We start from the raw sequence: 72,089 nt of genomic DNA, 5'->3' as shown, positions 1-72,089 counted from the left end.
GACCAGGCTGGCCTCGAACTCCAGAGATCCGCCTGCCTCTGCCTACCGAGTGCTGGGATTAAAGGCATGCACCACCACCGCCTGGCTAATTTTTGGTTTTCTGAGACAGGGTTTCTTTGTGTATCTTTGGTTGTCCTAGAGCTCACTCTGTAGACCAAGCTGCCCTTGAACTCACAGAGATCCACTTTCCTATGTCTCTAAAGTTCTGGGATTAAAGACATGTGCCATCACACCCAACTACTCTATTTCTTATTTTTTTTAAAGAACTTTCTTTTTCTTTTTTCTGTTCTTTCCCAAATCTACATATATATTTAAGCACACTGTAAACTCTTTAGAGGTTTTTTTTTTTTTCATCTAAATCTGTCTTTACTGTATATCTCTTTTCTTTTCAACCACATGAGTCTTTAATTTGCTAAACAATATGTCTAGGATTAAAGCTGTGACTTTGGCATCTGGATCAAGCCTATTCCATAGCTTTTTGAGTCTAGCTTCAAGGTGGATGTACTGGAAGGAGCTATATTTTTTACCGTAACTCTGGAGTTTCCTGGTCCATGCTACCACCAAGAAGCAAGCTGCTGACTGTTTATAAACAGTTAAGTGTCTGGTTGCAGGTCCTCTTAAAACAGCTGTGAAGTTTTCATTTCTAACACCAAGTCAGGAAATCTCTCTGAAAGGAGCCTCACTTCTGTTTGGCTCTAGCAAACAGAGCCCATCAGAGACAATGTTGCTACCATAAATCCATGCTTGACTGTGATTTTGTTTGACTAGAATCATATATATATATATATATTAATATATATATATATATAAGAATATATATATATTCTTAGTCTTCTGTGGAATTCTTGACCAACTTTTGGGTGCCATTGATGCACGATTAATAGAAACAGAAAAGCAAAACAGCCAGCCACTGACTCTTACCTCTACCTCAGTTGGAAAATTGTGATTCTGCCCCTAGGAATCTTAGAATGAGACAGTGTCTGAGAGCTGTCTCCTTCCCGTTTTATAACTTTTTCTAAAGCTGAGATTAAAGGCATATACCACTACCTCCTAGTTTCTATGGCCAACTAGTGTGGCTACTGGGATTAAAGATGTGTGTCATTGCTGCCTGGTCTATAAGGCTGGCCAATGTGACTGTTTTACTCGTCTTAAACTCAGGCAAAGTTTATTTGTAAAAGTGCAAGTGAAATGACACTACAGTTTGATTTACAAAATTTGCAAAAAATTATATAACTCTTTAATAATAAATGAAGTACTCATTTGGAAAATAGGTCAAAAATCAAAACACCCACTTTGACACAGATAAAAGATGGAAAATAGGTATACAAGAATACTAATTTCATATGTAATTTGAAATTTCAAATAAATTAGAGAGACATTTATTACAACAATTATGAAGGAAAACAAAAATGGTTTGCAAGCCTCTTTGTCATAGGTTACAGAGACCATTGGTTATGTTCTCAGGAGTGGTGTAGCTGGGTCACAGCTTGTTCTGTTTCTAGCTTTTGATGGCATCCATTCTGACTTCCAACAATTAATTAGTTATTTCCCTAAGTCATCACCAACATTTGCAGTCATATGACTTCTTAATGATGCTCATTTTTTCTTAAGTTGATAGAATCTCAAAGCAGTTTTATAATACATTTTCTCAATGGACAATCATATTGGACACTTTCTAAAAATGTTTAATATTTATAAAAAATTATATCTATGTATGCTTCTTCTTTTGAGAAGATCAGTGATAGATGTAATATTGTTATTATAATGTGGTTAAAAACTCAGAACCGAGGAGGATCTAACATAAAACTATCTTCTAAACATCTAGAATTATACTGATAGACAAATGTCCCCATTAGCCTTTTCAGTGAGTGATGATGAATGCTGAAATTGCTGTTCCCTTCGCATGGTTGAGAAAGGGAGACAGAAGAATGCTCAGCCCTAAGAGAATATTGTGAAAGGTGCAAAAAGGATTAAGAACTGAATGATTTAGAAAAGGGTGGTTGTGCTGGCAAGTTTTATGTCATTGTGGCTCAAGCTAAGCCACCAGAAAGTAGGAAACTTCAATTAAGAAAATGTCCTCATAAGAATTGGCTATAGGGTTCGAGACCAGTCTGGTCTACAGAACTAGTTCCAGTACAGGCTCCAAAGCCACAGAGAAAAACCAAAAATAAAATAAAATAAAATAAAATAAAATAAAAAGAATTGGCTATAGGCAAGTTCATAAGGCAATTTCATTATTTGTGACTGATGATATAAAACCCAGCCCATTGTAGACAGTGCCACCCCTAGGCTGGTGGTCCTGGGTTCTATTAGAAAACAGGCTTAGTAAACCATAAAGATCATGCAAGGAAGCAGTACCCATCATAGCTTCTGCACCAGCTCCTGCCTCCAGGTTGCTACTCTGCTTGAGTTTCTATTCTGACTTCCTTTAATGATAAACAGTTCTATGGGAGGGAAAGCCAAAATATTCTTTCCTCCCCATGGTATTTCATGGTAGAAATAGTAACCCCAACTAAGACAATGATGAAATGCTATCTTCTGTGTATGACTCAGATTGCAGACAGGTACTCAGAGAAGCTACAGATCCATACACTCTTTATACCCATTGGTGCACAAAGTCTAATTAAATATGAATACGGCAAAATGACCTGTTGGGAGGAGGCAAGTTGAAAAGAGGTGTGTGTGTGTGGGGGGGGATAGACTGAAGAAGGTGGCAATGAAAGTAATCAGAATGAATTGCACACATTATGAAACTGACGAATAACAAATTTAATAGCAAAGAATATACTGTAGAATAACACAGACACCAATATAGATGAGAATTTAGAACAATGAAACTCTCATCCACTTGTTGGAAAGTAAAACAACATGGCTGCTTTGAAATGCAGCTCATCTAATTCTATGAAAACAAAGTACAGTTCAGTCATTGTTTTCCTTGTATTCATCTAGATGAGGTGAACTATGTAGAAACAAAATGCTATGTGCAGACTATTACAGTGAATTTATTCATAAGCTCCCAAGCTGAAAAGAGCCAGAAGTCACTCCAATAGGTAAAGGGATAAATAAATTGTGGCATATCCATGCCAGGAATATTATTCTGAACTAAAAAGAAATGAACTTTCTAGTGGTAGAAGAGCCTTCTGTATGTATGACTGAGGAAAAGGAGCCAGTCTGAAAATTCCATATACAGTATAGACCTAGGAATCAGATACTGGAAAAAAGTAAACTTATGAAGACAATAAAAAGTCAGCGGTTTTCTGGTTTGTGGTTAAAGAAAGCAAGTATGTGTAGCACAGAGAAAATTATACAGTAGGAGGCTATAATAGCAGATATATGTTAGTGTGTAAAATCTACATATATATATACATATATACATACATACATATATATACATATATATATATATGCTGTATATATATATATATATATATATATATATATATATATATACAGCAGCGATAATGAACTCTCACAGAATGGTGGTGATAATGCAATGCCAATGTTAATTCATGGGTTGTAAGAAAGGAGGCAGTCTGCTATTAGTAGTAGGGAGCTTGAGCAGATGTTCTGACAATTGTGTGGGAAATTTATATTTACTGCTCAGATTTCCTATAAAACTAAAATTATTCTTCAAGTAGGTTTTAAATAAAGCTAAATGAATAAATGAGACTTTGAAGCAACACAATTTATATACTTTACTACATTGGATTTACCCACCACAAGTTTATAGTAATTGGTAACATTTATAGATGAAAATTACAGAAGAAAACTAGACTAATTTACTATGACACAGTCACAGATACACAGCACTAATTGCATAGCAAATTATAATGATCTGGAAGAAACTATCTTGGTCTCCAAAGCTCCACATCTATGGCTACTAATTCCTGCTGTAGTGTGATATTTTTGCCTGTAACAAGTTGTGTTCTTTTACTGTCAGTGATTGTTAGAGACTATCTAATACATATTCTTCAATTGTAAATGCCTATCTTCTTTATATAGTTAATTTCATGTCTTATTTACTTCATTAGGATATGTTATATAGCCTTCATTTCCAGTGGGGGTAGTTTATTATAAAGTTAATTATGTTCTTTGGTTTCTAAATACATAAATAAACAGATTCGTACCCAATTGGTAGTCCCATTTGGAAAGATTTGTAGCCAGTATATGGTAACTTTTGGAAAGCAACATATTTTTTTATAAAATCATGGACACTGATATTACATGTGAAAAGGACCCGACCTTGCATTTGTAAGCTTTGTTAGCTTCTACAAATAATTATTTCTAAAAGAAAAAAAAGTACTTCTTAAATTCCATATATGAATAGCTATCATTTCTTTATCCATATGATTAGAGATTAAAAATAAATAATTTGAATGTTTTCATCATTTTATATCACAAATAAGGTCTAAATTAGACATTGTAAGTCAGTACGTTTGCATTTATTCAAATGAGAAAAAAATCAACTTTAAAGTACCAATTCATTAAATTATTCTAAAAAATAATCCCTTTATACACATAAATGAGTTCAAACCTTACATCTGCTCAGAAAACCTTTTATCTATCTATCTATCTATCTATCTATCTATCTATCTATCTATCATCTATCATCTATCTATTTATCTATCTACCTAGGGAACAGAGGTTAATACAGTTATTGGCACCAGGAATCACGACACCTGATGAAAACACAAAGAATGATTGTCAAGCACTCACTACTAAATAGTAGAGTTCCCCACCTCTTTCTATTCTCATTAAGTCAGGGAGCATCATGGAACAGGGCTAGAAAGATTATAAAATCGAGTTAATGAAGAATGCCCTTGTGAAACATTGTATTCTGAGTATGATTAAGGCCTTTGTAAGCCATGAACTCACAACACCTGGAATCGCCTCTAAAAGACTTACAGTGGATCAAACCTACAGTCATTGCAGCATGGAGGAGTGAGGTGCTCCAAGATTTTACTCCTAATTCCGAAGCTAACTGTCGTGGATGGCTACCTGGGAAATGTGAGTCAGTTTTCTTTAGGCATTCAGCCCTGCTAGCCTGCTTATTCTCCCTAACACTATGTATACCAACAGTATGATATGATATAGTGGGTTGACAAAAGGAGAAGGAGAGGGAGAAGGACAGGAGAAGGCATGAAACTGGGAAAGGATGTGCATTAGGAAGGATCCGGAGAGAGTTGATGGAGTCAGTGGGTGATGGATGTTATCAAAACGTTTAGAAGCATTTTTTAAATAAAATTGGTTTTTATAGAATATACTTTGATCAAATACTATTCCCTCTCCCAATTATCCTTAGATGCTTCTCACCTCTTACCAACCCAAGTTTATCTTCATTTCATATTCATCCTTTCAAACATTTGCCTGCCCTTCTTTTCCACCTCTCCCAACTGTATAAAGTAAAGATAAAGAAAAACGGAAAGGAAATCAAAAACTAAGTACAAATAAAAATTAAAAACATACCAGTTAACTTTGGTAGGTGTCCACTAGTGTTATATTTTAATGAAATAACTGAATTAATAATAATTATAGTAATGAGACTGATAACATAAGCCCTTCACGTTTGTGCTGTCATAATAATTGAGTAAGGCTTCTGGAGCTCAGATACATTGTCTAGGCAGTTACAATTGTTAACATTAAGTACATACAGTTTTTGTTTATGTGGGGAATGTAAAAAATAATACCACAATGTAACTTTCATTGATTGTAAAATACTGCCACACATAAGAAGCAAAGGCCAGAACTTTACATCAACTGGAAAACTCTGAAACCCAATCCTTGTGGCAACCAAACCTGTCATGAAATTATGCTTCTACCATAAATGAGGCAGAAGCTATAAGTGTACTTCATTAGGATTATTAGTATTTAATCCATGGTGGCCTGATATTATTCCTTTAAGTCTGATCCAACTACAAATGAATCATGTAGATATGGTTCTTGGTCCAGATAGGCTCCTACCCTTTTTGTTTGCCCATAATCATCCTCATACCAATAACTTCTAATGAGGGTAGAGCTGAGATATTTGCTTTTCCTTCTCTGCACTATTGAGCTTCCCCGGGCCTATGATTCTTTTAGAGGTGCAAATGATGATGGTGACAGACACTTTTGATATTGCTCTGAATGAACAGATTTTTTTTTTCATGACATTTGGACTTATATTTCTGTAGACTGTTAGTAATGTCAAGACACAATTTTAAATGTTCAAAAATCCTAGAATTGAAAATTGCTATTACTCCAAAACAGACAAAAATAGACATTGGAGATCAATATACAAATAAAGATATAAAAAATATAAACAAAACTCTTTTGGTTAGTAAAACAATGTTATATTGTGTTTCTATGCTGACTAAGAATTAATACTCTTGCTGTGTCTTGTTACCAAATTATTTTGAAACTGAGTAAACTCTCCTGCACCACATTTTAAAGCAAACCAATAGCATGCTATTTTTTTTTTATAAAAAATACTTTGCTCATAAAACTTGCTCCTGTAAAACAATGAAAAATAGGAACGAAAAGTTCCTGAAAAGTGATGGTTTTCTTATCAAAACTAGCTCCAACATTCTTCATTGTAGCCCCTAATTGCAAAATTATTTGTACCACAAATTATAAGCAAGCCCTCCTGCTCCTTTTTTTATAAGTTCTGCTTTAAAATTCCTTAGCGAAGAGTCTAAAAATCTATTACTATACCTCTCGATCTTCTCTCTGCCACACAATAAGAAATTAGTGGTACCTACGCTGAAGTAAGTCTAATCAAATTAGCATTACTAGGTCAACATGTTTTCCCAGTCAGTTAAAGATAAGAGTTTTTTGTAGTTTGTTTTTGTTTGTTTGTTTGGTTGCTTTTATGCACTGTTGTGAATGTCCTTTGAAATTCCAATCAATAAATACTCACCAACAAAAAAAATTGTTAAAGAACTCATTAATTCCACAGTACTTTAACACTCTTATGTATGCTTTTGAGTTTCCTTGTCAGGAAATGATTTATTTTGGACTTTCTCTAATTGATTTTTTAATTCTGTTTTTTTTTTTGTTAATAGGAATGTAGACATTAGCTCATTAAAATAATGACTATATTTTCTAATTGTGATTTTTGAAAAAATAAACTTGTTATATACTAACATAAAATATTCTTTTCCTTATTTTTTTTTATCTTGATAGTCACACGATGTAAAAACTGAAAGAGAAACTGAGTGTCACTATCCAAAATTTAGCTTTTTGTGATTTCTGTGCTAATTTTTCTCCAGGACAAAAAGAACTTTTTAAATAATGAATCAAGATTACAAAAAGGTTAAGCATGTTTAAGTAAAAATATTATTCAATGACACTGTTTAGAAGTTTTAAGAATGAATTAATTAAATGTTGAAATAAGAATTACTATGTTAAATTGTACTTTTCAGATATTAAGTAACTTCAATTCTTCTGATATAGTACATGCACTTAATTGGCTTTTGGATACATATTTGAATATATATGAAAATTATACAGAAAACAAAGTAAGAACATCAATTGTTTAGCATAGGTAGCTGTACATGATGCTTGCTCTACTTTGTTTATAAATAGGAGCTAGAGTAACAGAAGTGCAAATATGTTTAAGAAAATTTTCTGTTTTGATTTTAAAGTTTTTAAGTGAAACATAAGCTGTTATAAATATGAGCTTCTGTAAAAAGTAAACAAACTTCAACATTAATTACCTTGCTTTGCTGGAATAAATGTGACAATAAAACTAAATAAAATTAAAGTGGTAATTATTTAAAGCTCTCAGATATATAGATTATAGAAAAGATTCTTAAGAAAAATAACCACATTTTCCATTGTCTTTGTAAGGAAATAATGCTAATTTCGTAAAATTCTAAGATATCAGTGTTGTAGTTATCTTTTGTTATGAGTTTACTGGACTGAGAAATAACTAACAGTATAAGAAATGTTTGCAATTCCAGGAACAGCTGGCATGGGATCTAGTTGACACTCTTTAACAGGCTGTAAGCCCCAGACAATGGAAAATTGTAGCAAGAAGCAGCTTGTCTTGCTCACATCTTTACCACAGTGATTGTGGCTGCTGCTGCTCATGGGCGTCAGGTCAGTTGCTTCTACCTCTTGATGTGACCTCTCATAGCAACACTTCACTCAGCATCCAGGCCATCTGCTTCAGGCTGGGACTGTATCATTGTTCTCTCTTCTGTAAACGGAGATTGCACATTCATTTCCCAGCCATACATACCCAAATAATCATACATAAATCAAATAATTACAATACTAGCCAAGTACTGAGGCATATTTCTAACTAGCTCTTACATTTTAAATTAACCCATTTCTATTACTCCATGTATTGCCGCATGGCCATGGCGGTACCTCATTTTCTACAGGTCTTGTTCCCTCCACCATAGCTGGCTGGTGTCTGCCTGACCACTATGCCTACTCTCTCTATATATATCTGTTCCAGTTTCCTGTCTGGCTTTATTCTGCTAAGTCATTGGCCAAAAAAGCTTTATTCATCAACCAATAAAAGTAATACATATACAGAAAGACATCCCACATTACAATTATTCTATGGACTCCACTGAAAAGCTGCTGGTTTCTCTGTTTCTTCAACATATTGAAAATATCAGACAACTTTCCTGTACGTTTCCATATGTCCATCTAATAAATCCCTTTTAATAATTCCAGATGCATTTTATTGGTTCTATATGCTCTGTGTATGAATATATGTGTTCATTTTACTTCACATTATTAAACCTAATATGTATAGCTAGATAAAATAAATGGCAGTTTTATATTTTATATATAAAAACTGCATATGCTCATAATATTATGAATATATATTAGGACTATTAGAGTTAATTTAAAAATTGAAGAAATATTAATAGTCATAAAATAATTAAAAATTTGGAATACTCATATATAAATTTCTAGCAATTAAATAATATTAGCTCACTTGTTCAACTAAATTTATACATTGTAAACTTTCTACTTGTAGATATATGAAAATGTAATAGTATAATTGTCAAATTTACCTTTGTATTTTTTAAATATTAAGTTTTTTCTGACATTTAACATTTGTCATATTTTGAAACCATTACATAACTAAACCAATTTCCCATATACACATGTATATGTTTATATATGCACATATATATGTGCATGTATATATATGCACACACATATATAAATACATATATATATATATATATATATTTATACAACACATACTCTATAGTCATTGTCTTTTAAGACTATCACTGGTTAGTAACATGTCTTTTTTGAAAGTCTTACCTTTTTATTTGATCTGTTAAGCCACACATTCAATATAAACACTTACTCAAATCCAGACATTTTATTGTATATTTTCACAGTTACTTGTAGTTTGGGAATACAGTCCAATGGCAAAATAGCCTAATCAAGTGTAGTGCCCTATGGACTTTGGTGTCCATCATCAATACCACTTCAATCACCAGTGGCAAACAACCTAAATTTCATTAATTCTTCCTAAAGTGAATGAATGAACAAATCTTTTTCTCCAATATATAGAAAATAAAACTAAATATTTATTTGAAGCAAACTTTTATTAGATGAATTTAGGACAAAGAATTTTTAAAATCTTACAAAATAATCAATAAGTTTAGGATTCAATGTATAAGTAACCAGCAAGATTCCATCTTTTTCAGCTTTTAGAATACGTTGATATATTGATGGTCTTTGACTGACATTGTTATCATGACTTCTATATTTTATTTTTGAAGATTTATTTTATTTTTAATTGTGTGTATATTTGTCTGCATCTGTATCTGGATATATGTGTGTGTAAGAACAGGTGACCAAGAAATCTACAAGAGGTCATCAGATCCCTGGAACTGGACTTACAGACTTTTGACTGATGTGGGTTTTGGGAACTGAACTCAAGTCCATTTAAAAGCAGTATATACTCCCAGTCACTGAGCCATTTCTCCAGTCTCAACTTTTATACTTTGAAATGTTATAAAAATATAGCATTATAATTTTTCTCATTTTAACTTTCAGTAAATTATTCAAAAGATTGTACAAGATATTTTGCACTTATTATAACACAATCTTTGTTGAAGAATTTGCCTAAGTCTAGGGAAAGTGTCTTTAATACTTAGTACAAATGAGGCAAGTTATTATATTTAATACACAAAGAATTGTCACAATGCACTTTCTACTTATAGTATTTTCAGTTTGCCATATCTTTTAGTACTTCATCCGAAGTATTAAAATATTAAAGTTATGCATTTATCAAAGTCATTTTTACATATATGCTATGACTGATAAAAAATAAAAACTTTCAAAATATTTTATAGGTTTCCTGATTTCAATGTATTTCTTAATGAACAAAGCCACATTACACATATTAATATAAACAAAAGCATAAAATCTTCCTAATTTTAATCACTTTTTTCATACTTTGATTATTCACCATACCCTATTAATCCAACAGTTTACAGAGTAATGTAATATCCAGGAGGTTCATTTCCGAAGTAACACATCATAGTTAAGCAAAGCTTGGAAATCTTTCTTAGCTCAAGCGAGCATGAGGGAGTGAGCCATGCACAGCCCTGGAGAGGAGTGATCCATCAGAAGGAACAGCTCTTGCAAAAGCTCTAAGGAATAGACATTTCTGGAAGTAAGGGATGTTATAGTAGGCAACCTAAGGCAAAATGCTACGTGATGCTTCTGGAAACACACTAAGAATGCTTAAGATTCTATTAAGATCTTGCTGGCCACTATAGAGAGAAGTGTTTGTTTTGTAATTTGTAAAACACAATGAAACAACACTGGATGTATTTTTTTTTTTAGCCAGTGTGCACCATGCTTTAAATTTAGGCACAGATGCCTTAATGGGTACACAAGTTATCGAAAACAATGTAAACTTTGTTTACATTATAGGAGAGAAGATAGCAGGGCATTTATAGATGGTTCACTTTAGGAGACGGTCTAGAATATTGAGACTCTAGAAGTTAATGAACTCCATAGGTCTAGGAAGGCTGGAACTTAAAAGATTCAACAGGGGCACTCCCAACGACAACTGAAGCAATAAACATCTGAGAGGGAAGAAGAATTAGACCATACTGTTAGTTTAAAAGATATTGGTGAACTTGACAATCTTGCAGACAGCTCCAGGAAAGCAGCTTTTGTGAGTTGAGATCAGTTTTGTGATTATGCAGCTGCTTTTCTGCCTACCTTTTTCTAATAAATAAACCCCCATGCAGACTGAGTGGTTCACCAAGTTGGACTTAGAGTCCTTACTTTGGTCTATCAAGGGCTCCTTATCTTGGGTGGGTAAAATTCAGTGTGTTGTGTCTCCCCAGGAAAGTCACACCACTAAGGGTAAAAGGTGCAGCAATGTTAAATGCTAATAGGTAGCTTAATGGTCTAGGTGAGAGAATTTGGTGAGATAAAACAAGTGTTGAGACTCAAAACCTGAATTACAAGCAAGCAACAAAACAGTGTTCAAAGGAGCAAAGTTTATGCAAGTAGATCAAGGTACTAGTTTAGAACAATAGTAAAATCACACTGCATGATCTCAGACAACCTTCTTAATATTGATGCACATTAATGTTGCTTTCCGCTTCATCATAGAAGCTTCTTTATTTCATGGGTGGCAGTTAAAGCGTATACTTACAAATGGTGAAAGTGCACAGAATAAGTAACTATGCTGTTCTCATCTTTGAATGGGTCATCGTTATCACCCCCTCCAGGGCACAGGGAACATTTCAGAAAATGGTCTAGGAAAAATGTAAGAAGCATAGGAGTGCTTCAAAACAGCATCATGGCTGTGAGAGAACCCGCGCACTCACTAAAACACTGCAGCTCTCGCTACTGCCAAAGGATCAGACTTGTCACTCCTTCATCATGCACTGAGGCAGGGCCAATGAGGCCCTGCTCACTGAGGGACATGCGCAATCATGTATGCAGGGAGAAGGAAGCTATTTCTTACTATGGAAAGTCCCCATTCCCAGCAAATCACGTCATTTGCTTAAGCAAGAAAAATATAGTTAATTACAGTGGATCAAAACAAAACAATTATCAATGAACAAGAGAGCTGGCTGGAATTAAGAAGGGTTTCACACCTGAGAACAGGGTTGGTAGGGAACGGAAGTGCTAGGAGGGAGATGTAAATTTCGCATATCAACTAATTACATGAAACAAGTCATAGAAGCATAAACAGTAAAATTAATAATAAAGAAGTAAAAATAAGCAAGCGAGTGAACAAAAATCAACAAACCAACAAAACTAAAAACAAACCAACATTTGAAATAGCAAATGTAGGTGTCTGAGCATCAACCTAAATAGTAATTAGATTGGGAGTTTTTCCATATTTTCTTTCATTTTTGAGATTTATAATATAAATCTATCATGTCTCCCTTTTATATTCTCTATCCCATTCACACTTCTTTCATTACTGTCAAATTCATAGTCTTTTTATTCCATTGATTGTTGTGACATATATATATATATGATTATAAATGTACATATGCACACATATATTCTCAAACATAACATGCTCAATCCGTAAATTCCTTGTATATGTATTTTCAGGCAGCTGTTTTATATAGTGAAATTGAAAATTTATATCAAGATTTAAAGACAAAAATTCGAGAAAATCATGAGCAAATCAATAGCTAGAAATTCCTGAAACATGTCATATTTTCTTATAAAATTTTCTCAAGATGTGCTCTACCAGGAAAACTTGGAGTAAAATTTAAATTAACAGCAACCCCTGAAAACTCTAAAGTTTACTAACATGTATGTACTTGTTTGCTATATTGAATGTAAATATAAATACTGTATCATGGAAAAGAAACTACAGAAGACAGAAAATACTAATGTAATAATAGAGTGTATATCAAAAATATTAGTCAAATGATTTAGAAAATTTTCATAGTCACTGATTAGAAAAACGAAGCAACGTAGCAAATAAAATGTTAGAAAATCCAAATTATAATACTGCAGTATTGTCTGAAATTAAATATTTTAATGAATGCTTCAAAATGTATCAATGAAAATTAAGAAAAATCATTAACCATTATATAATTAAACCACTATCAATAAATTGAACATTAATTAATCATATATTCAAATTCACAGAAAGATGTCAAAAACTAAATGTACTCTTACATTTTATGAAATCATAAAATACATTATTTAATTCAGTGAAGTATAATATTAAAATGTAACCTATAGTATTTATTATTTGCAAAAATGCATTACGTGTTTGCCAATAATGAAAAACTTAAAGATGTAATATTGTAAGAAAACAAACTTAAGTACAGAGAAAGCAAAAATAGTGTAATACAGGCAAGGAACTGTCAAGTAAAACACAGATATAAACAAAGTATGTTTTACTTGAAAAACAATTTAAAATAATTAAAACTTAGCAAACAATTGTTATAATATGTTATATATTTTTGTGTTATAGCTTGGTTATGGAACTTCAAGATAACAAAACTATAAAAACTAATTTAAATACTATCAAACCACTTCATTATACTAAAGGGATCTTGTATCACAGCCAAAGTATCATTTGGCATCATTTTAAAAATCCACTCAAAATATTTATAATTATTATAATAGGCATACACAGGAAAATAATGAGAAATTGGGTAACTTAGTACATGCAAAGAGACTTAATATGAGAAAAAACTCTCAGTGATTTTATGTTATACTACAGATAGCATGGTAATATCCCAGAAGTTAATACATTGGTCAATGGAATATAATTGAGTACCCATATATAAATTCACACATATAACCTACCTGAGTCTTGACAAACAAGAGAAAATTGCACACTGTATAAAAGATATAATTTTCAAATAATTGTCAAATAAGTAGCTATATTTACAAGAATAAAACTATATATCAACCTTGAGGCCCTACACAAATCTCAATTCCAAATAAGTCAAGTACCTTGATATAAAATATCATAGCTTGTAACTTATAGAAAACAGAGGACAGATAGTTCTTGAAACCATTTTCTAAACAAGACCCTGGTAGTATGAACATTAGAAATAACAATTGATAAATATGACAACATGGAACTAAAAATCTTCTATACAACAAAGAACTTTTATTCACTCCTACTAGAAATACAAGCTGGTAAAACCAATATAGAATCAGCATGGACATTGCCCAGTAAAAGCTGATAATATTTCCCACACATGACCTAGGTGACCACACTTGACCATATATTCAAAGAACTCAATATCTTAATTAAAGAATACTTGGTCTGGTATTCACTTGTTTCTCTGTTCATAGTAGCTAGGAACTGGAAACGACTGGTTAATTCATAATTAAAGGCAACACATTCACCCATGCAGTAATATTCATCTGATAGAAACAAAATTATAGAATTCTCAGGTAAGTCGTTAGATATAGAAATAATCACTCTAAGTGAAGTAACACAGACACAGAAAGACAAAAATCATACTTTCTTTCATTTGTCAGTGTTAACGTTAAATCTTCAGATATTTGTGTTTCTTTTGGGATAGTCAGAGCTATCAGGAGCTTTGTAAGGGTGAAGAGAAAAAAGTTTCCAAGACAGAGAGAAGAGTAATTAATACCTTAGTTAGGGTTACAATTACTGTGATATAAAACACCATGACCCAAAGCAAGTTTTGAAGGAAAAGTATTATTTGACTTATAATTCCACAACCTTGTCCATCACTTAAAGAAGTCAGGACAGGAACTCAAACAGGGCAGAAACCTGCAGGCAGGAGCTGATGCTGAGTTCATGGATGAATGATGCTTACTGGCTTGCTTATCATGGCTTATTCAGTCTGCTTCCTTTTAGAGCATAGTTCTACTACTCTAGAGATAGTACCATCAACCAAGGACTATATATTTCTACATCAATTATCAATTTTAAAAAATGCCCTACAGTAGGATCATATAAGCATTTTCTCAATTCAATTTTCCTCTTTTCAAATGACTCTAGCTTGTGTCAAGCTTATGTAAAACTACTTAAGTCCTAGCTGTGTAGGGAATAAAGGGGAAAATGGATTTGGAAGAGCTAAATTGTAGTGAAGAATGAGAGGGTAGAAAAGGGTATACTGGGAAGAATATCTAAAACTATAATATTGCTCCCTGTAAGACCAGGATCCAGACAGTGCAGGCCTTGGAGGGAATCCACAAAATGGGCATAAGCTAAGACTTTTCTGTTTGAGGAAGTTAGGTTTCTATCTACAGGTTCTTATCCTCTGTGGAAACAAAAACAGAACCTCTTTTCCAAAGCAACTTATCCTTAAAACCAAATTTTGAAGTTAAGAGACCTTTAAAGTATATATGTTGGTTTAGTTTAGTAGCTCGTACTATGAAATGTCTCTTTGTACTTAGGTCATTCACAGTCAAAAACTTCAAAGAAAACATAATAATATATATAATCCAGACTCATTGTGTTGTAGCACCCTGCTCACAAACCCCATTTAAATTCTCCATATCCTTATCGCCTGAAAGAGTCAGGAAGCCACTGTTGTTTTTTTTTTGTTGTTGTTGTTGTTGGTTGTTTGTTTGTTTTTGTTTTTGATTTTTTTGGTTTTTTTTGTTTGTTTTTGTTTTTGTTTTTTTTAGAAGCCATGCAGCTAAATCTGAATCAGGAAGTCTTTTAAAGGAGCTACATCTCTGCTTTCTACCAGACAACAGAGCAAAAATCTGCATTAAACTCTATTTTTTCATGTATAGAATTCCTTCTGAAACTCTTTCTCACCTGTTTCCAATGACTCGTGAGCATGAGGCAGAAAGTAGAAATTTAAGTCAAATTTAGATTAAACAGATTTGCATTCTCCCCATATTGATTAATTAGCATCTCTGCATTAATAGGACCTTGCCATCATTTTGTGCAGAGCAATAGACAGCCTTGGTGACACACTTGAAAAATAGAATGTAATTTCTACATTGTCTAAAAAAAGTTGATGGATTATATAAGCTGTAGAAAGAAAGTATAGAGTAAGAAGAACATGGAAATAAGATGAGAAGAATTAAGTATAACGAAGAAGTCATCAAGAGATTGTGCTTTTTTCTATTTTCAAAACTGAGTATTTTTTTTCTAACTATAGAATCTAGTTCATGATGTCCAATTGCTCTTGAGAATGGTGTCTGCCCTGAAATATGATAAACATAACAGAAGCCAGAACATTAAAATAAACTAATTGTCCCTATCCCATTAGTAACTAAATAACAATAGCCCCTCAGCAAGTGGTAGATTTCATGCCTACCTTCTATAATTTATTCTGGGGATTTTGTCTAAATTGAGGTCTTTTGCACACTATCACAATCACTCTAAGTTCATGAGCAAATTTCCTGTTGTATCTGAAAAATACTATTTCCTTGTTGTTATCCTTCATCTCTGAGCCTTTCAGTTTCAGGTTTTAAATAGATTTAGTTTCCCGTGTTGGTACCAATTTGTTTCTCGAGGTCAATGATTTGTTTCTCAGGTCCTCTGATGAGAAATAACAACACAGAAACTATATTAATTGCAACACTGCTTGGCCAACAGATTAATCATATTGTTAGTTAGCTCTTATTTCTTAAATTAACTCATTTCCATTAACCATTTTTAGAATTGAATTATATTTAAGACACCTTGTAGCTATTAGAAATTTGATGGTATTGCCAAAAGTATCTTATATCAGATAAGTTGTATGAGTGTAGAAATATAATGCTGACCAAATTAATGTTAGACAGAGGCTCTGAAAGTAAAAGGCTGAGAGAAATGAAGAAGAAATAAAAGTTGTTCCTTTAGATGATGTCTGGTTATTGAAAAATATAGCTTTTCTAACCTCTAAAAATCTCATTTCTTCTTTTGTTTCAACTTTATTAGGATGCACAATGACTCCATACAATTAACACTTGCAAGTAGATCTATATAGAAAAAGGTTTATTGAGTTACTTACTATGTCACACTGTAGATTCCATGACAAGATTGATTTATCCTTTCCTTTAAAATATCATTTTATATTATTTTGGAAAGGAGGATACAAGGGCAGAGGGTGGATACAAAGAGATGGGAAAGTGAATGGGGTGGAAATGTATGATTTGAAAGTAACAAAGAATAAATTAAAAATGCATTTACAAATAGAACTGCACTATTTAAGACACATAACATACTTTAAATATTTATAGATTGCAAAATGAACACCACAATCAAGTCTGACTTGCATTTATAAGTTCCCTTATCATTTATGTATGCATTGAAGATACTTAGAATCTACCATGTTAGGAAATTTCAATGTATAATCATTGGTTTGTAGTAGTCATTTTTCAATACAGTTGGTCACAGGCCTTATTCATTTTATACACTAAAAAGTGAGGCACTTTAATCAGTATCTCCACATTGTTCCTGAATTGCAACCAAAGAAATATGGCTTTAACATAAAAAAAAAAAGAGAGATGACAGTAAAAAAGATTGACAGCTGGTAATTTGTCACACAGGTGCCTTGTTCCTGATTTCACTCTTGGCAAAAAAACACAAAAAATTGGCTTTATGTTTTCTTTATTGCCTCTTTTTCAATTTTTAGGTCTTGGATTTCTTCATTTACCTGTTTGATTCTTTTTTCTTGGCTTTCTTTAAATGATTTATTTATTTCTTCATTTTTTTTTGTCTTTTCCTCAATTTCTTTAAGGCAAGTTTTAATTTCCTATTTAAGGGCCTCGTCATAAAGTTATGTTAAAAATCATTTTCTTCTCCCTCATCTGCATTGGGATGTCCAGGTCTTGCTGTTATAGAACCACTAGGCTTTGGAGGTGCCATAATAATCTTTATGTTGTCGGATGTTATCTTGCACTGCTGTAGGTGTTGCCTGTGCCTCAGGGGCCCACTCTTTGTCTAATCAGTGCAAGCAGTGTCTCTGTCTCCAGTATGGTGATGCTGTTCGATGATTGGGTTTGTGGGATGAAGTGAGACTTGCTTATTACGGGGTCAAATGGGGGAGGCAGTGGAACAGCCTGCTAAGAGGACCTTGCCTGCTGACCAACTTGTGGGGTTGCCATGGGTGGAGGAGGAACATGGGAACTTAAGGTCTATAGACAGAGCTGTCCAGTTGGGAGACCAGTCACTCACCTCTTTTTCCAATTGGAGCAGGTGGTGTTTATGTTCTCGAGATCATTTGTACTGCCAGTGGATGTTTCGTTTTGTGGGATTGAGTGGAATTTATAGATTACAGGGTCAAATAGATTCCAGCCTGCCTGCCGGAATCTTATTTGCTGACTGACTTCCATCCTTACTTTTGATAGAACAATTGAACCTTCATACAAGATAGTTTCCTGATGTTTTCCATAAACTTTGTAGTTTTTATTAATGTCAAAAAGGTACAGTTTCTAAAGGCAAATGATAAGTTTTAGAATTCATTATTTAAATCAAAAGTTATTATTTACGTGCCATTGTGTTTTATGAAAATTGACAGATAATCAGTTAATTTGAATGCCTTATATAATATATATATATATATATATATATATATATATATATATTCTGACATAGACAATAAATGGACAGCTTTATAATTAATAAATATATTCTTGTTGATTATATTTTATTAATTATAAACATGAATATTTGAATAATACTAAGCAACAATACAACATATGTTGTATTTTTTGTGTTTGTGATACTACATCTTTGATGCACCAAAATTTTTTACATTTTTTTTACAGTAGTATAGGATGTTTTTGTATAGGTCTCCAAGAATTTGACTGATTCATAGATGAAGAAAGAAGCTTCCATAATATTTTCTATAACAGAGAAAGATGCTTGTGTATGTGAAGCTGGTATCTCAAAATAAATGTTTGGAAATGGAATTGTGAAATAAAAACTTTTGTGTAGATTGGTCAAACATACAAGATGCAAATAGGTTAAATAGTTATGATAAATTACTACAGGTAAAATTATGTTAGTAGCATAAAAAAATTACCTGAGTAGTTGAAATTTAACCAGTAAAGATAAAATGGTACCTATAAATATGTGTAAAAAACTATTCTCTGTTTCAATATTGTTATGTTGTTCTTGTTGCTTAAGATTGAATGTAGGACCTTTTCATATTCTAGTCTAGCTTATTCTGAGGAGGAGATCAAGGCTATATGTCAGTGTTACAGAGCTAAAGATATCTGAGCTACATGAGAGCTGCTGAAATGTCATTCCTATCAAAACTTTTAATATTATCAAAATGAAATATCTGTTCTTTATGTTATTATTATGAGTTTAATATTTAGGATATACTGTATCCCAATATAAACATATATTTATATATAATGTAAAATATATATTTCATATATAAAATAAATATATTTACTTATTTTAGGTAAATTTATGTAATTTTTCCTGTTAAAAGGACTTTGAAATCAAGACAAGGCAAGTGATACTTACACACTGAAATACATGGGTGAAAGACTTAAATAGTTTGATACTTTTTAAACGAAACCTTCAAGCATTTTTGGAATAAGACAGAATTCTGGTGCTCATTACCAGAGTGACTAATTTCCATGATGAAGGAATATCTACTGCTACAGAGAGGTGATGAGAAATATTAGATTATAGATAGAGAACACTTTTCTGTGTTCAAATGAACTAGTCTTCACAACAATGTTCAATGTTTCATTGTCAGAGGAAACCAATAGGGACAGTCCTAGCTAGGCCCATTGTCTAAGTACAGACCTGCTTCTATTTAGCAGTTTAGTCATAAATGAATTAAAACTCTACTACTTGTATGAGTATTTTAAAATTTCAAAACAATAAATACGTTGTGGAGACATACTATACTGCTGTACTAATAGGGACTGTTACTTTAAGCCATTTGAAGAATTCAAGATTTTACACAATTGGTAGACCAGAATTAAATATTTATTTTAATTAAGTATTTGTGTAATAAAATATAATAAAATATTGACTGCCTTGTTTCACTGAATAATTCTATATCACATAGTAAATGTTTAAATGGCCTTATATAGATTCAGTATATGTTATTGAAGATCTGCTTTTGCTCACTTTCAACTATACTGTTATTAAGACTCTTTTTTATTTTCAATATTTTTTTGTGGAAAAAATGTTAAGTCTTAAAAGCAGAATTCAGTGTAAACTTAACCTAATTGGTCAGGTCTAATTGGCTTAGGATTATTGATTTCTTTTAAGCCATACATTTGTAGACAGTGTGCTGAAAACTATTAGTGCTTAGAAAATACCGAATATGGAGACTTTTATTTATTCAGTTGAAAATTATGTATTGATTCTCCACTCATGGGTGCTTTCTGCATCTGTGCGGTTAGACTTCATAACAGAGCAAAACAGAAAATATTCTGAAATCATAGGTATGTATTTATTTTTAAAGAATTAGAAGCGCAAAATTAAATAATCATATGAGTAAGTAAATAAAATAAATGGTTAACCTATAGTTAAATATAAACTATTAACCAAGTCAAGGCCATCATTATTTGAGCAGAAGACAACATTGTGTGTTTGTTCTGTTAAGTCAGGTAATTAGATTTATCATCATATTTTGTTGTTTTTTTGTTTGGTTTTTTTAAGTTAAGAAAATTCTACACATTGAATGAATAAGAAAGCTACACAAACTGAAGATCATTTGTAGAATTACAAGATCCAAAACCCAATATCATGACAGACAGATTCAGGATTAATTAACCTATATCCAGTTGGTTTCTAATATTTGCCAAGTTTTTGTGCAAGAGGTATCATGACTACCATGTTGATTAAAAACAACCCTGTGAACCAATTCTCATTAACCAGGACAAATCTGCAGTTAAGTGAATTGCTTAGATCCACTTTAGAAATTGATTGGATGTAAGAGGGATAAGAGCCCTGCTGAAAAATGAGTGGTCATTTAACAAACTGACTGAAGCAGCGTCCTTTTAATTGGCTCCTTAATTGCTTTATTTCTGTTCTTCAGATCAATAAATTATTTTTAAAACTTTAGCTTTACTTCTCCTTCTTTGCTTTCTTCAAATAACTTTATGAAGCATAATATGTATGTATAATCCTGTTCCTCCAATTTTCTTTCAAATGCATAACCTCTTTTTATTTAGTTATTTTTTTGTGTGTGTGTATGTGTGTGTGTGTGTGTTTTCAGTCCACACTATATTGTATGTGTCAGAAAACCTATACTCATAGACCAGGACTTTCTAAACTGGACTTTCACAAGGATGACAGCAAATGAATAATTTATTTTAGATGTTTCAAATTTCAACTCCTTTTGAAGTCATTGTATGATTAATATAACTGATATTAACCTAAATTTTATTTTAATTTGTATCAAAATTAAATGTCACAGAATTTGGCACTGAGTTTCATAATGAGCTTAATAATTACTCAAAGTTCATTGGAGACTAGAACAGAGTACTGGCTCAGTGGAAATATGTATATGTACACATATATAGACATTGCCCTGAAAAATAAATATAAACATATGTGTATTTGTGTATATGGGCTCTTAATAACTGTGTAGATATATGAATTCTTCCACTCCCCAGTGTTGAAAATTTCAGTTCTAATGTGGTCTTGTTTATTTTATATTAATTATGAGGGATTCAGGAACAAACATTGTACACTTCCTGTTTTACTGGATATCCTTTTAGTTATTCCATAATGTTAATGAGATACATTTTAAGCCTTTGCATAACTTCAGGGAAAATATCTGTCAAGCATTTCATCTGTTCATACCAAAAACAGATTCTTTTTTACAGTATTCGGTGATGTCTCTCCTTCAGTTTCTATTGTGGTTAATGTAATATATCAACTTACTTGTTGAAGTGATGCTCAAGAGACAACTGGGCACTGTCTCCCCATGTGTCTGTAAGGGCATTCTTAAGAGATGAGCGTCTTGGTCAACAGATTGCCCTGATACCCTGTGCCAAGGTGAACTGATATCATCATGTAGCCTCTTCAGTCTGAAAATAATGAAAAGTAAAGGGAAAGCAAGACTTCTTCCTCTGTCCTCCAATATTCTGAAATTCTAACCTGAATCAGTTTTAAAATGATGTGCACCTTCTTCTGCTCTAAGCACTCTGCCTTCTAAAGACAAAAACAGATCAAACTCAATAAAAAAAAAATCCCAACTGGGTTCCTGATTTTCTCTTTTGTTAGATGCAGTTCATGAGACTGCGTGGCCTTCCCAATTCTTTTTTTTTTTTCAAGAATGAGAGAGTTTATTTCTTCCAATTCTTTGTCTGTTCCTCTATTTCTTTATGAAAATTTTTCATTTCCTCTTTAAGAGCCTCTATCATCTTCATAAAGCTATTTTTTTATTTCGAAAAGAAGAAAAAAAAACATAAACAAAAAACAAGTTTCCACCTCCTCCCAGCCTCCCATTTCCCTTCCCCTCCTCCCACCCTTCTCCCCCTCCTCCCACCCTTCTCCCCCTCCTCCCACCCTTCTCTCCCTCCCCCCATCCATTGCTGGTGGGAATGCAATCTTGTGCAACCACTGTGGAAGTCAGTGTTTCGGTTTCTCAGGAAATTCGGTATCAACTTACCCCTGGACCCAGCAACACCACTCTTGGGAATATACCCAAGAGATGCTCTATCAAATGACAAAAGCATTTGTTCAACTATGTTCATAGCAGTATTATTTGTAATAGCCAGAACCTGGAAACAACCTAGATGCCCTTCAATGGAAGAATGGATGAAGAAAGTATGGAATATATACACGCTAGAGTACTACGCTGCGGTAAAAAACAATGACTTCTCGAATTTTGCATGCAAATGGATGGAAATAGAAAACACTATCCTGAGTGATGTGTCCCAGACCCAAAAAGATGAATATGGGATGTACTCACTCATAATTGGTTTCTAGCCATAAATAAGGACCACGGAGTCTACAATAGGTGAACCTAAAGAAGCTAAGGAAGAAGGTGAACCGAAGGAAAAACATATAGTTGTCCTCTTCGCTAAGGGAAGTAGACCAAATTTCCGGGGAGAAAATGGGATCTTGGGGGGGTGGGATGGGGGTAAGGGGAGATGGGGAGAGAAAAGGTAGAAGGGAAGGAGGGGGGACCTGGGAAACGGGAGAATTGGGATAAAGGAAAGGTGGATAGGGGAGCACGGAACCAAAATTCTTAGTTAAGGGAGCCACTTTAGGGTGGGCAAGCGACTTGACCCTAGAGGGGCTCCCTATTGCCCAAGATGAGGTTCCAAGTTAGTTCCTTGGGCATCTGAGGATTGGGAACCTGAAATGACCCTATCCTAGAGCAATACTGACGAATATCTTGCATATCATCATAGAATCTTCATCTGGTGATGGATAGAGATCGAGACAGTGACCCACACAGGAGCACTGGACTGAGCTCCCAAGGTCCCAAGGAGGAGCAGAAGGAGGGAGAACATGAGCAAATAATTCGGGACCACGAGGCGTGCATCCACCCACTGAGACAGAGGAGCTGATCTACGGGGAGCTCACCAAGGCCAGCTGGACTGTGCCCGAAAAAGCATGGGATAAAACCGGACTCTCTGAACATGGCGAACAATGAGGGCTGATGAGACACCAAGGACAATGGCAGGGGGTTTTGATCCTACTTAATGTGCTGGCTTTGTGGGAGCCTAGCCAGTTTGGATGTTCACCTTCCTAGATATGGACGGAGAGGACCTAGGACTTAACACAGGGCAGGTAACCCGGACTGCTCTGTGGACTGGAGAGGGCCTTCCCAATTCTTATGAGGAGCTGTCCGTTTACCTAGAGCATCTTGACTGTTGAATTCACCCACCGCCCTGCTCCACCTTTCTATTTCTTTGGACTACTATTTTTTATTTTCTGTAGATAATGTCTTCAAAAAGTTTTTTGCATTTGTTTTTGGGTTTGTAATTAGTTTTTCAGAATTCGTTTTATATTTTCATGTATTTTGCTTTCAACAACAAGCATTGTCTTGCAGTGTCTGTGGGTTAGGAGTCAGGGTCTGTCTGGTTTAAATGGTCTGTCTACTGACTTGCTTCTATATTGTCAGGAGCTAGAATGATCTCCAGGTTCTACTGAACCTCAACTCTAGAAATGTGTCAGATACTTTTTTTTTTTAGTTATGTGCTGTGTATATTATATCCTTCACACATAGAGACCTCTGTTCTCTCGCAGCAAGACTATAAGAGAAAAATACAAAGACTAAATACAGAAGAAGCCAATCTTTTATGAAACCTAAGCTTCTAACTTATAGGCTGAAATCTTTTACATACTGTGTTGGCACAGTTCACATTCTAAGTGGAAGGATTATATTACAGTTGAATCTGGAGGTGAGAAAATGGGACAGAACCAAGGGATGCCTGAAGTAATAGTCCTCTATTTGAAGATACTTTACGATGTGTAAACTAATATGTTAGGCAGAGATTTAAAAAAAGGAAAACCAGAATATGATGTGTAGAACAAGCAGAAAAATGGAAGAAATTCTTATAAATTGAAAGCAATGAGTAAGCAAATTTGTGAATTCCGTATGATAGGTAAGATTCTACCAGTGAAGAATGTGGTCATCTGAGGCTGGAGAATACGCTCTTCTGTACATCTATGCTTACTGTTTCTCACTGACTTGGCTAAAATTCTGGGTAAAAGTGACAGAATTAGAGAATGGCTGTTAACTATGAAATATTCTTTCCTTGAATTGGGATGGAAACTAGACAGAATTGACATGCTAGTCAGTGGATTCCATAATGGAAGATCTGTTTTCACTCATTTATGAGAAAGCAACATCCAGTTTTCAATAGAATGAAAGCAAAAGATAGAAAAAAAGAAAACTGTTTTTTTTTTTCATCTGAAGGTAACATACTAAACTTCTGCTGCCCTTGGATATCAAATGCCAGGGCTGCTGGGACTTCTACTATGGGTCTTGTACCAGAAATCCCTCTAATTCACAGGCATTTCACACTAAATAGTGCTAGATACCTCAGCCTTCATGACACAATAATACAATTTCCTAATAAATCCTGTCTGTTTTTTTAAAAATGTAACTCTGTCTCCTTTTGATTCTTAGAATATGAAGAGCCGATACACTTAAAAAATACCTAATTATGAGCACATATTTTGAGCACTGACCTTTTGTCAGCATAGAGACAAAGAACTGCCATGTGGTTGCTACATTAATTAGAAAACTAATGACCATGATAATGTTAAGTACCGAATTAATGATATACTCTGAGGTTAAACTATTCAATACTTTTAATGATTAAATTAGGGGAAAGGTGTAAACTATCAATGCTGCACCAACATCAAAGAGAATATTTTTTCTTGATGAATGTAATTTAGGAATACTTATTGTGATCTAAGAAAATGTATACCAATCTTTTATGTAAAATATAATTACTGTTTAATGAACAGAAGTAAAACCGACATACACACTTCACAGTATCTGCATGCGACACCAATATTCCTAGTATAACTGGGCAGATCTAGTTACAATACAGGTTCCAAAATGACAGAGAAACCCTGTCTCTAGAAACAAACAAAAAATTCTAGTAGAGATGAATAAGTCTATTTTATAAGGAAAAAAAAACACAGATGAGTTAAAAGTTTCACATGAGACTAGTAAAATTGAATCAATTGGTTGTACAATAATTTATTTGAGGTATTTGATGACTGCTTAATGGCAATCATTGGTAAAGCTTTCATATCTTTTGCCACATGCATGCATCTTGTTACCTCTCTCTTGCCTTTCTATACTGTGGGGATATATATCCTTCCTCCTTTTTCTCTTTTAGCTAGGAAAATTCTTTTCAATTTTTAATGATTCATTATTCTAAATATCTCATGCAATACCTCTCAACTTTCCTAATGCTGAGATCATTTAATACCCTCCCTTATATTATGATGATTTCCCAAACATAAAATTATTCTTGTTTCTATGTCATAACTGTAATTTTGTTACTTTTATGAATAATAACATCTGTGTTTTCTGATATTCTTAGGTAACTCTTTTGACAGAGTTATTCATGATGCAAAGGTACTGCATCCCATAATTTTAGAACTGCTGATATTATTTATCAAATGTTTACAAGTACATTTGTGTTTTTGGTATTCTATTGGTTGATATACTTGTTGGGTTTTCATGTATTCTGATAGTCTATAGTATACATAGTGTGTATAAAAGTTCTTTGAAAACGTAAGTAACATTTATTTGTTACTTTTATCTTCCAGCCACTTTATAAAGCTCTTCATAGACTAGGACCATTGTGCCATGTGGAGTAAAAGATGTAGGTTACCAGTCATCCAGTTCCTACTGCAGTCAGGTTTATGCATTTCATTTGGCATTTCCAAATCAACTCCTGAGACTCCTTTGTGAATATGTGCTGTGGATCATAGATATGGGATTTCAGTTGAATTATCAGCTATGATAAAATTTTATTCTCCTTAAATTCATTTTTATATGAGATTATGATGTTTGTTAGACAGCTGACAGACAAGAAGTGTACTCTGAATGTTGATATTTATGAGGATCTCAAGTTTTCAGCGAGGTCTGAGGTCTCCATGTTCCCTTCCACCATTACATATTCAGTTCATGGCCCTTTCATATCGGTGTGCAGGGTTCTGGTTTGTGGGAATATTTTGTTTCTCTTGTCTTATTACTTTAATAGCTTTCAGAATGTCATGAAGAGTAATGTGGTTACAACATTTTGACACCCCCACATCTTTTATTTCCTTCCCCCACACCTTTCTAATTCATGACATCTTAGTTTTTTATTCTTGTTCATAATCTACTTAGTTCTTTGATTATTGCTCATATGAACATATATTTGGGACTGACATATATATTTGGGAATTGGATAGCCTATCAGGGGAAGGTCCCTGGAAAACACTGATGTTCTATAAGTTAGCAGCCCTGATTGTAGCTCATCTATGGATGGGGTCTTATGAAATTCGTCCCATTCACTTTAACATGCCACCTGGTGTTATTTATCTGAAGAAGCTCTTGTTGAGAAAATAGTAGTGTTGAAATTTTATTAAGAATCTACCTTGTCATAATACACAAAGCCAGCAACAGGCATACAGGTTTTCTTCTGACTTTAACCAATTTTCTCCCCTCTTTATAAATTTCCCTGAGCCTTAGTCACTGGTGTCATGTTCTTGAGACACCAGTTGGGGGTAAACAGCTTCCAGTCAATTATTCTCTAACTTTTGATCAGTTTTGTATCTCTTTGCTCGCATATGTGTGCAGCAGAAGCATACTTCTTTTTTTTTTATTCACACTGTTGTCTTTATTTAAATCTTCTAGGACACATCATCATTTCATCAGAGGCTCTTGGTTTTCAGCATGCACAAGAAAATTACCTTTCATGTATTCTAGAACATTGACAATGTTCTTTACTATTATGTTCTTCCCAAATGTATCCTAAAATGCCATACCAGAAAATGTATGTTATAATATTGAATACTGTGCAACATTTAAGTAGCTATTTTAAGTAAACCTTAGAACCATGCCTGCTTTATTCACCTCATTCTTCTTCTCCTTTCTAAATCAAATTAGAGAAGCCAAGGACAATGGCACAGGGATTTGATCCTACTTCATGTTCTGGCTGTGTGGGAGCCTAGCCAGTTTGGATGTTCACCTTCCTAGACATGGACGGAGGGGGGAGGACCTTGGACTTTCCACAGGGAAGGGAACCCTGACTGCTCTTTGGACTGGAGGGGGGGGGGAGAGGAGTGGGGGGAGGGGAAGAAGGGTGGGAGGAGGGGGAGGGAAATGGGAAGCTAGGAGGAGGGGGAAACTTTTTTTTTCCTTTTTCTCAATTAGAAGCATACTTCTTTGAAGAGAGGTAAGAACAACACTTATCTGTGTGAAAAAGAAAAGTATTTAAAATATGGTAGGAAATTACACTAATTTGGAAAAGTGGAAGTAGTTGATTCTTCTCTCAGACCTACGACCACTCTAATAATGTGTAGTCAACTACGTTTGAAATATTATGCATGAATTTTCTCCCACTGACTAGGCCTTAGAAAGCTGTTGGGTAGTGTTGGCATTCATTTTCCTTTGCAAATTTTGTCTGCTGGACCTAGGATCTGAGGACCTGGAAGAATCTGGTAAACTACACTCTAATGCTGTAGAAAACCTTTCCTTCAGTTTCAGATTACATTTGTTACATTATACATGGATGTAACAAGGAAAACAATGATCCAATGAAGGTTCCATGTGTTCAGAAAAACACGGCAATGTAAATGAATGAATGTCAGTATAATAAACTACATATTAACAAAGCATACCTTTCCCAGAAATTTTTCAGGAAAAGACCAGTTTAAGCACTGTTGCCTTGCTCATACTATAGATTGTATCTGGGAAAACAGGAAATCATGGCAGAAGGTCATAACCAGATTCAGGTTATGTTGACCAGATTGGGATTTATAGATATGTTTATGTTGGTACAAGAATAAACATATCTTAAAATTCAATCAGTTTGTTACAGCAGTACAAAATCATATACAAGAACAATCCAGAGATCAAAATACTCCTGATGTAAAAGGCCCTCTGCCTTTTATCCTAGAACTTCTCTAAAAGTTTCCCAAGGTAAGGCTCACTGTGTGTCATTCTTTTGACTACGTTCTCACAGGATAACGATGGTATAAAAGTACAGATACTGCACTATTGGAATATCTCAGTAGTTTGGTAATTTATGTTGTTCACAGGCTTTTTATTTGTGTAGAGTTATTGATTGCTTTCCAATTTTCAAATTCAGGCATTGTTTTCAGTTTGTAATATCAGTGAAAGAATCTATTGTGTGCCCTAAGTTTGGCATGCTGTGCTTGGATTTCATTCTATTCTAGAAAGTCTTTTTTTTTTCTAAATTGTGATGTTTCTTTTTGGAACTTAGATGCCCTTGTTTTTGTTTCTTAGATGTTAAAAACTTTACAGTCCTCTTTCTTGGATTTTTCCTTTGATGAGTGTATAGTGTCCTTAACTTTTTTGTTCTGAGTTGTTTTATTTTGAAGTTCAATTTGTCAGATATTAAATGTACACATTGTAGCGAGCTGCGTGGAATCACACCTGATGGAGATGTATAATCAACTCCTGAGATGGCTAAGACCTGACTTATGCTATGATCACGCAATGATTATCAGCTGCCTGCATATGCGTGGACCTATGGGCAATGCCCACCTGGCTATCCCGGATTGGCAGCCCATGCCTACTTAAGGGCTGGGAGCGATTTGCCCAGAGAGAGGGGAAAGGAGAGAGAGAGAGGAAGGAGAGAGAGGGGAGAGAGAGAGAAAGTGAATAAAGTCCTGAAATAAACTGTAGTGAGAAGAGCTCCGGGTGTTGCGTCATCCTTGCGGGACGAGGGTGAATGTGACAACACACAAGTTAGATCCATTTGCTCGCACTATGATTTTTCATCATTTTATTCCTGAGATTCTGTCTGTCCTTGGTATTAAGATGTGTTGATTGGGTATATAAAGAGAATGTTTCTTGCTTTTGCATCCTTTCTATTAGTCTGTACTTTTTATTAGAGAATTGAGACCATTGAAAATGAGAGATATCAATGAAAATTGTCTGTAGTGTATCTGTTTTCCCTCTTTATTTGGAAGTCTAAGATTATTTTTCCTTTTGTTTCCTCAGTGTGGTTAATCTCAGCTTGGAATTTTTCTTGTGTTTTCTCGGTTCTATAGAACGGATTTATAGATAGAAATTATGTGCTATTCTAATAATTTAGTCTTTATATGTTACTTGGTGTTTTTCTCTTGTAACTTTTAATATTCTTTCGCTGTCTCCATATTTACTGTTTTGATCATTACCTGCCAAAAGAAATATTTTCTTTTTTAGTCCAGTCTGTCTGGTTTTATATATGTGTATTTTAAGTTAATAGGCATCACCTATATGTTACAGAAATTTTCTTCTATGATTTTATTAAAAATACTTTCTGTGTCTTTACCTGAGGGTTTTTTTTTTTTTTTTGCTTCCTCTATTCTTGTTATTCTTTGACTTGATGTTTTCATAGTGTCCCATATATCCTGGATGTTTGATTCCAGTTGTTTTTTTTTAATTTTTAAATTGAGCACTTTGTTGGACCAAGGTATCTATTTCTTCTATCATGTCTTTAATGTCTAAAATCCTCTCCCTCATCTTGTACTCTGTTGTTGAGACTTGTCTCTGAGGTTCCTAATTAAGGTCTTAGACTTTTTATTTCAAAATTTTCTTCAGTTTGGGTTTTTTTTATGACTCTGATTCTGCTTTTATGTCTTGAATTTATTTAATCATTTCTTTCCTCCGGTGTTTGTTAGTGGTTGTGGTGCTTGGTGTGTGTGTGTGTGTGTGTGTGTGTGTGTGTGTGTTTATAGATTATTTTAAGACGGTATTCTTTTTCTCTTTAAGAGTTGCTATCATATTCATAAAGCTATTTTAAGGGTCTTTGATGGTTCTTCATCTATATTGCAATACTGGAGTCTACTTTGATAGTTTTCCTGGGATTTAGTGGAGATGTATTGTCTATGAAGTTATTGTGTATTTTGTTTTTACTATGGCATCTAGGCATCTATGTTTGGGAAAACTATTTTTCTAAGTGCTGATATCTGATGTTCTTCTGGTTGAGTAGATGTTTTTTCCTTGGCTTCTATTGCCCTTAGTGTTTCTTAGTAGAATATGTTGGCTGTAGGAAATTGGCTCTATGGTAGGGAATTCGTTTGGAATCCTGTGTTTGTTTCCCTTTGGAGTTCTGGATAAAAGTGTTCATAGTTATTGGAAGCTGACTATTAGGAATGGGGGTCAATTGGGGAATGGACAGAGGGGATCTGCAAGTAGGATAAAAACAGGGTATTTAACCAGATTCTATTTAGTCTCCTGGATAAATGGATTTGAAATGAAAGGTGGCCATAGCAGGTAGTCTTCTACATAGCTGGGGATAGCACTGGGAGATCTGATATGGAAAAGAGAAGGAGGAGGGGAGATCTGAAGTTTGACTACTTACATCTCTGCTACATTTTCTTCTCTGCCACTGATTCCCAGAGAAACCTGCTGGATTTGAGGGCTGAGATAATAGGAGAAGGGGGGAGGAAAGTTTTAGAACCAAATATCTTGATATACTGGAGAAGGGTATAATTAATTATACAGTTTATATTTAATTTAATTATATAATTATATGTAATTATACTGAACAGTATATTTAATCTGTTACATTTTCCTATTGTCTGAACATGAATATTATAATACAAAAGAATTAAGTAGCTTGATCATAAGCAATAATAATAGATAATAAAGGAAATATTTTTAATTGAAAGTAGTTTTTATGTAATATATTCTGTTCATGATTACTGATCCTTCATCTCCTCTCAAATCCTTTCTACCTCCCTAATAATGAAATCCCATACCTTCTTAGTCTTTCTATCTTTCTTTAAAAAGAAAACATGTAAGTAAACAAACAAGCAAAAGACAATAGAATAAAAACAAACTGACAGATTAAAGAAAGAGAAATATCAGAGGAAAGAACATACACAAATATATATGTATACACAGAAAACCCATGTCATGAAAACACAAAATTGAAAGTATAATATGTAAAAGCATGATCAGTAAAGCAAAAAATGTCCTGAAAGAATTATGAAATGAAAAGAAATTTGTCAAAGATACCATTGAGTTTGTTTTGAATTGGATTTCTACTGTTGGGCATCAACCTTTCCTTAAGTGGGCTTTTATACCCAGCTAAAATCTCTTGAAGAAAGCTATTTTTCCTTTTGTGAGAAGCTGTCAATTGGAAATAATGTATGGGTTTGGGATGGGAGTTTGCATTCACATCTTTCACCTCTCAGCACTGGAACTTCATCAAGCCTAGACCTATGAGGCCCTAAGAGTTCTACCACAGTCAATGTGGGCTCATATGTGTATTGGTTCTGTTGTTTGGAATGCATTTCCTTGGTGTCGCTATAACTATTGGCTATTACAATCTTCCTGCTTATTTTTCCACAGAATTCCCTGAGCCCGGAAAGGTGGTGTTTGAAGGAGACATCCTATTTAAGACTGTGTTTTCAAACTGCATAGTGTGCATTTCTGAGTCTCGGAGTTCATCCCCAATACAACAGTTAGAAGCTTCTTTGATGAGGGCTGAGCAAAACGCAACTAAATTGCTGTATTTGCTGCATTTATTTAAGAGAACAATAACATTTGTTTTTACCATAATTTTATGTCCTATATATTCTTAGATTCTTGGCCACCTGTGCTGTGTCAGGATCCAATTCACAGAGGGTGCTTAAATTCAATCAAATTGTGATTGGTCACTCCACCAACTTTGATGTCACAATTGAACCGGTACATCGTGTAGGTATGTCATCATTGTAGATCAAAAAAGTTTATAGCTGGATTGCTGTTTACTTTTCTCCCCTTACAGAATGCAAAAGAATCAAAACACCACGCTCACTATTCAGTAGTGATTAAAAACCATTTTGGAACCATCTCTATTTCTCCTCATTCAATGAATTATGTAGATGCTGTTTTCAGGAACAGACCTGACCTTCAATTTGTGGAGATGAAACTTACCAATAGCCTGAATTGTTTAAGGGCATTCATGGAAACCCTTTGTCCAACAACTCAATTGAATGTAACACATTCGGATATTGGAAGCTTCATTTGGTGGCAAGAATGTAGTTGGATTCTTTATGGCTTTGCTCTTTTGAAGCCTGTTACCCAGATCACAAATAAATATTTGAAGAATTATTCTTACTTATGAATGTCTGGCCTTAGCTTGGCTTATTTCTAGAAAGCTTATATTAACTTAAATTATCCTGTACACCTTTTGTCTCTGGACATTTACCTTTCTCTCTTTGATATTCCTTTCTTTCCTTCTTACTCTGTGGCTGTTTGTGTAGCTGGATGGTTGACCCCTGGCTCCCTCCTCTCCTCCTTCTCTTCTCTTCTTATTTATTTTCTTTGCATATTAATCTGACATATTTCACTCTTCTGTTTAGCTGCTGGCCATTCAGCTTTTTATTAGACCAAAGGTGTTTTAGACAGGCAAAGTAACATAGGTTTACAGTGCTAAACAAATGCAACATAGAAGAATGCAACGCATATGTGGATCATCAAACACATATTCCACAGAATACAAGTATGCAACATCTATTAAAACACAGGAAGTAAGTAATTTCTATATTAGTAAATTAAAAGAGGATTTAAACACCACAATAAAGAAAATTGTTATTCATTGCTCTATTTTCTCAAATTTTAAAATATCTGAATGCAATAAGGACCAAAATATTCCTACATCCAGTTTCATTTGTTATTCTAGTCTAGTGGTGCACATGACATACTTTCTGGACAAAGTAAATGCCTAAGTGCTGCTTCAGTTACTTGGCATATGTGCTCTAGGTTCAATCCTCAGAACCAGAAAATAAAGAAAAACACAGAAAGTAATGTGACTGTCCCTGAATATGGTGGTACACAATTGTTGCTATAGCACTTCTGAGGAATGATAATATCTGCATCTACTTTGGACTACATAGCAGAACACACAACATCTCACACAACAACAACAACAGAGAAAACTTTGAATTCTAAAGTCAGCTTATTTTGTATATTATATCGGCCCTATAAATTTGGCACATTAATTGGTATTTACTTTGACATGATAACCTGGTCATTTGAATCACATTAAAGATGCCAGAGCATACTCTGCCTACCACTCTATTGAAAGCAATTTGTGGATGGTATCTTTCTATAACAGCTTCCATGTCCATCAGTGGATTTATGGTTATCATTTTCAATGTCCTCTAAAAATGTCAGTCAGATTATCACCTGTATGGAAAAGGTAAATTTGTATCTGTCATTGCAAGCCCTTTTTGCTTGTGTTCAGTGATAAAGGACACATCTTTAGCTTCTGAACTGTAAGGTTCTTAACAGAGGTTCCTTCAGTCCTGCTTAGAAATGGCCAGGCATCTTACCTCGCAAGGCATTCTGACTATTCTCAAAGTCTGGTGAAGTAAGTTATCACCATATTACAGGCTCTACATAAAACTCTATTAATAAAATTCTAAATGTCAATATGGTAAGATATACTAAAGATTATTTAGATGTACGTTGTTTTAATATTAAACATTCCAAGTAACCAGAACTAATAGAAGATCCTAAAATGCAAAGTAATGTTACTAATCAAATTGGCACACAAAGAAAAATATGGACAAAATGGAAACATTCTTTTGTGAATAGATAACTATGAAATATCTGGGCAGATGACACAACTGTTTAGGACAATTCCAGACAATTGACAGTCAACTAGCCTAGTCAAATTAGGACTCTGGGCCACTGAAAAACATTTAAAGAAGAAGTTAGAAATATTGGATAAGCACCCAAGACCCAAGAAGCAATACTACCAGATTCCTCTTGACAAACTCTCCCTCTCCCTCCTTCTATCCCTTCCCCTTCTCTCTCACACACAAACACAAGCACACACACACTCATGTGCACATACACACTCTCTCACACACTCTCACCCACACTCACATTTACATACTCACTCTCTCAATAAACACATACACTCACACACACACATTCTCTCTCTCTTTCACACACAAACACACATACACTTTCTCTCACACACAAGTGACAAATGGCAACGATGAAAACTTCCCTTTTAGCCCTTAGATAGTAATGCTGTTATTAGTTTCAGATGTTAATTCCGATCCTAACATTACTACCTGTTAGCCAGAATTCTACAGTAAAGCAGACATGTGTTGACAGAAAATGGTTAATAACACCGATTGCTACTTCACAGATTTCTTCCTTATTAAATTGGATTAAGTGTGTGTGACTTATGGCATTTTAATGCAATGTTTTATCATTTTTTACATGTATAAGTGTTATCACAGTTCAAATGTGCAAACCTAAACTATATTACCATATCTCTAAATAACTGTTCATCGAGTATAAAGCAGTGTATAATTATTTATCTGTTTCAATACATATTCTTAAAGTGCTAAAGCATTTTAAAAATATAAACCTAATTGAGGTTGTCATTTCTTTCTTAAAGAAGTAAATTTTCAGAGTAATTTCTCAAGATGATTACTGCATTATCCGTTCATAGTTTGCTTCTGAATTATGACAGAAAATATGGTTCAAATGAAGTCTTAATGTTTTGACATTTTTTTCTTTAAATTGTGAAAATAGTTCGAATCTCAACATTAAAAATAGCTTTGACTGTCAAGCGTGGCTGTGGCTATATGACTCTTCATTCTAGAGGGCCCTACTCTGTGACAGTTTGGCTGGTCTGTGAACTTTAGTCCTGTTTAACAAAATGAAGCAATGACACAGGGTTACTATTTCTTCGTGAAGATTATCATTAACAATTCATGGGCGAGTGGCCCCATAAGATCAAGGGTATGCTCATCTCAGATTTCTTCACATCAGTGCACAAAATCAGGAGGTAATTGAGGAAGTTAGTGCTGTCCTTTCAGCCCCGAAGATTTGTTTATTGTTGGTTGATTGGAAAATGACACTGTGGGAATCTCATGTCCTTCACATAACTCCCTGTGTATGTGCAGACTGCACTTCATATCAGACCATGATCCTGAGACAAGATGAGGGCAAGTTTTACAGATCCAATGAAATCTCTTTGCTTTTAGAGGATGAATTACACTTTTTTTTTCCTACAACAGAGTAATAAGCTAGTAGCTTCTAGGCACATAATGTATTTCAAAGGCCAAAAGAGCTACTGGAGTCTCTGGTGCCTCTTTCCCTACTTTTATTAAATATTTTATTATCAGGATAATAACTTGAGCTCTCTGCCACTGAAGAGGGTTCTAAAATTAAACAGCACAATGTACCCCAAGGACAATACCACTTTTGTACAGTTACATCGAAGGAACAAACTCAAAGAAGCCTTCACTACAGATAGTTTTCAACATGATTTCACAACATTTGCTAATATAATTAGGCAGAACTATTTGTATTAAAACTGTTCCATAGATCAATATCACATTAAAACACCTATAGAATATTTGGAAAACTTATTGCCAGGTGACTTATAGAGAATCCCACTTGTTTATCCCAGTTTGAGAAACTGAGGCAGGGAGAATCCCATGAGTTTAAACCTAATAAACTATATAGTAAGCTTCAGGTCATTCTTAGTTATAAAAATTTCCCTATATAAACAAAATGATCAAATAGAAGTTGATTCTTTTTCTTATATTGTTGAAATAAGAGTGAGTAAACACTGCAATAAAAAAGTCCAAATAATGCATAAGATTCATATATGTGTATATATGCACATAAAACAAACACATTAATGAATGCAGATTAATGAACATAAAATATTTAATATGATATGTAAAATGTCAGTAAAAACCTTTTTTTTTTTAATTTTAATGTTGTTTGACTTCTCAAAAACATTTTCCATGCCTTAATCATAGTGAATGGACTATAATTTTTTTAACAAAATATATTACTAAACATTTATTTAAGTGAGTAAAAATGTCAGAAAGGACTGGCAGATGTCCAGGAGGAATTGTCTCTGGATGTTCCCAGCAAATAGAATTATTCAAAATCTCATTTTTCTCTGTGTTAGGTCAATGTGTTTGTTTTTTGGTACCAGGGGAAGCAGTTGGCCTATTCTCTCTGGATTGGGAGAACAGCAATTTCACTTCATTATTTGCATTTTTAATGGCTGGCTTCCAGGTTTTCAAGATAGGAACTTTCTTGATTATAAAATTAGCAATAATCTGGGAAATTTACATACACTTCAATGACACAAGGCAATTGTGAATAATTACATGTGTTGAGACTGAGTGTTTTCAGGATAGGAAGGCAATGAATACATGCTCACTGTCTTCAGGAGAATTAACTCAGTGGTTAGGTAAGCCAATGCTAACATTGGTTATTGACTGCTGTTTATATTAGCTAAATCGTAGTGCATAAAGAAACATTAGACAAACCAAATAAAATAAATAAGATATAATTGTCACCATAATAAATAACTTTAATAATCTACAATTAGATGGTTTCCATAATTTGAAAGAATCACTGTTTATAAATTTACAAAAGTTCTTGAAACTGAAAATATATAAGAACCTATAGTTTGAAAGAAAAATATTTCAGGTTAGTAAGTGAGTATTTGCCTAAACTAAAAGTAAAGTCAAACATCTAGCAAGTAATAACTTCATAATAAACTATAAAAAGACTTGGAAGTCTATTTATAAAGGTTTTTAATATATAAAAGAGTAACCAACAACCTAAAGAATAATAACTTCATAGCCATTTTATTTAAAATAACTTGCTTAACTTCCCTTTGCCTAAATTTATCTATAATGTATTCATAAAAATACACCATTACATACAATTATTAGAAACACAACCCAGGACAAACTCTTTAAATACTAGTATGGAAGTTCCCTAAAATAAAAAATATAGATTATCATAAGATGTACTTGTACTTGTCCCAGATTTATATCTTATAAAATATCAAAGTTAGCACAAAAAAGAGATAACATCATTGTGGCACAAGTTATTCAACCAGTCCTGGTATTGATCAGAGAAAAATGGATCAGGAAATGTATGTCAAGGGTGTTTTGTTCACCAATAAATAACAGTATAGTTATAAAAGGGCTAATGACCCCAAACCCTACAGTTGAATGAAAATTGCGATGAACTCTAAAATAAGTTAGCCAGAACCAGTGGTCATTCTTGAAATAGAATGCATACAAATATTATAATAGGGTCTGAGCACATGCATGCTTTCTCTCTCTCTCTCCCTCTCGCTCTCTCTCTCTCTCTCTCTCTCTCTCTCTCCCTCTCTCTCCCATACCCCCTCCCACACACAAACAAACACACACACCTCAACTTATAACGAATCTGGTGCATTTCTGGCAGCAATTTTTCATGTTTCATCATTCATGCTCTATTACAAATCTCAAAGTAGTCTTTGTTCTAAGTGCATGTTATACACTTTATCATCACATAAAGCAGCACAAACAAGCCGGGCGGCAGTGCGCACGCCTTTAATCCCAGAATGCAGGAGGCAGAGGCAGGTGGATCTCTGTGAGTTCGAGGCCAGCCTGGTCTACAAAGGGAGTTCCAGGACAGGCTCCAAAGCTACAGAGAAACCCTGTCTCGAAAAACAAACAAATAAAAAAAAAGCAACACAAACAAATGCTTCTTGAAATAACTTGTCCCAGAATCAAGAATTATCTATATTATGGATTGCAGTGATTTTCCTGTATATATAAAGCATTCTGCCCTTGCAATAGCATATTTCTTGTTTTTAAGAAGGTGTCTTTGAGTTTACAATGAACACTTAAAACCACCTGTTAAAGAGCAGAATAAATTATGCATATGGCTGCAGGAAAAATGTGTATTTATAAATTCTGCAAATTTCATACACAAAGATAGCTACACAACGAACAGCAATAGGTTAGTTTCACTAATTCTCCCTAGTACTTTCTATAAAATTTTAATTCATTACTCTGGTTACAATTATAATTAATAGATGATTTAAGTTATAATTGTTAAAAAATGACTCCAGGGAGAAATAATTAGGCATTTTTCCCCAATGTTTGGGAAAGGGATAGCTCTATTGTCTTAGTGTTTTCATTTCTACCTTTGATCTTTGTAGTCCAATGAACATTTCAATTAATTTAGAACATCAAAGAACAGAGGATCTAGTCATATTTATGTTATTGAAAAGACAGAAGTATTTTTAAATATTAGCCAGTGTTTATATTTAATTATAACAATAACAAAGACAGTGTATATGATTTTTTTCTGAAATGTTCACTTTGTTACAAGTTTACTCCTTTATGTTAAGGTTAGTATCTATTAGGCTTTTGGTTAAAAATGAGCATTCCTGTCATTTACTCATAGGTTTCTTCTAATGAGACATTTATATATTCCAGACTTACTGATATATTTACCTTCATATATTCTAACTACATACATATACCAAATATGTCCTTTCATACTTTAAAATTTTTTATTCTTGATATTTTTATCCTTAAAGAGACCACATTGTAACTTTGAAAATTAAAATTCAATTGCTTGTTTTGAAGATAAAATTAATATTTATGTTTTATTATATTTTCTACAAATTTTTAATTTGACTTAGTTAATTTTTTAATGTTACGGAGGCAAGCATGTTTCCTTTCAATTGTTTTATCTTGACCAAAAATTTTCTGAGTATAGAAACCTTTCACTATCCTATTAATATATTTACTTACAATTGACAAGATTCTAAATTTATAACAGTAAAAAAGAATTTAAAATAACATGCTACTCTCCTGCCCAACCTCTGCTGGTTTGAAAACTCTTATTATTATTATGGCAATATATTTGCTTTTATAGATTAAATTAAAATCTTTCATTTTTACAAAAGACATATATTTCAGTACATATACTACAAGAATAGATAAAAATAAAAATTTGTGAAAAATAAGTTTAAAAAGTAAGAAAAATGAGTAAACAACGATTCTGTTAATTTATTAGATTTTTAAAAGAATACCAATCCATGTTCTGTCTGCCACTCCTCCTCCCATTCCCTCCACACACTCTCCCACCCCACCCCAGTCCAATCCTCAGAGAAGGTAAGGCACATTGCTTTGTGGAAAGTCCAAGGTCCTCCCTACCATATCTAGGCTAAGCAAAGTATACATCCAAAAAGAGTAGGTTCCCCAAAAGCCAGTACATGCAGTAGAGATAAATCTTGGTGCCACTGCCAGTGGCCCCTCAGTCTGCCTCAGCCATGCAACTGTCAACCATATTCAGAGGGTAGACTATTTGAGAAGTGACCCCATCATGGTCTTGATCTCCTTGCTCATTTTCTCATTCTTTCCACTTTTCAACTGGACTTTGGCAGCTCAGTACAGCTCTGCTGCAGGTCTCTGCCTCTATTTCCATCAGTTGCTGGATGAAGGTTCTATAGCGATATTTAAGTTATTCATCAGTCTGACAACAGAGCAAATCGAGATTAGGCCCCTCTGAAAGATTTTTTATTCAAATGCAAAATCGTAGGGATCTGGTAGAACTTGGTTTTGAATTTTTTTGTAAACAGGTCTTTTGTAAATGGTATAAATCTGAAGAATTATTTGCTTGTTCAGATAAAAATGCAAAATTTGTTTACATCCTGGCAACCAGAGCTACAGGTTAGATAAAAGATCATAAATACATTAGAAATGAAAGGAGTGATAATATCAAGACCCCAAAGTGTTGAGTTTAAGGTCTAGCTTAAATCATATACACAAAATCAAGATGATTTTCATAAAAAATAAAGAGAAAAGGGTAACACTGTAAAACCCTAAAAAGAGTTAATAGATAACTCCTTTTATTCTTTTTGTATTATGCAATTATATTACTAGATGGGACTCTAAAGAAAAATGCAATGAGACTGTGGACTGATGATTTTTTCCATCACAATTAGGAAAGATGGCATCTATATTGGAAAAAAAGATAATTATGTATTTGTTAATATCATCATCATCCCTCTAAAACAAACAGAATCTTGTTAAGAATTGAAAGTCACAGAATAAAATTGAATTGTAATTTGTTTTATCTGATATCATCGTAAAGTTATATATCAAAATTAATAAAATAAAAGACATTGAAACAGCAAAATTATGAAATGCTTTGTGACTATATGGCCAAATATCCGAGTATTTCTGAAAGTGGCATAAGGCTTTGTAAGTGAATGAGGGTGTAGCAAATTCTTGGTCAGAATACTCAATGATAGTCATATGTCAGTTAGACTTCAATTTGTTTATAGAGTAAATGTGGATTTAATAAAGATTGTTTGGGTAAAAAAGAAAACATGTAAAGTCAAAGAAACACAGGAAAAATGTGTATAATTAACCCGGTCTGATTTCCTTAATGCTTACAAAGCTACTTTAAGTAGTGCTCTGAATTAATATATGTGAAGAAATACTATTAATCTATGTAAGTCAGTGAGGGAATAATAGCTTTAAAACAGATGGGTTCTCAATGATATTTTAGTTAGGGTTTCTACAGCTGTGATAGATACAATGACCAAAAGTAACTTGGGAAGGAAAGCTGGTGTTTTTAATGCGACTCTCAGGTCACACACAATCATTGAAGAAATTCAGGGCAACCTAGAAGCAGGAACTAAAGCAGAATCCATGGAGACACACAGTTGGTAGGATTGTTCATCTTTGCTAGCTCAGTTTGCTTTGAGATAGCACTAACAACGGTAGTTTAATCCCTTACTCATCAACCATTAATCAAGAAAAATGATCTATGGGTTTGCCTGAAGCCCATCTGGATGGAACCATTTTCTCAATTAAGAATATGTCTGTCTGCTTAAGACTGTTTGTGTCAAGTTGACAAAAGCAAACCAGGACAATGACCTTTATCAACTTGAAACACCAATACATCACTGTTAAACCATAATCCTTGTTTTCTTCATTATGTTAAAGATCTCATATTATTATTGATATCTTGATAGAAAACACATCCCAAGTTTGAGAACTTCAATTTTTAAAAAAAAAAATGCACTTTAAAAATTCAGTCTCGTTAAAACATCCAAAGTCTATTTTGAAGTTCAAAGTCTCTCAAAACCATCCAGAGCCTCTCAAAAATATCAATGTTATATAATGTTATTTCAAAAAGAAAGAGCCAGGACATGGTTACAAACAAATCAAAGCAAAACCAGCGTCTTACAGTGTACAGTTAAGTGGCAGACTTATGGGACTCAGGGTCTTCTGGGCTGTGCAAATCCTTGGCAGCTCCACTTCTCTGACTCTAAAGCCACAGCACACAAAACTTGTCTAGCAGAATAAGGACAGCTTCATCCATAGCTGCTGCTGTCCCTGGTTGTCATTCCATATTACAGACATCTCCAAAATTTCAGTCTTTGCAATTGGGTTACACGTTCACTGCTAGCTTCTCTTGGACTTTCTTCAGAGATTTTGACCCTGCCGTGTGGTAGCTCTCTCTGATACTTTCACACATGTTTATTTGTTTTCTTTTTTCTTTTTTCCTTTTTCTTTTTTAACTGACTGACGCTTCACCTTCACCAAAGGCTTCTCCTGAAATTTCACAATGCCTGGGCTCAGGTGTTCTCTATGACCCCTTCATGCCTGCCAAATCAGTGCCTTATGGGAAATTCCAAAATACTACCAAGTTTGTCTTCCAACAGGTGGTCTGGCATTAGCTGCACTGTGACCACAGCTTCTGTGTGCTGACATCAAGGAAACACTTAGCAGAATATATATTTGTCTCAATGATGGTATTTTCTTTTATTTTTAAGGTGTAAAAAGAATTTAAGCAAAACAGCATTGCATCATCTTATGCTTAAGTATTTTGATTTCCATTTTCTGTACTATTTTTTGTGGAATTTTGGTTTTATTGTTTTAGAGAGAATGATAGAGAAAGGGCATGGATTGGCTGCGTAAAGAGATGGGTATAATCTTGGAGGATTGATCAGAATATAATGTATGGAAGGTTTTTCTATTATAAAGAGATAAATGAATATTTTAAAGGAAAAAAAATTATATCACCTTGGCCCCCACTGTCTTTTTAATAGGCCCTTCTGATTCCATTGCTCATTTATCCCCCACTCTCAAGTTCATATCATACCTTTTTCTTTTACTGTAATTGCTACATACATATATAAGTATGAATGTACTATATGAATGTACACATATGTAAATACAATGTGCTGAGTCAAGTTTTTGTTATCTCTGTGTGTATGTCTTCAGGGCTTGACCACCTTGTATTAGATAACCAGTAATAGTTATCATCTCTGCTAGAAGCTAATTCTCTCTTTCCCATCAGTCATCAGTTGCTTATAGTTCTTTTTCTAGGACTTCTGAAACTGTTCAAGTCTACTGATATTGTCATTGTTTAGCTTATATTTATGCTGTCTTTTCTAAAGGAGGCTGTTTCACAACAGACTTTCTGATATTCTCACTTTATAATAATTCCATCACCTCTTCTGTGCTGTCCCCTGATTATACATACAGCTGGTTTGATTAAAATGCATCTACAATGTTGAGCTTCCTATAATTCATTGAGCTGTGGTTATCTGTGATGATCACTGTCTTTTTAATCACAGATACTACTGTGTACCAGTGTCAATTGTCACAGCAAAGGGAAGGTTTCACTTGCATGTGTCAGGTCTATAATCATGCCATTTGTCCCCACTGATGAGAAGCATAGTCTTTTAATTAAAAATGTTTAACAGACTTTCAAATTTATCTCTGATGCTTTGTAGGCCAGATCTCCATCATCTGCACTGTTCTCAGGATTATCTTCTCCATTCCCTCCACATCTTATTAAGCTTTGAAGACTTGGTATCTTTTTATAATCCTCCTGCAAACATTGGGATGTTTTTTTCTCAGAAACAGCCCACAGAACAGATACCAATTCTACTTTAGTTAGGATTTCTATTGTCAGCAACATCATGACTAAAACCAACATGGGGAAGAAATGGTCTGTTACTTTTTACAACTCTCAGATCACACACGACAACTTAAGTCAGGACAGGAATTCAGTGCAGAAACTTGGAGGCAAGAATTCAAATGAAGGCCCTAGAGAAACTCTTCTCTTTGGATTGCTCCTGGAGAACTGAATTTGTTTTTATAAATACCCCTGAACTACCTTCCCAAGAATGTTACTACAGACAATAGAGTGATCACTCAGATTTCAATCACAATAAAAAAAAATGACCCATACACTTGCCTACAGGCAATTGGAATGATGGTATTTTCACAACCAGAATCACTTCTTTCTATTAATGTCTAACTTTGTATCATGTAGACTCAAAACAACACGGACATTCACATTTGGATGATTTCTAGACTGTCAATATGGCATCTTTGCATTATTCTTTGAAAATCTGTTCTTATAGACTGCAGTTTGTTTTATAATGTGTACTGTTTGAAAATCTATTATTACTTTATATTTTATTTGCATACTTATATTATTTCATTATGCATAGAAACACTCTATTATGAAGACATGATTTTTTCCAGTTACTTGGCAGTATTTTTTAAGATTTGAAAATGATATATTTTATAAACAAAAACTATGTGTGAATATATATTCACCCCAAATCAATATATATTTATATATACATATATATGGATTCATATAAACATAATAATATGACACAATGTGAGGCCATATTATGTACATCACAGAAGAAAAATCTTCAGGTTAAGAGACATATCACCTCATATATCTTTGATTTTCTGTGGTGAGGATAGTTACGTCTACATTTCTCTATTGGTTTTTGAAATGTATAACATATTCCAATTAAATATAAACTCTGAGCTTATAGTAGACCCCAAAAAACTCTTGTCTAAATAAATTCTGATTAATTTACTTTGATGAACAGTTTATCATGTTAAGAAGTTTGTAAATATTGCTTTTGTTCAACATATTTTATGTCATATATAAGAGTAAATGTGATTACTTTTATCTGTGAGATTTTTGTCTTGTATTTGCTTAGATTATATAAATATTATATAAGTATGACAGATAAGATGGTACTTAAGTTTTGTTATTTCTATAGAGTCTAATTTTATTGTTTTCTAAACTATACATTAAATGATTTTTATCTGGTTTATTTTCTTGACTTAAATTGTATTTTCATGTTTATAACTTATTAAATCATTATTCATTGTTGTACTGAAAAACCATGTCTGATAACTCATGTACATATATTTATATGAACTACCATCTCTTATTATTTTCAGTTCTGTTTATTTTGTTTGCTTTTGAAACAGGCCCCACTACTTAACTCTGGCTAATGTAAACCTCACCAATTAGACCATACTGGCACCGAACTCAGATAGAAGCCAGTTTTTGCCTCCTGAGTACTGGCAATAACGTGGTGAGGAAACACACACAATGTTTTCCTTATACATTATGTGTGATTTCTGAATATTTGAAGCAAATAATGGGTAAAATGGCACTGTGCATATTGACTAGCATTCAGGTGATTAGATCCTTCTGCATTTATTTTTATAGACCTTATTTTAATCTAAATATGATTTATACAATACATCCACCCTGAATTTGAAGAGTTCGTCTGTCTGCACCATCCCTTTCTCCAATATTTCTTGTGTCATTCACTGATTCCATAGAAATGGTTGATTAACTAGCAAACTTGATTGTTATGTTGGATGTCATTGAGATTTCCTGTCTGGTGTTACACATAAATTTCAAGTAATTATTCAGTGTGTCACACAAAAAAGACAGTGGAGTTATCTTTAAACCACAGGAAGAAAGGACAGCATCAGCAACAGTTATTAATTGTTTTCCTTAAAAAAAATTTTTCAGGTACCAGGAAAACTTTATTGTAGAAGGTAAATTAGAATGTCATCAAATTATCAACTGTAAGAAATCCTTATGTCTTTCATGGAATTTCAATCATTTGACAATGTAAAGGTAATTCTTAGTAAATGAACCATGAGACTATAGTCCAGGGGCTGGATCCACAGGCTAAATATTGTAGATACTTTTCTCCGAGTTCATTGTATCACCCTTGCTGGTGATTCTGTGCTGCCCCCCTCTTCTGCTCAGAACAAATGCTGGGTCCTCAGACAGTTAAGATTTAGTAGACTATGGCTGCCCTTGTCCTCACTGTCTTTGCCTCCAATTACTCTCTGACTTTCTTCTTTTCTAGCCAACAGATTTGATTTTTGCTTTTTCAAAAAAAGGCATAATTTATTTATTTTTATTAAAACAATCATATATATATATATATATATATTTTTTTTTCTTTTTTTGTTTTTTCGAGACAGGGTTTCTCTGTGGTTTTGGAGCCTTTCCTGGAACTAGCTCTTATAGACCAATATTTTACATATCAATCCCAGTACCCTCACCCTCACCTCCTCCTGTTCCCCCCACCTTTCCCTTACCCCACTCCCAATACATTCCTCAGAGAGGGAGAGGCTGTGATTTAGATGTAGCATGATGAGTCAGTCTCTCCTGGATTCATCTGATCTCTGCATTTCGTTCAGTTGTGATTTTCTATGATAATCTCCAAAATTGCTGCAAAGAGAAACTTCTTAGAACAGGGGTGGTAGATATACTGTTCTAGCAAAATTGTAGTAGTAGATTCTTCTCTAAGGTTCTTTACTTAATGAGTTGAATACTTTCTGCTGTTTTCTGTTGAGTGATCATATAAGTCTGATTAGACAGTTTTTAGTTACCACCAAATGTCAGTACCACTTCTAACTTATATATGGCACGCCTTGTGTGTTATTTTTTTCATTTCATGGACACTGCAGTTGGGTAGGACTATTAATTGCTTCTATGCCTGGGCAGCTTGCACATTACTTTGATTAGGCTGCAACCCCGTTTCCTAATTTCCTACATATATCTCATGTGTCTTGATCTTATACACATCCCCCTCTTCATTCAATTCCCTATTTTACCTTCACTATTTTACAGCTCACTGAGACCGACTAGTGTTGCCATCCTGCATGTGGGTGTGGCTATCCCTCAATCAGCAACTATCAGTAGCTTTTCTGTTAGGAGTAATGTTTGGAAAACACTCATGTATTTGTGATGGAATTTTATTAGCTTTATCTCGTGCAGGTTCCTTAAGTAACAACAGTTGTTGAGAGTTCATGTAACTCCATGTCATATGCAGAGGATGACATTTCACACACGCCTCAATGCTGTCTAGTGTTTATCAGCCTTTCTGTTGACTCTTCTGCTATATCCCCTAAGTATTGCTGGATCCAGGTGTTCATAAAGATGTCCTTCTACAGCTCAGAGCTCATAATCACCTATTCTCTGAATTTTAAGGAGTTACATGTCTCTGCATTAACCCCTATCTTCTGCACTGATAGTTCTCTCTGACCAAGGTTGAAGTTATAAACCAGCATTTACAAAGGATTTGACAATGTAACTATTTACCAAAACTCTATCTATAAATTCTCCCCTAGGACTACAGCTTCCTTAACTTTTGTTTTTGATGATATTTTTAATTTCAGATATGAATTACCTCTTGTGTGTCAAGAAGTTTTTATTCATACACTTTATTTCCAAGAAAAGCATTTATCTGTCATTGTTTTTCTGACCCTTTCTTCACATGAGAGCATTTTCTTTTCATTGTGTTCTTTATTGATGCCTATTATCACTGAAAGGAGATATTTTAAACACAGTTTCCATTTTGTCATTCTAGGCTGCTATTGGTCAATTGTCGTATCCATTGTCATGATGGTCACTTGGTTTTATGTACTTTGTGATCATGCTTCCTGGTCAACTTCTGGATACTCCTTATTTTATACGTCATTTTTCCAAAATAAATAGTAGTTAATGCTTCATGAAGTGCCTGTAAATGTTCCATGAAATGTATGACAACCTGACATTAAGCAAGTTCTTGTATATGAAATAAAAGCTTAATTATGCCAAAGTAGAACTAAACACTTTGATGTGTTTGGAGAGGCAGCATGCTCTGCCTTTACCTGCACTAACATCATACAACAGGACTGATTAGGAAGTGATAGAAAAATATAATAAAAGAGAAACAGATTGTTGAAGAAGATATTCAACATTATAATGCAGGTAACATTATTTTATCACTACATATAACTACATATTCTTCTTCGGTTTTGACTATATTCTTAGCCATATTCAAATTACATGTATTATTTGCAAATCACTTAATGTATTTCATTGTATATTCTAATTACCATAGTCAAAATTCTTGGCTTATTCTTGTAATTATCATGTCTGAAAAACAGAGGCAAAGAATTTGTGTTCTTTCTGATCATTCCTTCATCCACTTGTGAATTTAATTGGCTCATTTTCTGCAAGTTTCAGGGCACCTTTGATCAGAACAGAAATACCTTTTATTGTCTCATTTCAGATATTGTAACAAAGGAAAAAATGTTACAATTTGAGATGAATGGAAAATATTCATTCAGAAAATCTACTGCCATAAACAATCTATGCAGCAAAAGAAAACAATCAGCCAAGAATAAAGGAGGAGGGGATTTTCAATTAAATTATAATTATGAGTACTTTCAGTCAGGAAACAAGGCTTTAATTGAAAAAGCTGAAATCCGTAGAGGTAATTACTTCAGTTAGAAATTTACCCCCCAGTTTACTATGTGTGTATGTGTGTTGTATAAAAGAGAGGTTGGTTCCCTGGAATCGATAAAGGACATATCCCCAGACAACAAATTCTCAGAACAAAGGAGATTTACTTGTCCCAAAGGTAGAGAGAGCAGGAAAAGGGGACAAAGTCAAAAGATAGAAGATGAAGAAAAAGGGAAAGGAACAAAGGAGAGGGGAGAATATGGTAAGGGAAAGGGGTTAGTGATAATTGTCCTGGAGGGACAAAGGAATTCCTCTGGATAGAGAGGAGACAGAGGTGATCCTTAGGCAAAGGAAATTTATAAAGATAAGAGGGGAAAATCCTTGCTAAGATGATGTGTTTAATTTTGATCGGATAGGTTAATTAGAATAGCCAAAATGGGAGAGGGGCTTCTGATTGTTGGGCCTCAATACTTTTGATAGCTGAACCTTGATAGTATGCCTCAGCAGGAGGAAGTGATTCAATAAGGGACTAGCTTGGTGGCTAGCTTTAGGAATGTAATCTAAAGGTTCTTTCACAAGGAAAAGTGGAATAGGGTAAAGACAAGGCTGACCAGAGCCATGTTTGCCATGTTCAGGCTTGATAGAATCCCTTCATAATATGTGTGTGGACATGTCTGATTGTGTTGGAAAATGAAAAACTCTGAGTGAAGCAAAGTTGGCTAAAAGTCTACAATCATGGACAGGAGACAAGGATGCTCACTTTCAAGGTTAAGAAAATGCACTCTTTGTTTCTAGCATTCACTGTATTTCTAATTCTGTTCAAACAGAGTTAAACTGAGTGCTTGGATAAATAATAGTAACGTTATGAATGTTAAATACCTTGTGGTATCAAGGTGGCCTATATGTTACAATGTATCTTGCCCTGAGGGCCTACATCATTATCCACCTCCACTTTTATTAGGTTTTGTTGTTGTTGTTGTAAAGCATTACAAAAAACATTCTTATTTCTTTTTTTCTTGTATAAGGAAAAGTTCATTGCTGCATTTTGTTAGTTAAGACAGGAGAGTTTTTCCAGATCCTTCCCTCATCCCAACATGGTATGTAATTGTTTTCTTCCTCCTTGTCATGTGAATTATAATCACTATGAGGATGTAGCATGATACTGAGTTGGCATCACTTAATCATCAATATTTTACAAAATATTTACTTGCTGCTCTGATATATCTTAAAGCTTTAACATAAACATTTAGTCTTCCTATCATTTGTGGAATTAAGTGATCTCCATAAATGTTCCTAAAATAATCAGTTAAATGCTATTAATCTAGAAATTCTGTTGTAGACCCCTACTGCTCTACTTGTCTTCTCCTATATCCGTTGTGGTACATTGTGTTCTCCAAGATTCTAGTTTCCTCCTGTCATGCCTTCTGTAATGACCTGCCACTGAGTGCAGATGAGACCCTGTGTGAATAATAGAATATTGCTCCTATAACTAGAATAATAATCAATTGGCTAGGAGCTAATCAACCAGAAGAATGCTCTGGAAGTTCTATTCCAATATAATGAGCACTGAAAAATAAGAGTGGGCTTTTCAGAAACAGGTATTTATCTACAGGAATAAAGGTATCTGGTTTGGCTTTAACGAGCCAGAGAATCACTTATTAAGGACCTGAGAACATCGCTGGACAATAGCAAATGATTCTGGCCAAAAAGCAACAAGAAAATGGAAATTCAGTTTTTAAAAGTAAATAAGTAAATTTTGTGGTGAACTTGAAGCCAGTTAGAGGCAGATCTTTGTTTTTAAATTTTTCTATGATGATTCAATTGAATTAAAAGATAATTTCCATTCGGTAAAGCCCTATGCCTAAAACATAGAACTTTCATTTGCTGATGAGAGATGATCAGTTTTGTCTGGTCTCTCTCTTTATTAGGTGATTTCAGTCAGATAGCCTTCATATATGTATATATGTTAGCAGGCTTCTACTGCCTTTGGTTTCCATATTATCCTTCAAATGGTACTTAATTTTAGTTGTTGGTCCTCATATTCTCTCTGTTATCCCACAATTTCCCCCCAATAACACTCAATCTGCCACATCTATCCATAACTATCTATTCCATTTTCTTTCCTATATAAGATCTGTCATCCCTAGTCCTTCCTCTATACTTGCATTATTATGTTTATTAGCAACTAATATCCATTCTTCTTAAAGGGTTTCACTGTTTTTAGAGCAAAATGGCTAACCTCATTTTGAAAAATGACCGTCAAAGTGTCATCTTTTCCTTCATACCTCCCGAAAATGTCTTTACTGATTTTGAAGTGTATTAATTATAATATTATTAGTTGCTTCACTTTCACACACTATTCTATGTTTATTGAGGCAATTTAGTTTAATAACCATATTTATAATAATAATCAGCATAATAATTTATTCTAACTAGCTAAAAGGAATGGATGAGTGAAAATCAATCTTTCAGTGAATGAGTACTTTTATCTCATTGCATAATTGTCTATTGTTGTCTGTCAAATATTTATATTGTTTCCTCATTTCCCAATACTTTGAAAACCAATGGAAAAAATTAAATTGTGTGATAGTTTTAGAATCATTTGATATTTCAGTTGCACACTTGATAGATGACTTGAGGAAAGTGTATTTCCTTTAGTGCTTGCTGGAAGACATAGTCCTCATTTATAATTTGTATTTTAGTGTAGAGATATCTATGAAAGGACCTAGGGAAAAATATTTGGAAGAACAAAAAATGGCAAGAAAAATTTCAAGATTTTTTCCTTAATCATATGGCCTATAATACTTTATTTGCTATTGTAGAATTGGACCACACTTTACACCTCATTTACACACGAACAAATTATCCATTTAATATTTTAATTCATTACTTTGTTTTCTTTCTGCATCTTTCTATTTCCTTTCTTCCTTTTTTACTCCAGCAGTATAACAAGTCTTTGATTAACTGAATCTTGGTGAGCACTCTGTTGTGAACATCCTCATAGACTGCAAGTTAATTTTTGCTATTTCTATGCCATGTCCCCTATCCCTCCCCTGCAGAAGGTTACTTAGTAGTTATCACTATCATCATCAAAGCCTTTGCGTGTACCAGGATGAGACTGAATAATACAAATTGAAAACTGGAAGGCCTTTAAAAGTTATTTAGTTTAATAAGGCAGGACCTTTATTTTCATACAGATAATACTGTAATAAAGAAGTTCCGTAATTTGAACTTCTTGTATAAGGTCACATCATTAGCCCGAGGAGAGAAAAGAAGTCTGTCTTTGTTAATTGCACAGCTTTTCCTTTCATACTCTGTTGTTTCTATTGGTCTCTGGGGAAGGCCTTGAAAGAAATGAGATACCAGCGGTATGAAAAAAGTGCAACATTATTAATTATTGTTAGTAGCAAGTAATAATGTAAGGTAGCAATAAAAATGTATGCAAGATCTGAAGTTTGTACAGAGTGTAACTGAAGCAATAGAATATGAGCTATATTAAGGGAAATACACATAAAAATTGAACTTTGAGGACTAAATTAAACGAGGATGATGAACAGAATGGAACACAAGGATTGTTTGGAGGTAGAGGACAGCAACTTTGGGATAATCAAATTCTGTCTGATACAGTGATGTTGAAATTTGAAATTCTGTTGTAGGATTACAGCTTCTAATTGAAGGCCAGGAGAGTAATTTATAGGGAATTTATGATCATTTTAACCTTCAACACAGGAGGAGCTACCCTTTCTATATTCCCTCTACTTGATTTAGCATTAACTAAGGAAAACTAAGTAGCATCTGGGAGCCAGAATGGGCAATATCTAGTCCTTCAAGTCTGAGTGTCTGCCCCTTCTGATCACATAGGTATGTGTAGAAAGGTAGGGTCATTGTGGCAACACCTCCTGACTTCACAAACCCTCCCCTTCTTGCTGAAACAATTTCTAGGTCATTTAAAAGAACAGCATTCCATGTCACTCCTGTAAGTTTTCTTTCTTTTTCTTCCTTCTTCCTTGATGACACAGGAATGCAAAACTAATATACTCAATTATAGTACCAAATCTTATCCACTAGAAAACTGTCAGTTGTGAGAGGGACTCACTTGAAAAAAAATGTTAGACTTAGTGTTAAATCTTAGATTCCTGCTTATCATAAAGAAACATATAACGAATAATCACAAAATGGAAATCAGTAACAAAACACAGTGCTTGCCCAGAATGTATATGGCCCTGTAGTGATGGACAGCTTTGAATACTACATTATAAAATTCAAATATCCAAGTGTCAGCAAGAAATCACAGAACATGCTAAAAGGAAGGAAGGAAGGAAGGAAGGAAGGAAGGAAGGAAGGAAGGGAAGAAAGAAATTATGCTTTTGTGTTGTTGAAATCAAAATTAGCAAAGAAAATGTTATTAAAGGTATACTATCACATACTCTTATTTACTTTAAGATAAAAAAAACAAACATAAGCAAACAAACCAATAATTCCCTATGAACCACAATAAGTCAGACACAAAATACGCATATTTTTACTTAGCTTTGTATGTCTTTTTAAAAATTTAAATGCTAGAAGAATTGTAACTCTTCCTGAACAAACTGTACTTCAAATTGTGATCTTTCTATTTCCAAGGTCTTGGGACCATGGTTCAGCAGTCCCATGAAGTGGGAAGGAATGAGCCTCAGGCCCAGGAAGCCCGATAACCACAACTAAATACTCATGCTTCAGAGTGCACTCTGTGGCTGGACCCTGGAGTTTTGTAAGGTCATGAAAACAATTTTGACTAAAAAGATTTTCAATCTATGATAAGTTTTTATTTGTTTGCTTGCTTGCATTTTGTTAACACATAACCTCTAAGTGAGTTTGAAACTGGTTATAAAATATAAGGACAATTATGGAAGCCCAGAAAAGAAAAGGCAGGCTATGTATCACAAATAAAATCTTATAAAAAGATTCCCAAACAAGCTTATTATTCAAACGCATGCTTGAATCATCTATGTATAGTAATGAATTTTTCCTGTGCTTGACCAATGAAATTTGCTTTGCTACGTTTTGTATTTGAGATAGCTGTGTTCAGTCCTCCTTATGTAACAAGATATTTTATTTACAAACTAAATTTTATTAAAAAATCTAATAAAACTATAAAATACCATTTCACTCTAGTTAGAATGGCTAATTTTAAAATTTTTGTTTGGGTTTGTATGTATGTTTATTTGTCTCAGTTTTGGGGTTGTTGTGAATTATGTTTGTTTGCCTTGAAGACAGGGTCTCTCTATATTCCAGTCTTGTCTAGATATTTACAATCCCCATTCACTGCCGGGAACTGAGATGTGAACCACCATTCTCAGCTATAATGGCTACTAAAAAATACCCAAAAGAAACAGAATTCTGCATACGTGGGCTATTTCCATGTGACAAATCATGACTTGACAGTGTGATAAGAGACTTCTAGGACAACAAGAGAACACAGCCCATAGAATTGGCTGAGCAGAGAACTCATAGGGACTCACAGAGACTGAAGAGGCAGTCATGGAGCCTGCATGGGTCTGCACCATGTTATCTACATATTCATTTATGGTTGTTAGCTTAGAGATTTTTGTGGGACTCCTAGCAGTGGAAATGGAGTATCTTAACCCATTTTTTCCTGCTCTTGGTAACTTTTCCCTTCTACTCAATTGTCTGAGACACCCAGTCTTGATAATAAGAGTTTCTACCTGATTTTATTGTATATTGCTGTGCTCTGTTTAGTTGTTATCTTTGGGAGGCCTGTTCTTTTATGAAGGGAAACTGAGGAAAAATAGATCTAGGGATGGGTGGAGGAGAGATGGGCAATATTGGGAGGATTGGAGGGACAGGATGCTATCATTGTTAGTATTATATGAGAGAAGAATAAATTAAAAAAGGAACTAGAATTCAGCACACATCACCTATTTTTATGTTAGACATCAGGAGCTAGAAGTGCATCATGCAAGAGTTTGATTAATTTAGGATTTTAATTTATTTTTGAGAGATCAACTCATTAAAATATGTTCTTCCGTTTTTAAGTTCAGGTGGTAGCATGCTAATGTCTCCATTTTTTTTTTAAGTTGGGAGACATAGCACTATCTAGGAGGTGAGATTTAATGACATAAGGTGCCATTTCCCCAAGGATTCAATGTCAATAATGAAGAACTAGAGTTTGAAAAAAAATTTAGGGATAAAAAATTATGGCAGCATTATTCCATCAGATCTTACTTAGTTTGGGATTCTATCCATGTATCATTTTAATTTAGATTCCCAGTTAATTAACGTTATGGTATTCATATATTGAACATTAAAATTGTTTAGAGAGATTGCCTAAGTGCCATAATTGGATTCAGATAATAAAGGATACATTTTACACATTTTTTTAAAGGTTTATTTATTAAGCATACAATGTACTGCTGGCAAGGAAGGTCTCATTACAGATGGTTGTGAGCCACCATGTGGTTGCTGGGAATCGAACTCGGGACCTCTGGAAGAGCAGCTAGTGCCCTTACCCTCTGAGCCATCTCTCCAGCCCCTAAAGGATACATTTTAAACCACCTTATTTCAACGGTACTTTTCTTAGATACATGCAGATACGTAACTGCTTTACTATGTGAGGGGGAGAAGGGTGGGAGGAGGGGGAGAAGGGTGGGGGGACGGGGAGGGAAATGGGAGGCTGGGAGGAGGTGGAAACTTGTTTTTTTTTTTCTCCTTTTCTCAATAAAAAAAAATGTTAAAAAAACAGTAAAAAAATTTCTTTAAATGCTACCACAATAATAGAATTAGTCTTAGAAATATTTTTGCAATATTATGCCATTTATGATGTAATAAGATTATTCATTTTATTTCAGAAATAAGGCAACTTCTCACTTAGAGTGGTTCAACAGGAAATCTAATCTGAAATCAAGTCCAATCATCTATTTTGACTTTCATTAGGGTTTCTTTGCTAATAAATAGCCATGACTTAATTTGCTGAACATACGTTGTATAGTAAATACAAATATAAAAGTTTAATATCATCTAAAATGATTAAAACAAACTTTTTAATGAAGGATTTAATGGAAGGTCACAAAGAAAATGTTAGATAATATTCACATGTAAGGACGAATTTATCCAAGTAATTTCTACACACATAGTTTTCCAGTACTTCAATAGTTCAGAATGATACAAAAGTGATCTCATTTTGTTTTTATACTTTTTATTCTTATTTTCTTATTAGTTGTGTGAGAATTTCATAGAGTATGCTTTGATCATATCTGGATACTCCACAAATACTGCCAGTTCCAACACTTTCCTATCCACCACCATAAACTCCGTCTCATATTACAGCTGCTATTGCCCATCTATTCTTCAATGCCTGGCTTTCAATTGCACCTCAGAGTGACATCCTTAAAACACAGTAGCTAGCAGTCTCCCAGCAGCAATAAATTGCCAAAAGCTCCTTAGTTAGGGATGGCTTGGGATAACCTTGCTGCAGCTGGATTTTGTATGACTTAAGTTTGTACAGGTCTTTTGCATCCTGTCCAAATTACTGTATATCTGTATAACACTTCTGCGATGTCAAGAAAATAGTGTTTCCTCCTACTTTTCCACCATATTTGGGTCTTATATTTAATCTTTTTCAGTGACACCTGAGTCTTGAAGGAAAAGGGCTAAAATAAAACAACACAAAATGACTACAAAAACTGGCATGTATGTGGTAATAGGTGTTGGGAGCAGTGAGACCCCAGATACTGAATTTCTTTTTTCTTTTTTTTTAACTTTTTTTTATTGAGAAAAGAAAAAAAAATTTCCTCCTCCTTCCAGCCTCCCATTTCCCTCCCCCTCCTCCCACCCATCTCCCCCTCCTCCCACCCTTCTCCCCTCCCCCCACTCCTCTCCCCCTCCCTCTCCAGCCCAAAGAGCAGTCAGATTTCCCTGCCCTGTGGTAAGTCCTAGGTCCTCCCCCCTCCGTCCATTCCTAGGAAGGTGAACATCCAAACTGGCTAGGCTCCCACAAAGCCAGCACATTACGTAGGTTCAAAACCCCGTGCCATTGTCCTTGGGTTCTCATCAGCCCTCATTGTTCGCCATGCTCAGAGAGTCCAGTTTTATCCCATGCTTTTTCAGTCACAGTTCAGCTGGCCTTGGTGAGCTCCCAATAGATCAGCTCCACTGTCTCAGTGGGTGGGTACTCCCCTCGTGGTCCCGACTTCTTTGCTCATGTTCTCCCTCCTTCTGCTCCTCATCGGGACCTTGGGAGCTCAGTCCACTGCTCCAGTGTGGGTCTCTGTCCATCCCTCACCAGATGAAGGTTCTATGATGATATGCAAGATATTCGTCATTATTGCTCTAGGATAGGGTCATTTCAGGTTCCCCATCCTCAGCTGCCCAAGGAACTAACTGGGGACCTCTGCTGAGTGAGGTAACCCAGACCCAAAAAGATGAACATGGGATGTACTCACTCATAATTGGTTTCTAGCCGTAAATAAGGGTCACGGAGTCTACAATTGGTTATTCCAAAGAAGCTAAGTAAGAAGGTGAACCAAAGGAAAAGCATATAGTTGTCCTCTTGGCTATGGGAAGTAGACAAAATTGCCGGGGAGAAAATTGAGATCTTGGGGGTGGGGTGGGATGGGAGTAAGGGGAGATAGGGAGAGAGGGGGGAGAGGGGGGAGAATGGGGGGAGCTTGGGGAAGGGGGAGGATTGGGATGAAGGAAGGTTGGATGGGGGAGCACGGCAGCACGGTTCTTAGTTAAGGGAGCCACCTTAGAGTTGGCAAGAGACTTGAACCTAGAGTGGCTCCCAGATGCCCAAGCCAAGGTCCCCAGTTAGTTCCTGAATTTCTTGTAATCCTCTGATCTGAGTGCCTACAGCTGCTCTGAGCACGAGACCTTCAGGATTTCCCTATGGCAGGAGAGTGGTTTCTGGTGGGTTTGGCTGGGGCGTGCCTATCTCTATATAATATGTCCCTGAACACAATAGAGGGGGCATTCTTGGGGAATTCAAGGATGGCCCGTGTCGCTGTCTCCCTGTCTGTGTGTGTGTGTGTGTGTGTGTGTGTGTGTGTGTGTGTTAACCTCCAGCCCCCTTGCCCAAAGCTCGCAAACTGGGTAATAGCGCACAGAGCGCAGACACAGGGGCACGGTGGGCGGCAAATAGGGTAGATTTAATCACTGGTAGTGGGAGTGCAAACTGGTATAGAATTCAGTTTAAAAGTTCTTCAAAAGCTTGTAAATGGATATATCATATGTTACACCTACAACACTCAAGGGCATCTACCTAAAGTACTACCTACCCTCCTTCTCATCCATGTTCATCTTTTTTTTTTTTTTTTTTGTGAAAAGAAGAGGAAATGGAGACACTTTAACTGTCCATGGATTGGTAAATAGGTAATGAGGATTTGGGACAACTACACTGTAGAATATTATTTAGCTGTGAAGGAAAATCAAATGAATGATAGATATATAGACAAAATTATAAATAATTATTCTGCAAATAGGAAAGACCTAGAAAGAAAAAAATATTACATGTTTTCATTAATTTGTGAATGTCAGTTTTAAATCTTCAGAAATATATGGTTGCTTTTTAATACATAAAGAACATGATTATTTTTCTAGAGACAAGGTCTCATATAGCCTATGCTGTCCTCAAACTCCCTACCTACGTGTGGATGGCTTTCAGCTCCTTATAGTCTTGCCTCAACCTATTGAGTTGTAGGCGTGTGATGCCATGCTTGACTCTAAACGTGATTCTTATCAGGGAAAAGATTTTCTGCTAAGATCAGCAACAAAGAAAAGAGCTTACCTTTCAGAGCTACTTTAAAGTCTGGTACTGGAAATTCTAGTTAATTTAATAATAAAGAAAATAGAATTTTCAAGTATTTTGGAAGGAAGAAACAAGGTTGCTTCTGTTGGTGAATTACTTGTGTGTCTATCTATGAATGTATGAATATATTAAGAAAAGAAAAACGATTTTAAAATTCTTTTGAATTCAGTATGAGCTTACATAGTGCTTGCAGACTAAAGGGATAGCATAAATAAATGACCACTTTCATATATATCAGCAAATTAAAAAGTAGAATGTTTAACTAAACTATATGTACATTACTATTAACATTAAGATCATCATAAAGAGTTATCTAGGTGCAAATTTGAAATATCTACAAGAAATATTAAGAAAACAATAATAAAGTTGAAATACATTTTATAATTTAAAAATGAGTAGGAAGCTATATAATATATTTAGCTAGAGACTCAATATTGCAATTATATAATTTTTGACGATTTGACTTTTAGATTAATATAATGCCAATAAAAATATCTGCATATATATTTCATGGATGAATGCAAACTAAGTCTCAAACGCATATAAATGAGAAAATAACCACATTATCCAAGTCAACATGAAAAAGATTAAGTCAAAGGGCTGACATATAATACAGAATACCTGATGGCATATACTTTTAATGACAGATTCCTAGAAGACTAAGATACAAAAATTAGATATTCAAGACCAACCAGGGAAGATTACAGAGATTTCAACTAAGATTTAAAGTCAAAGAAATTCTTGAGATGTAAAGGTGCTGTTCTGTGGTAGAGTGCTTGCCTAGCACACAGAAGACCCTCTGTCAATTCCTGTATTTGAGGATGAAGACAGGAGAATGAGAGATAGAGAGAAAGAGCAGGAGGAATAGAGAGAGAAGAAGGTAAGTGAGAAAGAGAATGTAATACTTTAATATTAGAGAGGGTATCGCATTGAGAAGGCAATCCTGAATATATCACTGGAACTTTATGTCACACAAGGCAAAGGACACAAGACATATTCACACACACACATATGCATATTTTTCTAGTGGTTGATGAGCAAAGACAAATCAATAGTTAAAATAGTCACATCAAAACAAAACTCACATCTGGAAACTGAACTGGAAGCTTTCTCCCTTTTGTTTTTCTTTTGTTTCTTATGATGTACCTGCTTTGGGAAATACAGTACATTGAGCAAATTATCATAGTACTTATAGACATGGTATATAAAGTACACTGTCGCAACTTTTCCCTCCATATTTACATTTGATTTGATTTTGTGAATATAATACTGTTTATAGACCGTGGCTAAAGAAAAATTAAGGAAATAAATGAACAAAATGGTTTTAAAGCAATAATTATTAAATGTATAAGAGAAAAGAATGAACCAGTTTAGAATTAGACAGTGTGAATTTTTATTTTGGATAGAACTTAGAACTGGCACATTATCTTATGAATATTCATATTGTGAAAAGAACACACAGTGTCCATTGTACTAGGTACAAAGAAGAAAAAATGTAATACAGCGATGCATATTAAAAACAAAGCATGTTAGTAAGATAGTTAAGCAAGTGTAAGAATTTGCTTTCAAACCTGAGGACTGTAACATTTTTCTTTTCTTTTTTAATTGAAAATAAAATATTTTCTTGGAATGGGAGACTAAATGCTAAACCTAAACCAGACATCTCTATTACCTCTACCACATTTCCCACACAAAGCCTCAGGGCAGAACAGGCAAGAAACAGGAAAGAATGTAAGATCTGGAGAATAAGAAGGTGTCTTATGAAATTCTGCCATCGAAACAAGACATGGCTATATCATTATGCTCCAGAACTCATAGCAGCTTCCGTTTCTTGCACAGACCTGCTCAAGACCAATTCAGCCAAAATTCCTGTGTACAAGTGGTAGATGATCTCTAGCCCCCAGTCCTACAGGAGTGAGCTTTCAACAGATGAAATTTGATGGGATGGGTGGGTCCAGCATTCTCCTTGAGGATTTTACCACTAGTAGGTTTCCCATGAGCCAGTGGGTCACTCAACACCAATAGCCATACACTATACACAACACAACCTAACTTTAGTGAGTTATCCAAAAAAAAAGTTATAAATTTGGAATTTGGGATTTTTGGAGGAAAATGTAGAATGAGGGAAATCACAGGAGGTAAAGAGATGAGTTTGGTATAATTCATTGTATATATGCCTGAAATTCTTGAAAATAACATTTAAAACAAAAAAAAAAGAAAAGAAAATATCTTCACAAAATCTATTCTGATGGTGGTCTCCCCTGACTCATGTCCTTCCTGTTTCTCCCCACCTCTCTACCCTCACAAATCTGTATCTTCTTTTCTCTGTCTTTAGAAAACAGACAAGACCAATCAAACAGCTCTGTCACTGTAAGAAATGATCTAACACATCACTACTGACCACTATGTATGGCTAGCTTAGAAAAGCAAAATTAGTTGACTGTAAATTTTACATTTTGTACTACAACTAATTACTGCTCTTTGCATTTTTGCAGTCGGACCATTATTAATGTGACTCAGAAGAATATATTGAAATTTAAAATTTCCTTTGTAATGTTTGTATTGTTACATCAAAAAGTTATTGGTAGTCGCACATATTAGCGTAATGCCACTAGCTATGCATCTAGATACAAATGACCTCACAACAACAGGTGTGATATGCTTAATTTGCTTTCTTCCTTTGCTTGTAGAGAAACAATGCATTATTTTTTTCTAGGTTTTACTTAAAAGTGAGCCAACTAATAAGATAAAACAACTATGAATCTATGAAATAATCTTCAGATTTAAAATTCAAGGAACGTGGAAAAAAGACAAAGGTACAGATTTTGTATTGATAAAAGATGTGCAAAACTATGTAGATATAATAGTTTAGTATTAAATCATTAAACAGGAAATATTTTGTACCTATTTTTATCAAAACAATTGGTAAACATTCTAAAGATACTTATTAAATTTTAATTATATATATTTATCAAAATAATATTTGTTAAATATAGAAAGAGCTAAGTATAATCTTTGTCAGGAAGATAGTGAAAGTAAATTATAAAATTTAAAATAACTAAATTAATGTGTTTGTCTTGAATTTTGAATTTTAAATTTAAAAATAGATTTTTTGTTATAAATACATTGATTTGAGATTAATGTTTTCCAGTGCATGGCTTCAAAAATATCATATATCCGCCAGGCGGTGGTGGCACATAGCTTTAATCCCAGTACTCGGGAGGCAGAGGCAGGTGGATCTCTGTGAGTTCGAGGCCAACCTGGTCTACAAGAGCTAGTTCCAGGACAGGCTCCAAAGCTACAGAGAAACTCTGCCTTGAAAAACCCTGCCTTCTTATTCCGTGGTATTTTCCCAAACTAGAAAATGAATGATAAAATATGAATAAAACCCAGAGCAATGTAGCATTTGTGGATTTAAGTATAAGATAACATGCCTGAAAGATCATTCAAGCCAAAGTTTATTTAATTAAAACAATTGATATTTTAAACAAAATTTTAGCATTGAATTATATTTTTAAAGATTTATATATGAATTTATTTATTTATGAACACAGCATTCTGCCTGCATGTCTGCCAACAGACCAGAAGAGGGCTCCAGATCTCATTAGAGATGGCTGTGAGCCACAATGTAGTTGCCAGGAATTGAATTCGGGACCTCTGGAAAAGCAGCCAATGCTTTTAACCTCTGAGCCGTCTTTCAAGTCCTTGAATTACTTTTGGATGATAAAATTATTCTACTTTACAATCAATGATTTTAAAATTAGTTAGCGTTTACTTTGGAAACAAGTTTTAACCTCAATTAGACAAGATATGTTCTCATTAGATACATATGTAGGAATCTTTTATTAAATTGTTAATGTAGCGAACCATTGCATTTTCTGGATGTGTTTTCTTGAAGGTGGGATAAAAGTCAGGAAGTATGTGAGCCATGGAAGATGAGTGTAGTAAAAATGATATGCTAACTCAGTGTGAGTTTCCACTGTCACATAGTATTCTATATTGTATATATTATAGAACACTGTATTCTATAGTATTGTAAAAGTCAATTATTTGGTATTCAATAATAATAACATATTTTTCTTATGATTAACATAATCATGGTTTAATGTTTATGTGAAAATCTGTGCAGCTCACTATTACATTTGTATAGTAATAATATTAACAGATTAAAACATTACAATTTATCTATAATGCATGAAATATTTAGAAGATAAATAGGAACATCATAAGGTCATTTATGTATCTACTTTCAAATTAAAAGTATGCATAATAAAATTATAGATTCAGCTTCATTACACATTACATTTAATAAAATGTTGAGATCAAGGAAATTATAATATTTAAATTATGAATGAAAAGTTATTATAAAATAGCTTGATAAAATAGAAAAAAAAGAGCACTATGCTTCATTTTTTTAAACTTTATATTTTTAAGATCATAATAAAATTATCTCCTTCCAACCCTTCTTATATTCTCCCCACCCATTGTTTTCATTGAAATGTATGGACTCTCTTTTTGATTATTATTACACACATACATACAATGCATTTATAATATATAGTGTATATACATAATATATACATGCATGCATAAAACATAAGCATTCATAAAAATTATGTCTGTATATGCCAACTTATATAATTCTAAGTATAAAAATGCCAACCGCTCAGTCCAACTAAAGCAATATGCCTCTTTATGTTTTTAGGGCTGACCCTTTTTGTATAATCGCCTTTCTAATACGAGAATTTCTGGAAATTTCAGAATGTTGTCAGTAGAGGTTTTAACTCTCTGTGTAAGTGTATTATTTTACCTCATGTTTTTCAAACCATTAAGTTCATTTTCCAGCCCTCACGAGATGGACTCAGAAAAATCCAGAGTTCAAGGTCATTCTTATGTACACAATTAGTTTGAGGTCAGCTTCCATTACGTGAGGTCCTCTGCAAATCTCCAGTCCAAATCCTAATTTCCTTCTCAGTATCTGCCAATAATGTAGTATAATTTCTAACATCATAAATTTATTTTCTCTATAGTCTTTTAAAAAATTGATATTCTAATGATGTTTCTTTGTCTGGATCACAGAGGATAATTGCTAAAACAGTAACTGTGTGATTACAAGACTTTTTTGATGAAAAGCAAATCTAAAAGAAATTAATGAGGCCAGTGAAAGACAGCCTTCTAAACTGTGTATAGTCAAATAAACTATTCTCTGACCTATAAATAATTTAGTGTGTATGTCCATATGGTAAGATTTGAGTTACAAGTACTTGTATTTTAATTAATTGAAAAGAACCTTCTATCTATACTTGCTCTAACAAAAGGACTTCAGAGAACTCTACCAGCCTACAACCTATACAAAACTTTCCTGACACATTAAAAAATGTATGCAAGTTTATTTTAGTACTAGCCCTAAACACAACTTCAGTTGAGCGCTTCACCTGGAATATTAAATGATCAGTTTAAAACCTGAGTATGGCCTTCACATGCAGTTACATTACTGTATGTGTTCTAAAAAAAAGTTATCTTTATAAATATAACAAACTCTTGTAGAGCTCTCGATGTAAAAATAATAGCAAATTGCTATATTCCTTATCTCTCATTCCTGGAAGGGCTACAACTAGCAGGAACTGCCATATTCGTAATGAAGAATTATTTCATTAGCCAGAGAGAACATTTATTAATATATTTCACATTAGTTTATCATGCTGGCTTTTCTGCATGTCCCATGGCAGCGGCTGAACACATCTCATCCAGATGGTAAGTAACACCTGGCTTTCAGGGTCTACTAAGGATATTAAGACATCTGCTCCCCAATCAGCTTGCAAGTCAAACCTGAAAGTTTTATGAGGTCACAAGGCAAAAACTCAATGCTATCATTCTTCTTCTAGAAATAATATTTTTTTTCTTCTAACTCTTCCCATTTTCTTTGCTTTCTCAGTCTTCCAGGATACCAACTGCTGTGAACTCTATTTTTGGTCAATTGACGATAATAATGGTCTTTCAGTTTCGAGTTGATATCTTCTGCTGTAAAATGCTGAGCTTCCATTTCTTTAGAGTTACTTTTACTCTCAGTAATCAGACTGGAACTTACTGACTCTCAGCTTTCTGTACTAGGGTCACTACTCCTGGTTAGAGAAAGTGACAGCTTGTCTAGGGGAGAATTTTAACAGCTCTTAACAGCATCTGTCCCTTCTCTTTGTCCTTCTGTGTCACCTACCTTCAATTCTCCAAATAATTTGTGTCTTTCCTGTTAATCAGTGACCACTAGACCTTCCATTCACCCACAGTGGCTTTGCTTTATGATAAATACTGATGCAACATGATGAATGGTATTGACGTACATTTCTTATGATCAACCTACTTGCAGTTATAAATTTTAGTGCATTTCCTGTGTGCCTTAGAAGATGCTTCACCACACTTTGTCTTAAAATCTTTTAAATATACTTTATAGAAAAATAACTTTCTAAAGTAATCTATAAAGGACCAGTTCCGCAGAACATTTGTGTATTGTTAAATATTTTAATATATTTTTAAACTTTAACCTAAGGATTTCTTGAAATGAATTGTATAAAAAAATCACAATTTTGGAAAATCAATGATTTCTAACCAAGTAGAATATGGATCACATTTAATAATAGCATATGGCTTGTATATAAATGTAGTTGATCAAAATTTTCCATTATTATATCTTTAAATAGATGTTGTAAAAGACAAGCTTTATGTGGTGTTATTCTTTTCACTCATAAATAAGCAAAGCTAAAGGAAATTCTGAGATTCAGGATTATTGATCACACGCAGTGCATTTTTATTTTTACTTCTTATATAACAGTGTGCTTTTTATATGTGAATATTTATGGTAGGTTTTAGAAGCAGTAAATTCTGTGTGTGTGTATGTAGGAGGTGTGTGTTGTTGTATATATATATATATATATATATATTATACATCTATAATATACATCTGTTTGTGCATGTGTAATAAAAGCTATTGAAATGTGTATATATTTAGAACTACTCAATATATTCCATCAGTTCAACAAATAACAGCATACTACTGTGGAATCTTAAATCAGAGAATGAAGGCTACAAATTAAGGCAAAATTAAATAATCTAACAAATTTAATTTTAAGGAGAATTATGTTTAATGTTAAAGGTTTTAAAAAATGTTTGTTTGGTAGCTAATTAGAATAAGGACATTATAAGAACTGTAGAAATGCATATGACATGCATAGACTCTAACATGGAGGAATGAAATCATGAAAAATGAGTTTTGAGTTGTTCTAACAAATATTGAGAACACATAGTTAATGATCATGAATCATAAATGTGTTGAAACAATACGCATGACTATCATTTCTATGAGGAGCAAGATACGTTACTGAAGGTGAGCCAACTCCTCTTTATATAAGAGAGATATAAAGATATAAGAGATATAAAGAGATAAGGATATGATTATAAAACATTTCACAAATGTCACATATTGTGAAGTTTATTTAATGGATTTATGAGTCCGACATTAGGTGAAAACAGATAAGGTCACATTTACTAGAGTTGATTTGATTGCAGTGTGAATAATGAAGTGAAGATCAATTAAAAGATAATTACGTTGTTGAAGTAAAGAAGAGTTGTTCAGGTGAATCAGGGTAGAAGACATGGAATGGAGAAAACTTGGTGGCAATGAGTTTGGCAAAGTGAGTTGTAGCTTACAGTCACTTAATGGAGAAATTGTAATGAAAAAAATTGGAAATAATGTCAAAATAGTGAAACTTTCTTAATGAATAAAAAAATTGTCAGCAATATTTAATGAGACAAAGCTAAACGAAATGATGGGTTGGAGGCTAAAAGGATGATCTAACTGTTAATAGGTATGATCTAACTGTTAATAGGCATGATCTAACTGTTAATAGGTATGCTGGATTAGGACACATTTCTATCTGAGTGGAGAAATCTCATTGTTGAAGTCTTCATGTTTCAATATGGCAGTGGACTGACCAGAAATACACATTTTCAGATCTCTGCAATGGTAGAAATAAACTAAAGCTTCAGAGACAGTGTTTGTGGCCATGCCAAGTTAAAACCATAAAGTTCTTTAAAATGATTCAAAGTGTAACAATTATTGATGGAGTTACTTTTTCTGTGAGGATTTAGCAAAGTGAATACAAATATATAGCACCAAATCTTAGATTTTCTTGGAGAATTAGTTAGGAAACTAACTAATTAGTTTCTTAGAGTTCTATCTTTCTGTGCCATGGAAATTATCAAATCTGTGGTAATGAAGCCAAGCTTTAAACAGGAAGTTCCACAGAGAGCTATTTTGGAGGGCAGGTGAGTTTCCTATACTGTAGCAGTCTTTCTCATTTACCATCAGTGATCTGATATTTCACCAATTGCATCGGCCTGTGAGAAGAGAAATGAAATGGGAGCAATGTTGCTTGTAGTAGGTAGGACTATTACCAACAATGCAAAATGCATCTGTTCTTGATCAGGCCTGCTAATCCGATCACTTCTGGGCTTTGACTTATTATAAAATCAACAGTTTAAAAATATTTAAAGTGCTGCAGATGTGTTTCCAGATAACAATAGTCGACAAAACAATAGAATATTTTTAGTTCACCTACAGATAGTTGTTTGCCATTTTCTCTTCATTCCTCAAACATTTGGTTGAAAACACAACAGAATAAGAAAAAGGAATGATTCTTCCAAGTACGACACACTGGTCAATATATTACAGTAATCATTAGTTCTATCCTTTGTCCTAATTATTAATTCTTAATACTTCATTTATACTCAAAACATACATTATCAGAGTGAACAACTGATAGTGTTCATGTTATTTTACTCCTACTTGTTAATGGAATGACTCATCTAACTGATAATAGAAAACAATGACAACGTAGATAGCCTCGTAAATCCTGTGCAATGGCCTCATAAATTCATGGCAGATAGCCTCATGAATTACTGCTGGAAAAAACATAGTGTATTTATCTGCAGCTTGTTGATATTTTTCCTTCAATTTATTGATTTGTGAAACAAAGTGAATTGAAAAATACTATTTACTCAATCAAAGGTAATTCTAATCATTGCCAATGACTTTTTAGTTCAAAACCATGCTGTACAACAGTTTTTATTAGAATATATGAGTAGTAGTTGTTTCTTGTTGTTTATTAGAGGAAATTAGAAAAAAGCTTTCCTGATGTTTACAGCTTAAAATATTTTGTGCTCAAGAACAGAGGCAATCATAGATTTTCACCAGCCTTTCCATATAAATAATGATTTGTCCTAGTCTTGTATTCATGAGAGGATGCTCTAAGTAGTTACCAGTAAGAGAAGAACTGTAAAATCTCCGAAGTTTCATGTGACTGAAAAGTTTTTGACTTGTAGACATCCCAAAGAAGTAATCAACAGTTACTGTAAAACTCATATCTAGTTGCTGCTCACAAACCTGTAGGTAGCAGATAGGTCACAACCAGTAGAACAAAATTGATAGTTAGTATTGACTGAATGTTTTTCTTAAGTTGGGTTTCTTTTCTTTTAATTTGTATCCATGTTATTTCTTTTCTAAGCTCCCCTGAGACCTTTATATTTTGTTTATTCTCCATGATCTTGGAGATTTTTTTTCCTCCTTTATCCTGAAAAGAAATGAGGATATTTATATAGAATGTTCCTATTTGAAATTGACTTGATAATTCTATCCTCAGGCAAGTGTTATTTTTTAAGGGAAAAATATTCTAGAAATAAAGCATTAATCTCCTTGCAGCATTTCAGAAAGGCAAGCTATATTTACTTTGATAATCATGATAAAGTGTTGATTCAGGTTTCTGCATAGGATTTATATCAAGTTATACCCTTTTCCTTTCTGTATTCTTGGATAGAAGCCACATTTCCTTGTATGTACTCCCTCGAGGGTAGATTGTCTAGGAAGTCATTCCGAATTTTTCTACATATATTTATTACTTTCAAATTATGCATTTGCTAAATTTTTTTGCTCTATAAGCACAGGGCTGCATTATGGTATAACTTAACACTCCACACATTGATTCTGTCATTTAAATTGCTCCAAATAAAGACTTCATTGGCTTTTCTGTTCTTACAAACAGCTTCATGAAGTTCGATATCATTATCTCACTATTACCTTGCTTTTGAGCACTGTAAGATATTCTAGGCTTGCATTAGAAATACTTTTGTTCTTGTGACTAAACACTTACCAAAAGATAACATGGGTGCTGTACATCAATGTAACAGATACATGTGTGAGTATGTATCTATAGTAACTCCTTAAGTTTATATCTAACTCTGCTTTAGTGTAAATTTTTTATACCAGACTCCAGTGATATAGTATTGAATCAATCCAGCCCATACCTATGGGAAGATAATTTAATCAGCTAGAGTGATATGTACATTGAAATTATTCTTTTTAGTTTTACAAAATCCTCTTTGTTCCATAATTATTTAATTCAACATAATATCTCTAATATTTTAGAATGAGGCCATTGCTTATCTCCATGATATGGTTATATGTTCTAATGAATGCATTCACCCTGGAATCTTCTTATCAGCTCCTATAGGTGTTCTTATAATTTGACAATATTAAGATTCAATATTAGGTGTAGAAGGTATTATAAGTTTTGTAAATTAATAATATTATACACTCATCACTACAATATCACAGAAAAGTACCAACACCCTGAAACCTTGTACTCTTCAACACCCACCTTTTCCTAAACTCTCTCAATCATACTATTTAATATGAAAATAGTGTATCCCTTATCAGAGTATCAGATAAATACATTATAAAATTTCTTCTGATGATTTTACTTCACTGAAAAATAAAAACTGGGTACTGAATCCTATTTTTATGAATTCTCAATTTTATTTCTTTTTACTTCAGTAGTATTCTTATGGAATATGGCCACAAGGTAATTTATTAGCCTGTGATAGAAATAGTAGTGGCTTGAAGTTTTGCTACTTTTGTAGTATTGGGATTGAAACATAACACTAACACTGGGAATGTGTGGCATTGGGGCTCTATCATTGTTAGTTATCAAACTATATTATATTTTTAGAACTTCTAAATAGCATTTGTATTAACTCTCATGATGTGTATTTTCCATGTAAACACTTCTCAAATGTATTGAGAAACAACTGTGTTTGCTTTTAATTTTCTTTCATTTTCACAAATAGTTTTTCCAGCATATAAATGTACCCATTACTTTCACAGTGATTTTTAATGGTAATAACTAATAACTTTTTAAGATATACTGTATTTCCATTTACATATGGTACCTTGGATATGATGTATTAATCTCATTTCTAAACGTACATCAGATATTTCATTCTATGTCTAACCAAGGATCTATACTTTAAAAAATTTGCATGTATTTCTATTATCCCTTGGAAACTACTTTTGGGGGTGTACATATTCTGAAATCCTATGTCTAGTCTCCTATGTTTGCAAACAGACATCCCATACTGCTGACAAAGCTTTTTGGAAGAACTATCCTTTCTTCATTGATTTTGCTTCACTTCCTTCTGAAAGATCAGTTGTTTCTATTTGTGGATGCCTATTTCTGTGTTCACCATTCTACTTCATTGATTTGAGTTTCCTCTTTGCCAATGCTGTGTGGCTCACAATCTTCAAATCAAATGAGTATTTCAAGTATCCTCTCTATCAGTTATGGGTTTCTCTACCTATTCTTTTGCATTTCCATGTGTCTTAAAGTAATTTACTAGGTGTCTATAAAAATTTATTGAAAAATATATAATTGGGGATTACTAGATTGTGAGAAATATTGATTTTCCTAATCCATGAAGATTATTAGTTTTTGCATACGTATTGTAAGTGCTTCTTAGAATCTTGACTGCAAATTTTTATGTTACGATAGCAGGCATGCACTCTTATTTGAAACTCCAAAGGTTCTGTTACTATTCCACTGTAAAACAATAGACATCGTCTTAATTTTTATACAATGTTATTATGTAAATGTACAATTCAGCATTAAATACATTCACACTGTTATGCAAAAATCAACAGCATCTAATGCCAGATTTTAAAACTCCCTGAGTAGAAACTTCACATGAATTAACCAGCCAATCTTATATCCTATCTCCTAATGCCTTTGCAGCTACTTGACAAGCTTCCTGTCTCTGTGCATCAGTCTTTCAGAATTATTCCTTTTAGCAATTCTCATTTTATTTTTTGCTTGATTTTGCTACATTTTAGTTGGTTTTAATTGAATATTTAAAATACTTGGGTTTCATCCCTTCTCTCCTGATGCCAATACTCCTTTCAAGGACACAGCTGACAGGACATGAAACTGAGAGTTTGGAGTAAGGGGAGAAATAAGTAGGTACATGAGTTGCAGAGAGGTGAGGCACAGCAGGTAATGTGAAGAGTACCACATCATGGAGACACCTAGAATGGAAAGGCAGATTTCTAAGAAAATAATAATAATAATAATACCTCAACATTAAAAAATATGTGTTTTACACCAAGAAACTTTAATCTAGTAGGTTTGCAATCATCTCAGACATTGCCTTTTGTTATGCCTCAAGTAACACTAAGTCACCAACAATGTTCAAGGGCTACTCCCCTACAGAACCTTAAAATAGCATCTCTAAGTAAAACTGAAGACACAACATTAGATTTTCCTAATAAGGGAATAAAACAGTTTTCAATGCATCTGATTCAAGATTTGAACACTCTTCGACTGGACCTTGGAAGCTCAGTCCAGTGCCCTGATGTGGGTCTAGGAGAATATGAGCAAGGAAGTCAGGACCACAAGGAGTTGGTTCACCCACTGAGACAGTGTGCCTGATCTAATGGGAGCTCTCCAAATCCAGCTGGACTGGAACTGAAGGAGCATGGGATCAAACTGGACCCTCTGGATGTGGCTGACAATTGGGGCCGACTGAGAAGCCAATGATAATGGCACTGGGATTTGTCTCTACTGCATGTACTGTCCTTTTGGAATCCTAGTCTATTTTGATGCACACCTTCCTAAGTCTGGATGGAGGTAGGAGGGCCTTGGACTTCCCACAGGGCAGGGTACCTTTGTCCTCTTTTAGAACTGGAGGAGGAGGAAGGGAGGATGAGTGGGGAAGTAGGAGATAAGTGGGAAGAGGAGAAGAAGTGGAAATTTTGAATGGTATTATTTATAAATAAATAAATAATAAAATATTTGAACACTTTTACTGACACGTTATCAAATCATTTACAACAGGAACTAGGTGTTTATCATGACATTCAAGAAAACAGAGTTGCAAGGTCATCAGGTTAAGGAGATTCTGTTTAAAATCTCTTCTCTTGAATGCTTAACTTATAATGCATGATTTGGTGACGTTGGCCAGAAGGGTTAATATTGAAAAAAGTTGAAAAGTTTCCCCAAATTCTGGGGACTCAGCTAAATATGTGTATATGTACATGTGTTTGTGTGCATGTGTGTGCATGTGTATGTGCACATGCTTGTGAACATGTGTGCGTGTGTTTTTTGTGCACATGTGGGCATACATGCTTGCATGTGTGTGAGTTTACTTTACAGCTGTACTAAAACCAATAATATTATTTAGAACTCGCACCTGTTGAAGAAAGATTGACAGAAAAAAAGGTGGCATATAAATGCAAAATGTAATATTTTAGGTATCCTCAAGAATTGCAAGGAAATTCAAGTATTGAAACAAATGGAAGATCTGTAGCTAAACACCAAAACAGAGAACTGAGGGGCACTGGAGAGGTTCTCAAGTACTTTTAGTTCAAAATTTATACAACACCCCCAATTTTGTATGATTGTGTTACCCTTTTATTTTCATTATGTTGATCTGAACTTTCCACAAAAACTTACACTTAATTCTAAAAATAAGTAGGAGGGAAGTGGGAGGTGGGGAGGAGGCAGAAATTTTTTCAATAAAATATATATATATATATAAATAAATTAAATAAATAAATAAATGGATATCTTCAGTCTTCCACAAGTTCATTTTTGTGGCCTTCATATGGGATTTAGGTTTAAACTGAAAGCAAGAGAGATTCAGAAGTAAGCAGTCCTTACCAAGGTATGGTTTTGCATGGGCTTATTATGTAGGCTTCATTTTCTTCTGCATTGGTGGTTTGAGAATTTGTCAAAACTCAATGAAAAGACATTTGATTTTTCCTCTGGCTATCACTAGGTTCAGATTTTCCATCTCCCTGCATGAAGTTCATGGGGGAGGCACCCCACAATCTTGGGTTTATTTGTTTTTCAATAAATTTTAATTAGAAGAACAAAAAAAAATCTGTCTTTGTTTAGAGAAATACTTCCCTTTTTGGTTAAAACTTAAAATTATCTTTACTCTTTGTACATTGAATAAAGATAATTTGTTATAAAAACATAAATAAAAGTATAGTTTCTAATTCCTTTGTTGTA

This window comes from Microtus oregoni, unplaced genomic scaffold (genome assembly GCF_018167655.1).
Source record: "Microtus oregoni isolate MIOR12 unplaced genomic scaffold, Mior012 000009F_ref0000495, whole genome shotgun sequence".
Taxonomy (NCBI): Eukaryota; Metazoa; Chordata; class Mammalia; order Rodentia; family Cricetidae; genus Microtus; species Microtus oregoni.
This window is presented reverse-complemented; position numbering follows the sequence as displayed.